We start from the raw sequence: 58,660 nt of genomic DNA, 5'->3' as shown, positions 1-58,660 counted from the left end.
CCAGGAGCCAGTGATTGATGATTCAAGTTCCAGTTCATCCCGATAGTGTTTCCAGTTTTCCTTGCACCATATGCATTTGAACAAAGTGGTGAATGTCGAAGACCTGTGTCCTTTCAGGCTAGCCTACCACCACATAAAGCTGATATGCCAGGATATACGTGGAATAAGCGGCATTAAGCCTGGTTCAGGGACTCAAGAAATCTCCACTGTGGACAGCAAGTGTCTCAGTGACAATATTCATTCACATATTAGCTGGGATTGTCTTCAGATGGTTTCACACTCAACCTCTGCTGCCGTTGACCATCCTGTGTCGTTCACTTAACAAGTACCTGATTCAAGTAACACTCATTATTCATTCTCCAAATAATACATTTCCTGAGAAATTGTAATAAAGGAGAGCACCAATTGTGTTGAATATGGTAATATGTTTATCCGTGTACAGTGTTTTTATGTGAACTGTTAATAACATGTTGATCTTACATCTGTGTGGTGATCACTTCACCAGTCAGGAGCCACCATGTTTTGTTTTCATTTACTTCATGGAAGTTTTCCATTGTTTATCTTGTCCAGAATGATTCATTTTTAAGCTATGAAGTGTGTGTTTTAACCAGCTTCCAATGTTACCAGGACAAGAGGCAAGTGTTGGGACATTGAGTGTTTCATTTCTTTCTCCCAGATTCTATTCTGTGAACATCCTGTTTTCTTTTCCAGTAACAGTCAGAGCATTGTTATCAGGTGGTTGAAGTATTATCCTTGACTAATAGCTCCACCTAGGAAATCTTTAACAGATAGCAGATGGTAGGTGACTTACGTCATGTTATGAGCTGTAAATACACTGTCCTACTTATTTGTAATACTATGCTTTTATTAATAAAGATACACCTGTTGATTTGACTTCTTCTTCTAGGGGAAGTGAGGTAGCCAAGTGGTTCAAGCAAAAGCTCACCACATGGGATACTGAGGTTCAATTCCCCTCATTGGTACAGTGTTGTAAGCCGATTTTCCCAGCCCTTATGTTGTTATGAGCAACATGAAACCGTACTCACCCAATATATCTAGAATAAATTTTGGGTTAGAAAATAATAGACTGTGAGACAGACTACCTCATAGGTAATGGTACAGCAGGTGAGCACAGGTACAACACAAGTCATGATACCAATTTTTGTGTCCCATTCTGCGAAGATCCGGGTTAGAAAGGGTCTTCAGTAACCAATGGGTGGTCAGGCTTGCTGACTTGTTTGACACATGCCATCGTATCCCAATTGCGTAGATCGACGCTCATGCTGTTGATCACTGTATTGTCTGTCCCACACTCGATTATTTACAGACGGCCGCTATATAGATGGAATTTTGCTGAGTGCAGCGTTAAACAAACCAGCCAACCAAAAATCAGAAAAGCGCCTGCTCGCTAAAAGACCTTAATTTGATGATAACGTCATAACCCCCTGTTCCCATGGCACACCGACAGCCTACGTCCAGAACAACCATAAAGCCGCTCTGCCTTGGCCTTGACGCTCTAGTTTGCCTCAATCTGCTAGCCCCACCAGCAACACCATTAGGCGTCGTGTTCAAGAGCTGGTAGTATTTTGTCTGGCTTGTGGTGTCCCCAGTTGCGCCTCGATATTGTGATATTTTGGACTCAGCTGTGTTATATTTTCTCCTGAAATAGTCACTTCAAATCGTCGTATGAAATCTGGAGCTCTGTGCCAAATAGTGACATTGTTTGAGATGAAAAGATTGAACACGAACCTCTGATGACAATGGTGGTCTCTTCTAATTGTCAGATGATTGTTACAAGTCATATCTGTATATGCGACTTCATTCTGTGAGTCATTTCATTCCACCTTTTGTAGTAAGGGGATTGAAATCTGACACTCGGAAATAAAATGATTACAGAAATACAGAGAAGAGGTATCTGGTGATAATGGATGGCTAAGGACAAAGGAGGACTTGGTGTAACAGGATAAACAGCAGAACATGATGACAGTGATTGTTTACACCAACAAGTGCATGTTCCGGTTCAATCTCCCAATGACAAGTACATGGAGTCTCCTCGATCCAGTAGTCTGCCAATGTTTGCCCAGCTCGGATAACGCGGTGGATGGTCTTTGGCGTTATCGTATATGTCTCTAGATATGTTCTGGGCTTGTTGCTGTCATCGTATCCCAATTGCGTAGATCGATGTTCATGCTGTTGAGCCCCAGGATTGTCTGGTCCAGACTCGATTATTTACAGACCGGCGCCATATAGCTGGAATATTGCTGAGTGTGGCGTAAAACTAAACTCACTCACACACTTGTTGCTTGAAGTAGTTAACTAATGGCCAACATTGCAAAGCGCGCATTCCAAGAAGTAGCGTTTCTACATGTTGACCTGACTCATACCCGGATTGTAATCACGTGATCCAAACTCGATGTATATCCCTGGTCTGGATAATTCTTGAAAGGTCACGTGGGTGAGTGGGTTGAGATTTTACGTCGAATCAGCATTTTTTCAGCCTTATAACGACACTTCTTGCGAAGTTGGATTCGTACATTCATACATTCCCCAATGCGGGGAATCGAACCCCGGGTTTTCGGCGTGACGAGCGAAAGTTTTAACCGTTAGGCTCGCCACCGTATCACCCACCCGTTGAAGGGAAATCAGTGCAGGGATAAGTGTGTGTGTCTAATCATCCACGTGAGCAACTGATACAGTACCGATTGAGGACCCTTGTAACAGCACCCACACCCTATACAATGGAGATAACAGTGGGTACAGTTTGCAGGACAGCAACGTGGGGAACTTGAACATTCTTGTGATAGAGCCTGTAGGAAACACGTGATGACGGCGATAACAACGCTTTCACAATTGTTCGAAATCGCACAGGTCAAGGTGCATAATACTCCCAGACTCTTTATTTTCGTAGATAATGGCCGTTGAGCCTATAGTACAATGACGTGCTTAGTATGGGAAAATCATAATGACATGAGCGCCCGTTCATAGTTTCGGAGTGTAAACATTGTGGTGAGATAGATAGCAGTATTAAACAATACAGATTTATCTTGGCAGGACATCAGTTGTGTAAATTTATGTTTAGAGTGGTATGTAAAATAGTAAGGTGGTATATACTTCTCTCTAATGTATGATATTCGTCTTCAAAACCATCATTACAGAAGGGACAGATTACGTCCGTTTACAGAATTGCGGAACCAGCAGAAACGCTGCGTCTAGACGCTTGGATATTAACATCGGTTGATGCGCAGCGAAATTTAGCAGATTTAACGAGATACAAATAAGGCTCTGGCTGAAGGATGGTTTGTAATGTACAATAAGAAGATAACGATGAGGATTCATGTAGACGTGCACTCCAATCCTGCATACATACATCTTTCAACAGCTGCTTAAATACAATAATAAAATTATCAACAATTCCAACACCATGTGCTAGCCAAACACAAGCAAAGCCATGTGAAAATAGGATGTGGCAAACACAAGACACCCAATTTGCATAACCTTGAACATCAAATTTTTTCACCATAGCATAACAATGTGTAACATATCTATTTTCAGGCATTCTTATAATTTTAAACCAGTATTTAATGACACGCGTATAAATGTTTACATACAATGGGGTACGCCCACACTCTCCCAGAGCAGCTGTATTTGAAGTTCTGTGACTAACTTTTAAAATGTATTTGCAAAACTTGGTAAGGACTCATTCAACTGGTTTGCTGGCACACTTCCCAGATTTCCGCACAGTTATGTAGAATAGGTAAGATTTTACTGTCAAGCATACTGAAGAATGTGTCTATTGATAAATCAGGAAAACGATGAAACATTTTACGAATAGGGCCTAGGGCTTAATCTTCCTGTTTTTGCTAAAGAATAACATGCTTTAGAAAAATTGTTCCTACAAGAAAATACTATACCAAGATATTTATAATGGGAGACGACTTCAAGGTCTACCCCATTTTTAAAAACCATGATTTTACTTTTTTCATTTTACTTTGTATTAACAGTCAGTCCCCATTTCACACAATAACGTGCTAAGATATCAATTTTACGTTGTAGATTAATAACGGAGTCAGCTAACAGTAGAAGGAAAATCTCTTCTATATCACTATCAATATATATTCCATGTGTGTCTTCGGCACTAATAGTTTGGACTAGCTCATCGATACACGAGAAACAATACTGGGGACAACATGCAGCCCTGACGGACACCAGCTGACGACGTGAAGACATTAGTAAAGGTACAAGTGTCAGTTCTTACACACGCTTTCACGTTTATCATATATATTGTTGATAACAGAATACATTCGTCCATGAATTTGTTGACGCAGAAGAATGTACATTAATTTCACTCTATCAGTCAAGTCGAAAGCCTTTTTTAAAGTCGACAAACATACAAAAGAATTTTCCGCCTTTCTTCCTTATATATTTATTGACTAAACTGAAAAGAATGAACATATTATCTGTTGTGGAATAATGTTCACGAAATCCAGCTTGAGATTCAGATAAAACATGCTGCAGCTCGAGCCATAATTTGAAACGCGAATCGATAGTAGTTGTAAATAATTTTCCCATGATGTTCAAGACACTAATACCACGATAATCGTCAGGGTCAGCATGGCTTCCTTTCTTATATACTGGAACAATTAAACATGGTTCTAAATCTTTGAACCTCAGTATAATGTTGCACTCAAGGTCTAAAACATTGTTGAAACGGGTTTTTTGGACAAAAAAAGGTCAGGGAATGTCATACCCCATTTTCATGCAAAAATATCGGTTTGAAATCAGGCAAAATCAAAGATTTTACACATGATTACTTTCATGTGTATAATTCCAGTTATGAACAGGTACTTTTGACGCTAGTCCTAGGCTGTCGTAATGCCTTCAGTGATTCGTGGGCGGCTGATGTGAGTGTATACTGATCAAAACAAGAAACGTCACACTTGGAGAAATGAATTATATAGATTGTTGGTTAGTTTGTTTGTTGTTTAACGCAACACTCAGCAATATTTCAGTTATATAGCGGCGGTCTGTAACAGTCGAGTCTGGACCAGACAATCCAGTGATCAACATAATGAGCATCGATTTTCGTATTTGGGATACGATGACATGTGTCAACAAGTTAGCCGTCGCTTAAGACAAGTATGGGTTGCTAAAGACCAACTCTAACCCGGTTCTTCACAGGCTGCACCTCAACGACAAACAACTCATCATCCCGCCCTTCCCACCGTGCTCCCTTAAATGATGATTAGGGGTTTAATGGAATGACAATAAATGCAAATTAAATTTCACCATTAACAACCCATCATAACAGTAGCATCACATTCACATTCATTTTATGATGGCGAAGCCTGAACACAAATATACAAACACGCTGCAGTTAACTAAACGTTATACTATATTATAGAATATTATAAAGCGCTATAGTCCATCCCACATTTGCATGCTCAAAACCCTTCTTTTGTTTTTCCCTCGATCATTGGATGTCAATCTCAGCGGCACATCATATTATCAATCTCAACTTCCTGAGGAAAAGACAATCCATGAACAGTTTTTCAATCCAGTTACAAACTTCGTTTTATTGACTGTAGATAAATTATGACATTGAGGATGGGGTGCATTTATCTTACATATGTATATTATATATATGATACATTGGAAATACAGTTTCAGGAGGAAGCTTTGTCGACTACGTTAAGGACACCGACGCCAATATGGAAAAGGCCTGAAATGATTGTCAGTCCAAAAGACCAGCCGAAAGAAGCGCCCAACAATCCAGCGCCCGACATTTCAGCGCCGAAGATGATGATTCCGATGAGGATGAGCCCAGCTGAAAGGTGAGTGAGTGAGTAAGTTTCTGTGGGAGGAAGGTCCAAAGTGAAGCAGTTCTCAGACGTTTATCCTTTGGGAGAATCTCACGAGCACTCGCATGGTGCTGACAAACCTAGAACCATTACTGAGGCGGACCGGGATTCAAACCCAGAATCCTAGGATTCTAAAATATCTACATTGGTATACAACCAAACAACTAATTATACTGAGTCAAAAAGAAACTTCACAAAATGTCATTTGAAAATAATGAATAATATTTCTCTGATGATACATCTATGTATCCGAAATGGGATCCCTATCTTTCGACTCTAGAAAAACGTGAGCAAAACCAACTCAAACCCATCCAGTCGTCGTGCAAATGACGTTAGTGCCAAATCAGGTTTTGCACGTGCAGTCAATCACGTGATCTTCGCATCGAAGTTTTCTTCATATGCACGTGTTTGCATTAACCTCGAGAATTGAAAAAACACTTTTAAACCACAGTTCTAACGGTACTTGAAATGCCACGATTGTCAAATGTGCAACGTGAACGTGCCGTTTGCATGTTGCAAGCGGGAAGATCAGTTATTGACGTCGCAAGAGCAATGGGATGTAGCCGTCGTACTGTGTATGACTTGCGAGGTCGTCTACAACAAACAGGCACCACTTCTGATCGCCCAAGGTCGGGTCGTCCACGTGTGACGTCGCGAGCAGAAGACCGTCAAATCGTCCTACATCACCTACGTGACAGATTTCTGCCGGCTACACGAACCAGGGCTGAGATGTTTAGAGGTCGACTGTCCTCACAGACCATTCGAAATCGGTTGCGGGCTGCCAATCTCCATCCTCGACGTCCATATCGTTGCCCAATATTGACGCCATTTCATCAACGTCAACATCTGCTGTGGGCCCAACGTCACCTCCGATGGACCCAGAGAGACTGGAATCGAGTCGTCTTTAGCGATGAATCCAGGTTTACCCTCAGATTCGCGGACGGCAGGCATAGAGTCTGGAGACGACGTCGTGAACGGTATGCCCAATGTTGTGTACAGGAAGTCGACAGATTCGGGGGCGGAAGTTGCATGGTGTGGGTTGCTTTCTGTGGGAACAACCGTTCCCGACTTCTGGTCATCCGTGGAAACCTCACAGCTGCTGCTTACCGCGACCAGGTGCTCACCCCTGAACTCGTTCCTTTCATGGCGGCTCATGGCCCAGGTCTACAGTTCCAGCATGATAATGCTCGGCCGCATACCGCAATGTTGACACGAAATTTCCTTCAAAACGCTGGAATCAACGTCATGGACTGGCCATCGAGGTCCCCTGACCTTAATCCAATAGAGCACGTTTGGGATGCACTTGGGAGAAGGCTTCGTGGTCTTAGGAACCAACCTCAGAATTTGCAGGAACTTGGCGCTGCCTTGCAAGAGAAATGGCGCAGAATCCCCAACCACGTGTTCACAAGCATCAGGCAGTCGATGAGGAGACGGTGTTTGGCAGTGGTGAATGCGCGGGGCGGCTATACACGATATTGAACTGAGACATTTCGCATTTTTATTCTTGTGACTTGACATTCTGTATACCCATGTTTTGGAACGTTGGTGTAGCCTAATGGAACTGATTATGGCACTGTCAGTGTATCGAGTACATCACACAGATCTCAGCAATGAAATAATAACAATTTAACCATCTTACCATCTCTTGTTCTTTTATAGTGCCCTGAAGAAAGAATGTGAAGTTTCTTTTTGACTCAGTATATATTGCTTAGGAGCAGATTATATGTAGCTTGGCATTCTATATCTTTCGCTATGATTGAAAGATCCGATTCAAGGTGGAAACGAAAGGAAACTAAATCATTTTGAAATCTGAAATCTGATTGATTCAAGAAACTCAACTGTGATTCGTTTTTCAGTAGCTAGCTCCAGCTTTATTGGAAATACGCCAAGCAAGTCGTGGTTGACACCATGATCAGTGAGATGTGTAGGCTGGTATTTTGTCGGAGATGGACAATTGTAACTGGCACCTCTTCCAGAAATACACTCAGTCTGTCTCATCCATGGTATAGATGGTTCCATGGTATTGGTCGTACCAGAATGAAGCTAAATACGTTTAATCATTACGTTCCAAAGGTAAAATGTTCCAGACAGGGGGGGGATACGAACCTGCAGCAAAAGCCAGTCCCGTTGCCATAGTCTGGAAGATCTTCTGGTCGTTCTTCACATGTACGTACAGCACCATGAGCACAAAGCTACCGAGACAGGCCAGGAATCCAAGGACCTCCAGCGCAACGACTCCCTTCCACCAGCCTGGTTCTAAACACGTGGTTGACATCAATGTGTGTACATTGCTGCCTTGGTCAATGATTGAGTTTGGCTCAACGCCGTTGTGAACTTCATTTTTAAATGATAATGATAATATGATGATGATGATGATGATGATAATGATGATGATTGATGCAGTAATAATAAATAATTGATCCAACGCCGTTAAGACAAAATGAACATCATTTTTAAATGATAATGATAATATGATGATGATAATGATAATAATAAATAACTGATCCAGTCTAGGTTGTGGTAAGAACAAGTGTATTTCAAGTTCTGTTTGAAATGTTGTACGTTTGTGCCAATAAATGTATTCATATTCAAAGATATTCAGCATTTTCTTAAAATCAATTTGTATTTAAAAAAATCAATCCGTATAGAAGTATGTTCTTGAGTGCTGAATGCCATTGTAGTTATTTTTTTATATAATATCGCAAACGAAATATTATTTTCACTAAATATCAAACATATGATAAAATTGATTGAGAAGTTAATTTTGTTCCTCCGTCTGCTTACTATTATAAGATATTTTCTATAATTTCCATGCAAAACGATTTCTATGTAAATATTTGTTCTCACCCTTTGATCCATAACTACAAAGCATGCTTGAAGAAACGAATTTAGTGGACAAGTTTACAATGTTGAATGATACGTTACTTCCACAGTAACGAACAGATCTCGATATAATAAAAGCTGTTATCCAAAGCTGTTATCCAAATGTGATTTTGAAAATTATATTCAAATTCCCCTGTTTAACGATAAAATGTATACAAAACAGTATTTTCTTACTGACCAAACTTTGTTATATTCAGAAAAAGGTTTCTCAATAAGCTGTTATTGAAAAGTACCAAGTCAAACACAGTATCTAGAATGGTTCGATGAGTTATTGAAGTACTGTCTACGTTCACATTGTATAACGATTATACTTTACTTACGCAGGCTAAGTGACCCCGACTGACAGTCTCCAAGGCTACACGACTGGAACAGGCCGAAAGAAATACCTAGCCCTGCCACCCAGTAGGGGGAGGGAAATCCGATAATGTCAGTTAAAAACCCTCCTACCGCCAACCCGAAAGCAATTCTTGAAAACTTGGATGCATCACGAAACCCCATGTCTCCTGGATAGAAGAAGAAGTCAGCTGTGAGTGGCGGTTGTCTCCTGGTTATGAGAATATCCCAAGTCAGATGTGAGTGGCGGTATGTGTCGGCGTATGTGGGTGTGGATATAAATACAGTGGGGATGTCGAAATAGTTTACGTGTGGTTCGGGTGTTATCATGCGCTGTTATCAACCAATGGAAGTCAGATATCTCTTGTGCAATAGTAATCTTGTATGAGGTTGGTCTAGGGCCACTGTGATTATCAGCCCGATTAGATGGAGGGGGTTTTTTTTCTTGACTTTGGTGGCTGCCTAAAACAGAAAAGAAGTATACATACGTACGTGCTACTGGGTTATTGACGTAACAGATGTATCGTTGAGACAACGAATGAATTGCACACCTTTTACTTCAGTTATTTGACGTTTCCTAATTCAATGTAAATATGGTCAATTATAGCATTTACACTGTGCCGTAACGAAAGGACACATTGATATAACTTCGTTTAACATTTGTATCTACATGTGTATGTACACATGTAAATCTATGTTGAATTTGTTTGCTCAACGCCATGAGGTCGCCCATGAATACAGTGTATGTAAAGAGAAACGATCAAACCATTTCCACATTCGCAAGAAATCTCTGCTAGAAGCAAAGTCGATGGAACAATTCTGACAATATACTGAGTATATAGTTTGAAAACACAATACCTTTTTGAAAGTGATCAAATGTAACACGTTATATATATTTGGGATTACACTTTCTCAGTAAAGTACAGATTCAAGTACTTTTATTGGGTTGAGTCAGTAGTATATACAGTAGCGGTACGAGATCAAGTCCAACAAAAGCCTCTGTAAAGCTTCATTCACGAAATAAAGCTTTTGTCAGGCCCTTATCTCTCCCCGCTATTGTATATACCAGGTTTGAACCCCCAGTTAACTTCCTGGTCACTATGACCGCGAACTGACACTTTCCTGATCACGTGGCACTATTGTGATCGCCCTATGTCCTGTTGACCTCAATGAAACAGTTTAATGTGAAATGCCTATGATCTCTTTGGTGTTCGTAATGAAGGCTTGCTGGGCTTTTCGTACCCCTTGTTCTATGTACTTTTTTTTCTCGTCTTCGCTGATAGCAGACTTACGAGACTTGGACCGGATTTCTTGTTTCATCTTACGGTACTTGTCGAGTTCAGAGAGGATTGAACGAAATTCCTCCTCTGAGATCTTACTGTCAGTGAGTGCCGTGGAAATACGCTCACTTACCGTGTTCAGCTTTGCTTCGGCTAGAACCCTGATCTCGTCGTGTTTCAAAGCTTTACGATGCAGTCTGCGGGATGCAAACTTAAACACCAACCCTACCACCCCTACAACCCCAGCTGTTATTTCAATGCCTAGCACTATAGGTGCGGCCACGATGGTGGCCAACAACCCAACACCTGCCGCCCCTAGTCCCATGCTGGTTGTCGTAAGGACAGTATCAGCCCCGTCCACGATATTGAAAGCTCTATGGTACTTCTTACATAGTGCTTTCCGTGTGTAGTTGGGTCTTGTTCCGTCTCAGTTGGCGTTTTACATCACATAACTGTCCCCAATTGTATGACGATACGGCAACGTATGGGGAATCGTGGGGAAGTACGGTGTGTCGTCCAAATGTACTGTCACCCCAGGTAAAAGTTGCAGGCCTGATTCCTTAATAGCGCCTCCAAGAGCGACTTCTATGATGAGTGTGGAGCCTGGTGTCATAGTCATAAGACCTGGTAGGGTATCGGGTGAGTCGGCCCTTAACTCTGACTCCACGGATGAAACTAACATGTTGCCGGGTGACCTGGTATTTGGGAAACTATCACCCTTTCATAACTCGGAATGAAAGAGGAAGAAGCCGTTGTTCCTACTTCCGGTGACATGTCTACGTTCGTTTAAAGAGATGTAAGGTGCAGTGAGGGTCACGTTGATCAACCATTCGGGTTCCTTTAAGGCTGCCAGACGCCACCGTATGTACACGCCGTTTTTAAGTACAGGACGTACGGGGTGCCGTCCTCACCGGCAGATCGAATCCCACTATACCTCCTAGGTCCCCGAGTGTGATGTTGGGTCGATGATCGGCCATTACCGCCCGCCTATACACCTTGTCTTTCAAGTGTAGGACGTACAAGGCGTCTTCCTCGCCGGGCAGATCAAACCCCTCCGTGTCTCCTAGGTCGTTAAGCGTGACGTTGGGCCGGTGACTAGTCATTGTTATATTACTATCATAAGATAGTTTCCAACTGTTTTTCTAATAACTTCTCAGGGGTGCACTTCACCCCATGAAGTGTATGTTGTCGGGTAAGAAGATCTTGGTGAGTGATATCGTGTCTTCCACGGTCATGGTGACCCCTGCAGATTAGTGTGTGGAGTCGACACCCACCCGCATCGTAAACAGTGCAAACCTGATACTGGTGTTGTTTCCCCACCGGAGTTTGATCCCCTTTTACGACTTTGACTTCACGCTGTGGTTCACCTAGGTAGACTTGGATGACCAGCGTGGAGTTCGCCGGTAGACTCTCCAGGATGTTGACCACGCCTTCGAATTCAGACACCACCTGCAATGCCACGTTTTGCATCCCGGGCTTGCTCGACAGCTCGACAGCGGCTTGACGTTGAGCGACACTCGGCTGGGCCCGCTGGGTCGGTCTGTGTTCACGTTTCACGTTTACTACCAGGTCAGGCGTATCCTTAAAGAGATCAGCGCCCGGCTCCCACAGGACAAAGCATGGGACACAGTAAACAACCCGTACGAGAGACGGGCCTACGAACGCGTTTGCAACGAATTAAAGCTAGACCAGAAGACGGATTGGCGTTTGCCGGGCCTTAACCATGGGTTGGGCATCCCCATCGTTCACAATATGCCCTCGTGGAAGCCAGCGAAGATGAAAGAATGGTCGTATCATCACATCACAACAAACGAGTGGGATGACCGTTACAGGGTTTTAGATGACAGCAAAGGATTACCGAGTCTGGAGGTTCGAGCAGGTGCCCGCGGATGACTGGAAAAAGTTCATGCTGGACACGTCGAGAGGGTTCACTCGTGCGGCATCGCATCGAACGCTTGAACGACTCGATTCGAACGTAAGTGTTGGCCATGCTGGGAGCTCAGAATCAAACGCGTTCGGTATCATTGGTACGGGTACTGTTTAGAACGCGCAGAAACAGTTCGTGTCCAACGTCGAGGATGCCATAGCCTCCCCGGTCGACCTACCAGGTGCCATCCAACGCTACCAAGATGTGTTGGGATACGCCGGTCTAAAGTCGACTACGTGTTTGACGTGGGACTGTACATGGCCCCGAGCCTAGGGTTCAACCCACACACCCACAGCCACAACCCCCACACGTGCAGGCGTCCAATCAGCTGCACATCGATCGTAAAAGCGCTGGTGGTCGGGGGTCGCGGTCGGGTTGGGTCTCATTTGGTTAAAAATTCCTTAGTCGCTACGTACACCAGACCCGCCACTACGACAACGGCTGCCCACAGGTTTTGACCGAACCACGTGACTGTTTTCGACAGCATGCTCAGCAGCCACGAGACGATGCTACCCAGGATGCCGGGCAGGGCTTCGGCGGCCTTACCAGGGAGTTTAGCTAGGGCCTCCCCGAGGGATTTCAGATGTTTTTTTACCCAGTCTCTGACGTCTATCAATGATTTCACGCACACGGCTGATCTGGGATTGAAGCTGTTCTCGGAAGGACGCCGTTTCCAGCCGGGTCCTCCATTCCTCTTCCAAATTATGTATTCGTTCCTCGATGGTGGCTTTCAGAGACTCGTCCTCCATTTCGCCGAGTTTGGTCTTTTCACGAGCGATGTGGGCATCTATCGCGTCCAGTTTGGCCGTGTTGTCCACGAGTGACCCACGAATGGTTTGCATGGCCTTGTCCAGCCCCCGCAGTTCCCGAACAGTAAATTCGAACCCGGGTAAGGGTTTGTTATGGTAGGTGGCCAACAATTCATCGATGGCACGTTGGGGCTCATCGTTGAGTTCGGCCCTGGCTGCTTGCAGATCTTGGACGGCCTTCGGGGGAAGCTTGGGCCGATAATCTATGAGGTTTAGTGCATCGCAGATCCGTTGCCCCTTTGGCGACTGATGAGTGTCGATAAGGCAAGCGGTTCTCACGTGCGTTTGTTCACGAGATTGATGTCCCTGTGAGCCTTCAATCGCAGCTTGCCGTTCTCATCGATAGTGAACCTGGAATAGTCTCGTCCTAATGGCACGACGTTGTGTTTATGCCTCAACTCGTCGTAGTATTCGGCGGCAGCCTGCTTCACGAGCTCGTTGACTTGCGTGGACGAGGTTTCCTCCTCCCCGTACGTCTGGGCACTATAATCCCACATATCATCCATCGGGATGTCCTCATGACCGCCTTCAGCCATTATTTATATTAAACTTTTATATTTTATCTATATAACAATGTATGGTAGGAATCTAGATCCTTTCCGAAGATTAAGAGAGCCTCTAGGCGTCCGAGCCGTGCGCCAGTCAGTGACCATCACCAACAATCCCAGCAAGATAGACCAGAACCAAACGCTGCTGGTTAGATTCCCAAACCTGGGTGAGAATGACCTCATCGTACCAGGCACGGTTCGACTGACGTTCAACATCACGTTGACCTCCGACAACGACAAACGCGAGCTCGTGCGGAGCGTAGGTCGGGCCATCATCAAGAAAACCACCATCAACATCAGCGGCAACGAGGTGCTGAGCATCGACGACAGCGATGTGTTTCACTGCTACGGGGACCTCTGGAAAAGCGAGGGAGAACACGTCAATGACATGTACCAAGGCATCAGCAAATCGACTCAGTTGCGCGTGGGGTACAGCTTCACGGCAGACCAGCTAGACAAGATCTCGGACGGTGAAAAGGCCATCGCCCAAGAGTATGGGAGCCGGACACACGCCGTTTTACCAGGTCGGGCTGGATGATAGGCTGGAATACGAGCTCACGTTTAACGACTACAGCAAAGTAGTCCGTACGCCAAACAGTGATGAGGCCAGTTACGCCATCAACAACATCTCTCTGGAGTTCGACATGGTCACTAGCCCAGAGCTGGCCAGGCAGGTTCGAAACCAGTACTCGGGGAAGGTGGCCATCCTCTACGATAGGGTCCTGCGGCATAGAACGATAGTACAGGATAAGAGCGACGCTTTATGGAACATCAACCTGAACGTGCCGGCGCGATCGATGAAAGGCATCCTGGTCGTCCCCGTGCAGGATTACGAGCCGTTCCGAAGGGACAGGGAGAAGTTTTTCAACCCCGAGATTGAAAAGGTGGAAGTGACCATCGAGGGCGTGCCCAACCAGCTGTTCAGGCATGGTATGAGGGCATACCAGCAGTGGGATGAGATAAAAAAGCTACCGGCTTTCAAACAACACCCACACATAGCCAAGGACCTGGACCTATCCTCCGTTCAGATCGGGGAATACCTGACCGCCAAGTACGTGCTATGGTTGGACATGCGATCCACGGATAGCGACCAATTGCATGGCAGCGGCCGCCGCATCCACAAAGGCAGCGAGGGGATAACCATCCAGATCACCAAGAAGGTTCAACCCGCGGGCAAGTTGAAATTATATCTGGACGTGATTATGGATGCGCAACTTAATATAGACAATGGGAGATGGAAGCCATCTATTGATCTACACCGTGACCCGCACTGCGCCATAGTGTGTGGGCAGATGGGCTGTGGGAAGACCGTTTTCGTGTTGGATATGCTGGAGGGGTACTACCGGGATGTGTTTGATAACATCGTTATCATGTGCCCATGAATAGAACGTACATGGAAAGACCTTGGGTGAAGACGGACCCGGACGTACACAGAGTCGACCCGGGAACACGTCTGCAGGACTGGTTGAAGGCTTATCACGGAAAATTTAAAGGGGAGTCGACGCTGTTCATACTGGACGACTGCAGCGCTAATCAAGAGATAACAAAAAAGAGAGACATGCTATCATACCTGGCCTTCTCCGGCCGGCACGCAAAGCACAGCGTCTGGGTGCTAACGCAGAAGTTCAACTCGATGTTGAAAGACCTCAGGGAGCAGATGCGAAGGGTGGCCTTATTCCACTGCAAGAACAGGGATTCATTCGAGGAGTGCTTGAGAGAGAACGATGTGATGAGCAAACTAGAACGAGAACGTGTGAAGAAACAGCTCGCTGAAACTAAGCATGCTAAGCTTGTGCTCAAGACGGACCAACCCGTGGCCTATAGGGTGTTTTAGCTTAGCAATGCTTCGCAAAGCTTTGCAAAGCTTAGCAAATGCTTAGCTCTTAGCAATTAAGTTCTATAGGGAAGACGAGTCTTCCCGATGGTTGTTTTTGAAGTGCTCGTCGTGTGCAACTTAACCTTCATCTCACTATGTTTCACCTACATCGGGTATTATATTATTAAAACTAAAACTTGCTTATTACATTATAAGATGGAGTGTGATGAACTGCTCGAACAACTGTTGGTGCCGCAGGATGATAAGAGTGACGACAAACGAGAGAGACTGGTAGCGCTGGCTGTTGGTGGTAAAGCCAAACAATACTTTGGGGACTACACTCCCGATAAAATTCACAAAATGTCAGCCGAAGAAATCGATAAGCTGTACGCGAGATATGAGGCTAGACTCGGGGCTGAGATGACAAAGAGTCTACGATCGGCTATGACCCATATCTACACTGGTATAGCGTCGTACGTCCTTCCCATTCCCCCGGAACGTCGACTTTACCTGTGGGAGGACCTCGAGAAAGACCCGTTATTGAACTCGCCTTGAGCGTGCTTTACCACAAATACGGTATGTTTTTAGCCCGGGTGACGGCGGCAATCATCACAGCAAAGCATTGCCAATTTAAGGAGGGAAAAAATAATAGTAATGGTATACAAGATGGATGCTGTCCAAGAAATGAGCCCAATTCCACAGGAGGGGAACCTTCCCCAGGAGGAAACCCCTACAGTCACCAGGAAGAAGAACCCTAAGAGAGTCGCCGCTGATAGAAAAGGTGGTTTAGCCAAGCATCAAAAGAGTAACTACACTCCACTCCTGTGGATTGCAGGCGCAACTGCCGCAGCTCTCTCATTATTCATGTTATATAATAAACAACCCAACACTCCACAACCACAATTAGAGGTCAACCCACATATCATGTTATAAATATATATTTTTATATCATATACATAATGTCTGAGGGGAAAACGTTCGTCAACGATGCATACCACGCCACCGTGGTCGCCAGTCTAGCCGTAGGGTACGCTCGTTTGACTAAAATGGTGCTCAAACAACCGACTATCAAGCTAGATTTCAACCTGCAGGATATGGGAATGCTCATAATGAACCTAGGTATGGCGATGGCCACCAAGTACATCCTCGTAAAACAAGGGATCATACCGGAAAATATTTTGAAGTAAATATAATATAAATATATATAGGATGGCTACGATCGCCATGATGGTCGGCGGGGCGTAAGTAAACGCCCTGGCATTTTCCAGGAGCAATTTCCTCTTCTTGAAACTACGGGAGTCGAACGCGGCCGAGATAGAGGCAGAACGAAAACGACATGATATAGCCGTGGAGAAACTGCAAGCCGCGCAAGCCGAGTACGCGAAGAAACTTACAGAGGATCGATTACATTAACAAACAACATTCAAGAACGTTGAAGACGTAGCAAGAGAATTATACCTGCTAACCGGTAAACAGCTAGAACCACTCCATAAGCCCACAGTCGCTCAGTACTACACACCATCCCCGGGGCAAAAGGACCGGGAATTGATCTTCATCGCACTGGGTCTAGCAGCGACTGCGTTGGTTGTAAAGCAATTAGACTAAGTACTCATATGAGTATACCAAAGATGAGACCTGCCCCCGTACCGATGTGAATACATACTTATGGGTAAGACCAAGCCCTGCAGTAGGAGATGTAGGACTGAGAGGTACTGCTGTTTTCATATGAGGAGTATCAAAAACGGCTTCCCGAACTACACGTCTTCTGTGTGTGGTATCGGAGTGAAAGGTCACTACTGCCTATGCAAAGCTCACAGAGCAAACGTACTCAGGCACCATCTTATCTACGAGAATAAAAAGGACTACATAAAAGAACGTAGGCGCCTCCTCAGGATAAATATTGGTGCACACCTAGGCATAATGATGAATAGTTTCGTGGAAAGTCGTTGCCGCTGGCAGATGGATGTGGGTAAAAGTATAGATATCAGTGTCCTCAAACATATGATTGTTGGTGAACTCTATAAGGCACTGGAAGACCTGGAGAGCTTCGCAGTTTCCAGCATGGTGAAAGTACCAGAAGGGCACACTTGGAATAACTTTGATGGTGGGAAAGGAGATGTGTATCAACACGGGGATATAGAGGAGTTTGTCGACAACTCGTTGCAAATAATACAAGAAACCCTACTACGCGCATGTTCCGGGTGGGTAATCGATAAGGTCTATCTAGATATATATTAAGGCTGCCTCCTTTATTTTTTACCAAGGTTGGAAGAGTAACCTCCCTTTCGGCGGCCCAATTAGAGATTGATATACTTAGGTGTGTACACAATGTCTACTACTCGAGAGCTCAGACAGATTGCGAGAGAACGAGGCGTAGTGGGTTACTCCCGAATGAGGAAACCAGAGTTGTTGAGATAACTCGACAGACAACCCCCTCCCACGGTAAAACAACTAAAACTCTGAGCGAAAGAGCTGGGGCCGACGGGTTATTCCCGCCTGGGGAAAGCCGGGCTAGTCGCACTATTGCACGAATCCGTAGTAAAGACCCCCACTGTGAAACAACTCAAACAGGAAGCCCGAGAGCTGGGGTTAGTACATTATTCCCGTATGAGGAAGCCCGAGCTAGTCAAACTATTGCGTCAGCATATAGCTGTTGATCTAGAGTTTGTGCGCACCGAGCGCGCCGTAGGTAACTATCTGATAAGAACATAGACATCGCCGACATCAAGCCTCTAATCGCTGATAAAGTTAATGAGGAACTAAACGATTTGGGAAGTATAAAGTTTCAAATCACAGTGAAAATGTCACTCGATAAACAACAGAATGGGGCTATTGAGTACGTTCAGCCTTACTTCCGGGGTAAACAAGAAGTCGTGACACATACCGAGACTATAGAAGAGTCAATCGATATCAGTTTTCAGCAGATATGAGAACACCTAGAATGCTACACGCACATGGGTTCCAGATCACTCGTGGATAAAAGATAATCATCTAGAAATAGCTAAAAACAGAATGATATAGCTATTCAACATCAAGACTTTGGTTAGCTATCAGGAAGCCTTGTGACACTAACGAACAGATCTAGCTATCCCCAAGACGATGGGCTCAACTGGGGTCAGATCACTAAAATAGAAAAAAGGTCACTTTGGGCACGTGATCAATATAGGTCAGCAACCTGATCAATATAGGCGGCAACCTGACGTGCATCCCCAACAACATGGAGAGATACATCTCCTTCAGCCTGAATGGCCTGAGGTTCATCGACTCGGTTCAGTTCCTCCTGTCATCACTCGACAGTCTGGTCAAGGCCAACGATACCTTCCCCTTCACTGATCGATACACCGACGCCGAGACTCGACCCCTGCTGATGAGGAAGGGCGTGTACCCCTACGAGTACATGGATGGCTGGGCCAAGTTCGCCGAGACCCGACTGCCTCCCATCGGCCGATTTTACAGCAACCTGACCGACTCGACAATCACCCAAGACGATTACTCGCACGCGATTAACGTATGGAATAAACTGGGCTGCAAGACTCTGGGTGACTACCACGACCTGTACTTGAGAACAGACGTACTCCTGCTAACCGACGTGTTCGAGACGTTTAGGAGGACGTGTTTCAAGCAGTATCAACTCGACCCTGCATGGTACTACACCAGCCCAGGTCTCTCTTGGGATGCCTTGCTGAAGAAAACGAGTTAAAAAAAAGTTAAGCTGGAATTGCTCACCGATTACGACATGCACTTGTTCATTGAGAAAGGCTTGCAAGGTGGGATTTCCATTGTCTCTAAACGTTATGCGAAAGCCAATAATCAATACGTGAAGGGCTACCACTCGAGCAAGCCAACCACTCACATCCTCTACCTTGATGCCAACAACCTGTACGCCTGGGCCATGAGCCAGTATCTACCCACAGGGGGATTCGAATGGGCATCACCCGAGATCGATGTTATGAGCATCACGCCGGATTCGAACAAAGGCTATATCCTCGAAGCGGACTTGGAATACCCCAAGGCATTGCACACATAGCACAACAGCTACCCCCTGGTCCCCAAACGTTTGAGGGTTAACCCAGACTGGATGTCTGAGTACCAACATAACTTGCTCCAGACGTTGAAAAACTTGTGCCCAACTTGATGAATAAGAACAAGTACATCGTGCACTATCGCAACCTGCAGCTGTACCTGTCGTTGGGTATGAGGCTGACCAAAATACACAGGGTGCTCGTGTTCGACCAGAGCCCCTGGATGGAGCCCTACATCAGAATGAACACGGACCTGTGAAAGCTGGCCACCAGTGACTTTGAGAAAAACCTCTACAAGCTCATGAACAACTCGGTGTTCGGTAAGACTATGGAGAACCTGAGGAAACGCGTGACCGTGAAGCTAGTCCAGTCGAAAGAGGAAGACAAGCTCAGGAAACTGATAGCCAGCCCGGCATTCAACCGGAGCAAGATATTCACCGACGACCTGGTGGCCCTGCACATGAAGAAAAGCCACATCAAATTCAACCGGCCTGTTTACGTGGGGATGAGCATTCTCGATTTATCCAAACACCTGATGTACGACTTTTACTTCAACAAGTTCAAGAAGCAGTACGGCGACAGGTGTGAAGTGCTGTACACGATCACAGATTCCCTGCTGATGGAGATTCGAACCGAGGACTTGTACGAGGACATGAAGAAACGCCTCGATTTGTACGACACCAGCAACTACCCCAAGGGCCATGCCATGCACAGCACGGTAAATAAAAAAGTGCTCGGCAAGATGAAGGACGAGTGTGCCGGCATGCCCATAGCCGAGTACATAGGCTTGAGACCCAAGATGTACTCCATCCTGAAGGCCGACAATGTACGTGGTGAAACAACACATCAAACACGCCAGATTCAAGGATGCACTGTTTAAGACCCGCACCTTCAGACATCAAATGAACTTGCTGAGAAGCGACGGGCACAGGATATACGGACTGATGATAAACAAGACGTGCCTATCGCCGATGGACACGAAGCGTTGGATAGCCATCGACGGGATCAACACGTACGCGTACGGGCATGAGAAAATTGAACCAAGAACATAAGTGTATATATACGATGTCATGGAACCAGAGAAAGTTTGAGGCTATTTACTACAGCCCGCGTGGGTACTGGAAAGGAGCTAGCGCCGTACATAAGCTGGCCAAAATGGCGCGAGTAGCCCCTGACGAGGCCAAAGCGTGGCTTGAAAAACAAGCCCTGTGGCAGATCTATTTACCGGCACCACACTATGTGCCCCGAAGAAAGTTTGGCATTACCGCACCAAATAGTGTTCACCAGGCCGACCTCCTGTTCCTACCCGACGACAGGAGGTACAAGTATGCCCTAACTGTCGTTAGCCAGCCGCTACAAGGAAGGATGCGGCCCAAGTAGCCCCGTGGATTCGACCGCATATACAAACGCAGTCCGCTGACATGGCCCACAGAGCTACAAGTCGACCCCGGTCGGAAGTTCATGGGTGCCGTGTCACAACTGCTAGCCAAACATGATACCAAGGTCAGGCGTGGCGCGGCCGGAGCCCATCGCAGCCAAGCCATAGTCGAGAGATTCAATCAGACATCTGCCGAGCGCTTATTTGGGCACCAGTATGCGAGAGAGATGGTCAACCCAGAAAAGCGATCGACAGAATGGGTAGCGCGGCTACCTCAGGTGGTGTCGGCTATCAACCACGAAACCACCCGTCTCACCGGCAAGAAACCAGCCGACGCTATCAAACTGAAATCAGTGGTGGCTGAATCGGCTGCACCATCGCGTGGGAAGGAGAAACAGATACCGGATAGGGCCATCGTGAGGTACCTCTACCAGCCGGGGAACACGAAGGGGACACTCGGAAACGAGCCACCGATCCGATATGGTCAGTCAAAACTTACAACATAGATAAAGTGGACATCAAAGCCGACGAGCCAAACTTGTACTACTTGAAAGATGGGCCAGGGAGAGGTTTCGTCAGAGAGGAATTATTGGTCATACCATACGGCACAATGTTGCCATCCAAGCAAAATATTTAACACTTACCTTACCAAGTAATCCCAATAGTATCCTATCACCAACTGTTTCCTATCAACACGACATAGGGCGATCACAATAGTGCCACGTGATCAGGAAAGTGTCTTTTTGCATCGTCTGTACATGGAATGAATTAGCTGGTTGATGCAGGCCATAGGCCCTGGGGTCCATACTGCGAAGTGCCTGATCGTGTCCTGCTGCAGATGCCGGCCATGGTTGGAGATCATTCAGTATTCTTTGAATCTCGCCCCAAAGGGGGTCTAGTGGACATAAATCCGGACTGAGTACAGGACATTGTAGGGTTTGGATGTCATGTTGTCTTAGGAAGTCCAGTGTTACTCTGGCAGTGTGGACACAAGCGTTGTCTTGCTGGAAGATGTGATTTCTGTGACGTCCAAAATGAAGTACAACGTGGGGTCTTATGACTTGGTCAATATAGCGAGCACCTGTCAGGCCATTTCCTCGCCCTGGACCGGGATTCTGGAACACCACGGGACCAACTCTCTGTTTCAGACCGATTGCACCCCACACCATGATGCTTGGACCACCCCAAGAGTCTCTTTCAACAATGCACTCATTGGAAAACGGTTCTCGACGCCTTCAGCATACTCTCACTCTGCCATTGGCTGTCGAAACACAATATCGGCTTTCATCAGACAAAAAGTACAGTTCTCCATTGTTGATAACGCTAATTTCGATGCTGACTTGCCCATTGCAGTCGGTTTTGACGGTGATGAGCGGTGAGAACAGGACCACGATATGGTCTGTGACAGCAGAGGTTCCTTCCGCGCAAACGCCGATGTACTGTATCGGCACTGATGGGTCTGTTGTAAGTCCCAATGGTCTGGCGTGCTGTTTCCGCTGCTCTGGTGAAGCGATCCTGCAGATGGTTGCGCACAGTCTGTCCGTCTTGACGATGTGATGTTAATACAGGTCCTCACTGCGTGGACGGTCTTGGATGCTGTTAGTGGCCTTATACCGCTCCTGCAGTCGGTAGATTGTACTAACATGACATTAAAATGATTGGCTATCCCCTTGCAGTCTGGCATGGTTCCTCTGATCTCTCGTAAGTCGTGAAATAGCGATTGTGTCAAAACAAGACTGATTTCAGGCGAGTTGAGGACTCACTTTCATTGTTAGGGTTGTTACGATGTGCACGTGCATTTTCATTTTCACGAATCTTTTACTGCATCTGCCTTTTTAGGTGCGTTTGGTCGATATGCCTTTTCATCAGAAAACTGACTGATGTTGGTAATAACTGTCAATTTGGATATAAAAAACATGTTAAAAAACGGTACAATCATAATAAAAATACCACCTTGTAAGAACATTTGTTTGCATTTGGTTTTGAAAGGTGACGTTTCTTTTGCGGTTCAGTATTTAATACAGTGTTTAAATATATCACAAGTCATTGTCACTGACTTGAGGTTTATCATAGCTCATGTAACAAGCGAACATCAAGGTGAAGGTAATCTTTCTTAATATCTTGTATGACACACAGCCATGGGAGTGCAGAACTGCCTGGCGCCTGAAAACGAATTTTGCGGCCCCATAGACCAAATCAGATTACCTATTGTGACCAGGGGACCAGTGACGGCGCAGTCAAAATGACGTCTCGATCTGGTGGTCTCTGCGGCGCTTAGACCTTCTGTCTGGGCTGAAACCATACGCATTCATGGAATTGCTGTAGCCGAAGAAGGGGACGAGGCGAGTCGGTCACTGGGGTGACGAACCCGTAGGAACCTATCCATCGCTTGAGTATCAGAAATCTAACATATAAAATTGATCTACTTTTGCTTTTCATTTTTGTTACTTAAGCGTCAAACTTAACGAAGAAAGTCAAGCTTTCTCATGACGATGGAAATGTGTTTTCTCTTTACAATATTGTTTGTTCTTGGAGATAAAAAGAAGCACTCATGATCAAGCGTATTAGTTTACATTATATGTACATTTTCTTATATCATGCAAATAGTTTACCCATATGACCATACCAAGAAACAAGTAGAAACAAAGGAGACCAATGAGAACGAACGCTTTATCTGTTTCATTCTTACAATTCACGTGCCTTGTCATGTTTGTGGCGGGTACCAGCACTGTGACAGGATACACCCATTCCTCCGCCATATATCGCCCGTGGCGAGTCATGCTATTGATGGTGTCTGTTTATTAAGAATATGGAAAGGGATTTGTTGCTGATATGGACAGTGTGTTGGGGTTTAATAAGTGACCTGGTAGTTTGGATTTATCTCAAAGTCGTACAAATATATCATTGCAATTTATGCCCCTCTTATTAGAATTGATATTGAATATGTTAAGCCCTTTAAATTCTTCAAATAATATCAAAACCTGTTCAAATGACATCTGCACAAGAAAATATTTCTACATGTTCTGTAGGTAAATTAGTTTGACGTACTATAACGTGTGAATTTCCAAACTGAAAAAATAAGTTAACTAAGAAATGTATACGAGAAAACGAAATTAGCCATGGAAAAGTGTATTACAAACTTGATAATCTATACATATCAATATATGTATGTATTTTATTGTAAAATAATTACAATGGCAGTACATAATAGAGCGGAAGCACACAATTCAATGGCAGCAGATATCCACTATGATGGATTGGTCTTCTTGCTCTACTGACTGAGTGAGTGAGTGAGTATGGCTTTACGCCGCTTTTAGCAATATTCCAGCAATGTCACGGCGGGGGACACCTGAAATGGGCTTCACACATTGTATCTATGTGGGGAATTGAACCCGGGTCTTCGGCGTGACGAGCGAACGCTTTAACCACTAGGGTACCCCACTGCCCCTTGTTGTTCTGGGGGATTCCAGATTGCACTTGACTCCAAAAGCAACTAGTCATAGAAAGTGACACACCGCTACTAACAGTATATGATCATGCATTCCCCAAAACTAATTGTTGATAAAAACAATGTCATGAACTTCCACTGGATCTTGAGAGAAGCAATATTTTACGACTACTAACTCCATTGTGTGGAAGCTGAAGGGAGCAACCTAGATAGTTACATAAGGAACACAGAATACGCAGAAGCCGTAAAGACAGATAAACGTAATGCACCTTGGTTCTGTTAGCTTTAGAGATACTGGTCCCGGATTAAGTCCGATGTTCGTTATCAATGTGACCCTTGGCAGGTTTAAGATTGAGGAACGTAGTCGGTTAGTCTGTAATATTTCCAGTTTTCAATAACGCATATCGTTGTAAAATATTGGTAAAACTTTGTCTAGTTTTTCCGTGTTAATAGTATCCCCCTGTTCTTTTAAAGTTTCGTCCCGAAATTTCAATAAACAAAAATGACATCATACAGTACATTACGAGTGCTGAGTAAATTGTGGTACGGAAACAACTGGTAGCGCGGATCCATAAATAGTCAAATGATCGTAATGGTTTTAGATAAGATATACAGGAACGTACAAGTAAACACATAAGTCGAATTGTCAACATCGACGTAGCAAAATATAACAATAACAAGTTCAACGGAATTTCTGACGTGTACACACAAAACACAGGTGAGCGGCTTTCCAGCTCGTACAAACAAAACACTGGACGTGTCCACCGAGCGGCAAAATCCTGTTCGCGGTTGACCAGATAGTCGGAATACCTAACTGATAAGTACATATATGACAAATAGAAACAAAAACATAATGTGCGAAATGCGTTGTCGTTTGCATATGAATGTAATATTTTCATGATAGCAGTAAGATCCTTGAAGTTGGGAGTTTTATATTGTGAGCCTAGACTCGGCAAGGCTAACAGATGTTGTGATCTGCTCTAAACAAAGTAAGGACATGAAGAGAAGGGAACCTAACCAACTTCAAAAGCCTAAACTGACATATAATGAAAAATTCATTCAAGTGAATTTGGCTCGACGATATTTCTACAAATCGTTTATGTGAGCCAGGGAGTAGAAGTTACTTACTTCCGCCGGTATCATAGTTAAAGTAAACTCATGTAGTACGATACAGACTGGGTATAGTCTCCACTAAATAGCTCGGTGAATATGCCTAGCAATAGGTCTCCATAACATGGGTATTCTTGTACAGAAGCTGTTACGACAGGGAACGATATGTCATATCTTTCATAAAGAGTACTTATAAATTTGATGAACACATGTTCAAAATGGATGACATGAATATGTAAGCAGGAAATCATATTGAATTGAATAGCTTATGGAAAGCTATTATCTATAGTGACGTTTATAGACCTACAAAGTATGAGAAAAATCCTTGAAACCGGGAGTCTGGTTTGTATGGGAAGACTCGGATCCCGCAGATAACGTTGATCTGCACTAAATGCGTACATGTGTAGGGCGTAGGGTGTGACCAGATCGTACCGTAGAGTAAGAACCTAGCCGATTTCAACAACTTAATCTGATAAAGATGTATATCTGATAACATCACATAGATTACAATACATACTCAATATATGAAAATATGACAAATGTGAACACAAGGAAACAATGACCGGAGAACATACAACATACCTCACATAAACAACAACGTCCTTGAGAAGTTCACGTACACAGTTCACGGTGAGAGTCAGCACAAAAGTTCACAGATATTGTCACACACATCGGAAGAAACTTGCATATGATTCGTGATGTATGCCTAGGTTGACTTGAACTTGAAAGTTGGTTCACTCGCATGAATGTTGGGTTACCGATGATGTCCTGATTATCGGCTGACATCTTGATAATGACCAGGTTGTCTTGGCTTCTGCCTCTGGTCATCTTCTTCTGTGATCCATGACGACCGCCATGACGCTGCCTTTGTCGTCCATCATGTCAACTACCGGTGCTTTACTGCGATATGGACCGTGTAGGAAGTGGGACCCCATATATAGTGACTGGAGGAGTACCTGTAGTGTTGGTACCTGGGGCGTTGGTTTGCGGGATCCTCTAGTTGCCTGTCTGTTCCGCCCTGTTCTGTGGTGGAGTCTTGGGTTGTCAGTGGATGGGTCGTCTCGGTCCTGCATCAGGTGTTGCCATGTTTGTGGATTGGTGTGTCGCCATTGCCACTTTCGGTCCCCTGCCACTTATTAAGAGCGAGCTGAAGTTTCAACTCGCTCAGCAGAGGTACCAGTGGCACAACCAACCCACACAACACCCGAGACCAGAGTGAATTTACTAGACAGCCACCCCCTGATTTGTGACTGTCATCCGTAATATATATCTATTCTAGCTATCGCAAATGATCGCGTTTAAAGATAAAACTTACGATAACGTTGTTATTGTGAACGTGAGATTATGTCATTTAGTTGGACCGAAGCATCGATGGCCAGTCGCGAGTATGCCACGAAGGTATATGTGGCACGCACGTGATTTGACCAACGTGGAATACAAACAGCCGTAAAGACAGATAAACGTAATGCACCTTGGTTCTGTTAGCTTTAGAGATACTGGTCCCGGATTAAGTCCGATGTTCGTTATCAATGTGGCCCTTGGCAGGTTTAAGATTGAGGAACGTAGTCGGTTAATCTGTAATATTTCCAGTTTTCAATAACGCATATCGTTATAAAATATTGGTACAACTTTGTCTAGTTTTTCCGTGTTAATACATACAAGGACGCTGTAAAATGTTAACAATACTTCAAAGTAACATAATGTTATATTTGGATAATAATTACTTAAAAGTGAATACAAATACTTAGTATATATTACATAGAGGGTAATGGCACCTGCACTTTTATATAACTGTGGCTTGTTCTATTTTAAAGCATCCTAAGCCTGCAATAGTCAAATTAAGTTATGCAATGGCAGTATTTCCTTCGTTTTCATTCCCCTTTTTTAAAAGATCGCCTGCGTGCTCACATGTGGGTTAATGTTTGAGGTTGGAAACACAACCAAAAGGATTGATGGCCTCATCAGTTAAACACAGGTTTAAGGATTGCAGTATACCAGATTGGCATGCATCACCTTTAGCGAATCTAAGGCTGCATATGTAGGAGCCTGCGGGGAGAGTGAGTGAGTGAGATTTGTTTTAGCAATATTTCCAGCAATATCACGGCGGGGGACACCAGAAATGGGCTTCACACATTGAACCCATGTGGGGAATCGAACCCGGGGGAGCGAACGTTTTTACCACTAGGCTACCCCATCGCCCCCTAGCGGGAAAAAAATATAAGGATCTATAGATCCCTGAACAATGAACCTGAATGTTTCTGCTCCTTAGTTCAACTGAATGAACGTCAAGTGAGCTAGGGCCGTGGCCGCTTGTCCGGCACCTGGCGCCATCAACATCGGTAAACATCTTATCAGACTTCAGATGACAAACGAAAGATATACTGGTCGCATGCTTTGCCCACCGATGATGTCATCTGTATTTGTTCAAGTGGTTCGAATTTGGATACCACTACTTGAAAACACATCTTCATTCAGTTTAGTCCAACAATGCAACGACATGACAATCAAAAAACAACGATTAGTTTTATATTAGTGAACATATAGGTCATTTTGCTCAGACCGACAGATATCTAAACCACCGTTGGTGCCATTATCTTCTTGTAAGTTAGTGAGTAGGGTTTGTGTGCCACCTTGAGCAATCGTCCAGTCATATCACGACAGATGCACTAAACACGTTATGCCCACAATGGGATTCGAACCCATGTTGAATCACTCAAATACTCAATACCCCATCTTCGTTAAAGTGAATGGCACAGAGAACAATGCAAACATGAACATAAAATGATTTGGTCAATCACGTATAGTGTTGTCGTTATGGTGTTTAGAAATATTGACAATGTCTCAGGACATAAAATTGATCGACATATAAAGTGACTATTTTGCTCTCACTTTTTAATACAACGGTCAAGTGAAAATTCGTGTCCTTTTTCACGCACATTTAATGTGGGGAGGTCATCTCGTCTGAACTGTGTTCCAGATTTCTGTCCTCCCTATGAATTGATAAGTTCTAAACTTTAAATGAATCTTTTTATAGATTAAGGCACGAATAATTATATGTTACAGAAACATAGTTTTTAACGAATTGATAATTTGGTGGTAATTTGAATGGCGTTACGTTGCTCAACGTGATAAAGTAAAGCTGTTACTTCTTAGGTCATCTGTTCATCTGTTAAAAAACACGATATCATGTGATAAAGTAAAGCTGTTACTTCTTAGGTCAGCTGTTCATCTGTTAAAAACACGATATCATGTGATAAACTAAAGCTGTTACTTCTTAGGTCAGCTGTTCATCCTGTTAAAAACACGATATCATGTGATAAAGTAAAGGTGTTAGCTTCTTAGGTCAGCTGTTCATCCTGTTAAAAACACGATATCATGTGATAAAGTAAAGGTCATGAGGTTAAGCAAATGGGTAAACATGGTGTACAGATGTTCCCAGATATGATAGAACTGTTTATGCTCCTATTTGCAGACGATGTCATTTTGATATCTGAAACTATTATTGGTTTGCAAAATCAGTTAAATATTCTTGAAAGTTATTCTGAAAACTGGAAACTATCCGTAAATTTAGACAAAACTAAAATAGTCATGTTCAGAAGGGGTGGCGCTGTTGCATCGAAGGAGAAATGGTTTCTTCACGGAAAATCTGTTGCTATTGTTAATCAATATAAATATCTGGGGATAATTTTTTCAAATACGATGAGTTTAAAAAGTTGTGTCTATGACTTGTTCCTACGTGCAAAGAAAGCAATGATCTCAATTTTATCTATCTCACATGAATGTGGAATTTTAACTCCAAATATATTTTCAAACTGTTTGATGCCCAGATACAACCCATTTTATTATATGGATCGGAAGTGTGGGGATTTCAACGCTACGATTACTTGGAGAGATTACATCTTATGGCTTGCAAGAAGTTTTTATGTGTTGGATCCGCTATTCCAAATTGTATGGTTTACGGTGAATGCGGGAGATATCCTATGTATATTAATTCGCAAATACGATGCCTTAAATATTGGTTTAAGATTCTGTTAATGCATGAAAGTTGTCTACCAAAAATATCTTATAATATGATGGTTCATCTAGATAATATGGGTAAAATATCTTGGGCATCACATATTAGAAATCTTTTGTTTTCTCATGGATATGGGTTTTTATATGGATAAGCCAGGGTATGGGCGATGTCTTTATGTTTTTAAAAGAATTTCGTGATCGAGCGGTAAACATGTTTCATCAGGAATGGCATTTCACTCTAGAAAGCAGCTCTCGTTACGAATTATATAGAGCATTTAAAAACCTATTACAACCTGAACTGTATTTATCTAAACTTACTTTTAAGTGTAACAGAAATATATTTGTCAAATATAGGACAGGTTTGTTGGACTTAATGGTAAATAGAGGCAGAAAACTGTCCATCCCAAAATCTGAAAGATCTTGTCCTTTATGTAATTCTTCAGTAGACTGATGAACTACATTTTACCATTGACTGTCCATTTTATGAAGATTTACGTTACATGTATATCCCAGAACGTTATCTGTCGGAACCACCACTGATAGCTTTTACCAGTATATTAACAACGAATAATGAATCCACCCTACGCAATCTAGCTCTCTGTGTTAAATATGCATTTATTCGTCGTAATGAGCACTTACAGTTAACCATGTCTTAATGTATGTAACTCGCTTGTATAAGGGCCGGTGGCCTAAAATACAATAAACGATTGTCTTGTCTTGTCACACGCAGTTTTCCATGATTTGACAAACCTTTCTGGTCTGGTTTAACACCACACAACGATGACCTAGACCGTTGTAAGAAAGGCCTTAGTTTGTACGAAGTAGTTGTGTCTGTGTGTACATTACATTACATTACATTACATTGCATTACATTACATTACATTACATTACATTACATTACATTACATTACATTACATTACATTACATTATTGATGGTGAGTCTATATTACGAAAGAAAAAAATGGAATAGTATTTTATGAGAGCTTCAATGAACACATAGACCAATCACTGCCTCATACGTTTGTTAATCGACTAACGCTGTCGGGTGATGCAAGTCCTGGTATCTCGATTGTGTAGGTAGATGCTCATGGTGTCAACCCCTGGGTTTTCTGGTCCAGGCCAGAGTATGTACATGCTATCGTTTGTTTGTGGCTGGGTGCGCCGATAAACAATAAACAAAGAAAAAAAACTTTTGATGAAACCTTTTTCTTCAAATCGTAGGGTGCTAGTGCCCTTTGTGATACTTGGTGTTGTACGGCATTAACAACAACCTTTTGCCCCAGCATGTGTAGAAGGCTAAACTGCATCGTTGTGTACTGCAGCAATGTCACAGAATACGGAGATCATTCTTGCTTCTGATAGAATCATCAGTCCAGTTTCCGATAACTACATGTAAATAAACATCCACTTAATCATCAAAATGTGAAACTTTAGTTCCATGTGTACCTTAATTGAAATATGGATTCAAGAAAAGGCACGGGCAGGTAACTGACAGTCAAATGGTGCATTTGCAAGAAAGAAGGCATTGTATAAACAATAGAGATATGCTTTAATCACATAAAATGTCCTGTTTTTACCCAACGAGTGTTCCCTTAATCTATAACAAAACACTGCTCATCTGCCAATTTGAAATCCGGACGAACCGGACGAGGTGACGGTGTCACTTTCAGAAGAACACACTTCTTCCTTTGCCACGATTACGAGTGGAAGGCAGCAGATGAGAACCTGGAAGATTGCCTAAGGTCATGAGATCTCAGCTGCCGGATCTTGTGGATACATTGCACGACATGATTCTGGATAATGAGGACACGCCACAGGTCGCATAACCAAGACACAGGAAGTCTTTTGATGTGAAAACAATCTGTGTTATGATCTGGGCATGTGGAGAGTGTCAGCACGCTGGGTTCCTCGTCCTGTTCAGGATCATCATCTCTCGTGACAAGCTGCTTCGTTTTGTGGCAGACCCAGCTGGTTGTGTTAATAGCTGGAAAGCTTCTGTTTACTTGGATTCAAACGGAATCCTCCTGTGATCTAATACGATGGAAGCAAAGTTATCTGTTCATCTGTTCAAATGTACATGAGCGCCAATAGTCCTTTTACATCGACAAGTATTTGTCTATGAGGTTGGCAACACCGACACCGATATGGAAGAGGCTACTAACTATGGTCATCCCAAATGACCAACCGAATGACGCAACTGGCACGTTACTTCCGTAGATGATGACACCGACGAGGATGAATCCAGCTGAAAGGATAAGCTACAGTGATAAACTCAAGCAGCAGCGCGTCTAATGGCGCATGTAACTATACGTGCATCGGCACAAAGACAGGCCACTGTGTGTCGAATGAGTGGTTCAAAAGGTTGTCAGGCAATCATGGCATTAACTAATGGCTTATCTCTTTAGGATTTACGTATTTAGAAATAACCGTGATACAGCTGGAATTATTTCGAATGCGACCTAAGACAACATTCCCTAAATCTGTCATAGTGTGCCATATTCGCTTCAGCAGAGAAGTACGTCACAAGGAAAGGGAAATATGTTTTAGCTGTGAGCCTTCATTTGAACTTAATATCAACCAAAGGTTATCAAGATACCCAGGTTGCCATGTTAAGTGGTTTGGTACCATAATGTTGAGGCTGAATATTTTTGCAATTAAATCATCATGGAACAACAAAATACGCATCATGAAAAGACACACGTGGCCGAAGGACTTACCATATGTTCCCGTGGTTTTAGGTGAACAATTGACTTGCTCTTGCATGTGTTTGTACCGGATGCCAAAGAGCAGGATACGCTTACGTTTTCGTGTACACGTGACGCGTCTTTAGATAGTGATTCACAAACGTTTGCTTATGATAAAATCGGAATCGGAAATTGATCCTTCCTTCAGCACAGATTTGTTGGGATTGTGGCTAGGCTTTGTGATATAAGTCCCCATTTCTTTTGACTGTAGGTAGGTCCTTAGAATATTGGTATCAGCGGTGTGAACCCATACCCATCCACCCAATCACTCACTCACTCACTCACTCTGATCTTAATGAATGATTATTATCCCTTTATATGATGCATTTGTGTGTTCTTCACAGTGTTTAAAATTTGGTTGTGTTTGTTTGTTATTTCTTCTAGAAACACTAGGTTTAAAACGAAATATACACTAAACGCCAAAAGAAACGTTACCCTCCTTCCTTAATGACGGAGTTACCTATCATTAGCTGGCGTTGTGATGCGTGGACGTCCACTTCTTGGTCTGTCTACGAGGGCCCCAGTCTGTCTGAAGCCCTGAATAAGTCTTATAACCGTGATACGATGGCATCCGAGGGCGTTAGCAACAGCATTGTATGTCGACCCCAATCTGCACCATTACAATGGCTCTTTCTCTCTCTTCAGCTGTTAATCATGACATATTTCTCGTACTTGTGTATTATATCATGCATTCTAGGCTCTCTTTATACCCTATAGAATCATTCTGCATGTGAAATGGATGCAGATACTGCTTGAGTATTGCTGCCTTTTGCTATGTGTAAACAGAAAATGGAAAAATGTTACTTTGCAAGCAAAATATTAACAAAGATAATTTTAGATGTTGCTAAACATTTTAAAGACACGTTTTACTTGCTTTCACCAATGCAAATCAGCTAAAAATGTTTTAAAAGACTGAAATCGTAGGAAAGATTATTTTACAATTTTACACACTCTACAACAGTTTCTAGATTAAATAGTTGAAAACTGGTGACTTAAAATTGTTTATCTTTGTCTCCAACCGGAATTTTATTTCAACCTTTCTTTTGGCCATCTACATCACTGTTATTGGTTTATTTCGGTTTGGACTTAAATAGGACAATTTAGCTCTATTTCACCTAAATATGAATGCATTTGATTTGCATAAAGCTGTGTTGTTAAGCTTTCTTGTAAACTTATACCTTTAAACATATCTGTGATAGTTTTTAAGTAATTCATAAATGTAGGAGGGTATCGTCTCTTTTGGCGTTTTGTGTATATATACATTGCAAGAGATAGTTCGCAAGAGCTTTCTTGCTTTCTTCGACTTAACGTGATTGACAGGTATTTGCTTCAAGCTTGTTGTATTCTTTACACGCGGTGATTTCTCTGACGATCGTTTGAAAAAACAGCTATAAGGCTCCATTGATACGAACCTGCAGCAAAAGCCAGTCCAGTTGCTATAGTCTGTAAAGTCTTCTGGTCATTCTTCATATGTACGTATAGTACGATAAGCGAGAAACATCCGAGACAGGCCAGGAACCCAATGATCTCGCAAGCAATCGCCACCTTGTTCCATTGTGCCACTAAAGAAATGATTGCAAAATGTATTGGTGAGTCAGTTACTTGGGTTCACTAAGTCTTGTTGATTTAGTGAACGAGGCGGTTGGGGTTATTTATCGTGGTGTGTTAAGTTGGTGAACGAAACGGTTGGGGTTATCGTGGTGTGTTAAGTTGGTGAACGAAACGGTTCGGTTCATCATGGCGTGTTAAGTTGGTGAGTCAGTTGGTTTGGTACATCGTGGCGTGTTAAGTTGGTGAACGAGTCGGTTGGGTACATCGTGGTGTGTTAAGTTGGCGAGTCAGTTGGTTTTGTGCATCGTGGTGTGTTAAGTTGGTGAAGGAAGTGGTTGGGTTCATCGTGGTGTGTTAAGTTGGCGAGTCAGTTGGTTTTGTACATCGTGGTGTGTTAAGTTGGTGAAGGAATCGGTTGGGTTCATCGTGGTGTGTTAAGTTGGCGAGTCAGTTGGTTTTGTACATCGTGGTGTGTTAAGTTGGTGAAGGAATCGGTTGGGTTCATCGTGGTGTGTTAAGTTGGCGAGTCAGTTGGTTTGGTACATCGTGGCGTGTTAAGTTGGTGAACGAGGCGGTTGGGTACATCGTGGTGTGTTAAGTTGGTGAACGAGGCGGTTGGGTACATCGTGGTGTGTTAAGTTGGCGAGTCAGTTGGTTTTGTACATCGTGGTGTGTTAAGTTGGTGAAGGAATCGGTTGGGTTCATCTTGGTGTGTTAAGTTGGCGAGTCAGTTGGTTTTGTACATCGTGGTGTGTTAAGTTGGTGAACGAGGCGGTTGGGTACATCGTGGTTTCTTAAGATGGCGAACGAAACGGTTGGGTTCATCGTGGCGTGTTAAGTTAGTGAACGAGGCGGTTGGGTGCATCATGGCGTGTTAAGATTGTGAACGAAACGGTTGGGTTCATCGTGGCGTGTTAAGTTGGTGAACGAGGCAGTTGGTTTGGTACATCGTGGCGTGTTAAGTTGTTGAACGAGGCGGTTGGGTACATCGTGGTTTGTTAAGTTAGTGAACGAAACGGTTGGGTACATCGTGGCGTGTTAAGTTAGTGAACGAGGCGGTTGGGTTCATCGCGGTGTGTTAAGTTGGTGAACGAGGCGGTTGGGTTCATCGTGGTTTGTTAAGTTAGTGAACGAAACGGTTGGGTACATCGTGGCGTGTTAAGTTAGTGAACGAAACGGTTGGGTTCATCTTGGTGTGTTAAGTTGGCGAGTCAGTTGGTTTTGTACATCGTGGTGTGTTAAGTTGGTGAACGAGGCGGTTGGGTACATCGTGGTTTCTTAAGATGGCGAACGAAACGGTTGGGTTCATCGTGGCGTGTTAAGTTAGTGAACGAGGCGGTTGGGTGCATCATGGCGTGTTAAGATTGTGAACGAAACGGTTGGGTTCATCGTGGCGTGTTAAGTTGGTGAACGAGGCAGTTGGTTTGGTACATCGTGGCTTGTTAAGTTGTTGAACGAGGCGGTTGGGTACATCGTGGTTTGTTAAGTTAGTGAACGAAACGGTTGGGTACATCGTGGTGTGTTAAGTTGGTGAACGAGGCGGTTGGGTTCATCGTGGTTTGTTAAGTTAGTGAACGAAACGGTTGGGTACATCGTGGCGTGTTAAGTTAGTGAACGAAACGGTTGGGTTCATCGTGGCGTGTTAAGATGGTGAACGAAACGGTTGGGTTCATCGTGGCGTGTTAAGTTGGTGAGTCAGTTGGTTTGGTACATCGTGGCTTGTTAAGTTGTTGAACGAGGCGGTTGGGTTCATCGTGGTTTGTTAAGTTAGTGAACGAGGCGGTTGTGTACATCGTGGTGTGTTAAGTTGGCGAGTCAGTTGGTTTTGTGCATCGTGGTGTGTTAGGTTCGTGAAGGAAGTTGTTGGGTTCATCGTGGTGTGTTAAGTTGGCGAGTCAGTTGGTTTTGTGCACCGTGGTGTGTTAAGTTGGTGAAGGAAGTGGTTAGGTTCATCGTGGTGTGTTAAGTTGGTGAGTCAGTTGGTTTTGTACATCGTGGTGTGTTAAGTTGGTGAAGGAATCGGTTGGGTTCATCTTGGTGTGTTAAGTTGGCGAGTCAGTTGGTTTTGTACATCGTTGTGTGTTAAGTTGGTGAACGAGGCGGTTGGGTTCATCGTGGTGTGTTAAGTTGGCGAGTCAGTTGGTTTTGTGCATCGTGGTTTGTTTAGTTGGTGAAGGAAGCGGTTGGGTTCATCGTGGTGTGTTAAGTTTGTGAACGAGGCAGTTGGGTTCATCGTTGTGTGTTTAGTTGGTGAGTCAGTTGGTTGGGTGCATTGTGGTGTGTTAAGTTGGTGAGTCAGTTGATTGGGTTCATCATGGTGTGTTAAGTTGGTGAACGAGGCGGTTGGGTTCGTCGTGGTGTGTTACGTTGGTGAGTCAGTTGGTGATGAGGCTGAGAATATGCATGTTGTAGCCATCGATCAGTTTGGTTCAGACCAGGGATCATAATCAGGAGGAACCACCACGGAGTTACTACTATATATAAGCTGCTCTGGAATTCAGCTCCGAGCCATTTATATAATCGATTCCTAACATAATCTAGAAACCATTCATGTCTCTGCTTCCCGTCCATAGCCTCTATCATTGTTGTATCTGAATGTAATATCCAGGAACTGAATATTAATACGTTGTCATTAGTTTAAGAAGCCACCATGTGAAAGGTCACATATTGTATCCAGCATGTTACTTGTCGAGGTGAGGCAAGAAGGGTGCCCTGGGTGCTTACTACATCAAATTCGATATTTTCTTAATGTGGCTGATCAAAGAGCTGTAGAATCATCTCGGAATCGTCAACGATCATTTACTTACATTGGTCCGATGGGATTTTAACGCAGCGAGTTGCGCACTTCTGGAAGAGGCCCAGAGAAGCACCACCGGCCGAAACCCAGTAAGGGGTGGGAAATCCGACGATGTCGGTCGAAAAACCTCCCAGCGCCAAACCAAAAGCAATTTTTGAAAACACGGATACTTCACGAAAACCCATGTCTCCTGGTTATGCGAGTATGCCAAGTTAGATGTGAGTGGCCGTATGTGAACCCGTGAAAATAAATACACAAGGAATGTCGAAATAGTTTCAACGTTTCACTTGCACGTGCTTTTTCAAGTGATTAATCGGGATTTCCCCAGTCTGCAATCGGGACCAATCCAATGTGCTTCAGCTGTACCCGTGCGTCATATCGATGCTACAGTTTCTATGTTAGTGGTAGTATACAGGGACTCCAGCTGCTGGTGTAGATAAATGCCACGCCCCCTCAAGTTGACGGATAGACACCTGATATCTAGGCCAAGAGAATTCGTCCCCAGATACGATTGTGCTCTGGGCGGAGTAGTGGTTGGGGACGACTTTGTGACCCATAAAATACATACTGTTCACAATAGTCGAAAAAAAACCCAAAAAACCCATCTTATCGGTGATATGAGCAACGACGATAGAATATGTCGCGGTGTCCCAGCAAACGTGGCATTTTGGTTCTCCATATCATTTCAACATTCTTGAGTTATCGTTATCGCTGACATTGTGAAATAAGAGACGACTGTACTAAATGTAGCCCTTCACACCTGATGATTACTAACACAAGCAACGCTGCGATGAGACGTGTCACAGGCATTTACAACTTGCTGTCATAGGGGACAGTTCTGCCAGACACCTTCAGACCCGGGCCAATTAATGAGATCTCCGACATAATTAAATGTCTACCTCTCAAGAAAGCTGCTGGACCAGACCAGATTAGTCATCAGTTACTTAGAAAAACGGTCGAGTCTATAAGTCCAGTTCTGTGCATATTATTTAACATGTCACTTAATTTATCAGTACATCCTAGCCAATGGAAATATGCAAATGTTATGCCCCTATTCAAGAAGGGTGATCACTCAATTGTATCAAATTATCGCCCTGTTTCACTTATAAGTTGTGTTGGGAAGCTGTTTGAAAGAGTTGTATTTAAACATATTTACAATTACTTCGTGTCAAATGATTTGTTATATAAATATCAATGTGGTTTCCGGAGAGGCCACTCTACTGTACAACAACTTGTTGAAATTTATAACCAAATCTGTATATCACTCGATAACAAAGAACACTATTGTATGGTCTTTTGCGATGTATCTAAAGCTTTGATAGAGTTTGGCACAGGGGGCTTATGCTTAAATTGGAGAGGTACGGAGTAAGTGGAAAATTACTTGATTGGTTTGATAGTTATGTAAGTGGTCGCAATCAATCAGTTTCTGTTCATGGCTCGTTATCTAAGCCTTTGGTTTTAAAAGCAGGAGTTCCACAGGGATCAGTTCTAGGTCCCTTTCTTTTCATTGTGTATGTAAATGAGATAGCAGATAAACTACACTGGGAGCTTTGTCAAAATAAAAGCAGTGGATGGGAAAAATAATGAATGAAAATCTACAAATATTATGTAATTGCGCAAAGGACTGGCTAAGTTCTTATAATCCGGACAAAACGGATGCTATTTACGACTAAAGATAGCCAAACAGACATTAAATTGAAATTTGACAATTGTCATGTAAAACCAGTTGACTTTCATAAACATTTGGGACTAACATTTTCATGTAATGGTGGTTGGCACCATCATATTGAAAGTATTGTTAAAAAGACTTCTTATATGATTGGAGCATTTCGAAAGTTAAAGTTTCTCCTGAATAGAACAACATTGTCAAACATATATACTGTATTCATAAGACCACATTTCGAGTACGTATCTGACGTATGGGACGGGTGTTCTATTGAAGAATCTAATAGATTAGAAAAGTTACAACTTGAAGTGGCTGGTATAGTTACTGGTCTGCAGAGATATGCTTCTTCTAGATCATTATACTTTGAAACGGGATGGGATTTACTATCTGAGAGAAGAAGGGTGAAAAAATTATCGTTATTTTATTAGATAATAATTTTCATGAATTTAATTTTCGTATGATCCAAGTCAAATTTTGCACATTTGTGAGGAATCATCTTACTTACAATCACATAATTTCTGTTTAATTTTCCGGTGCTTATTTATCGAATGGAACAATTTACGTCGCCACTTACGACAAGCATGGGTTACTGAAGATCAATATTCTAACACGGACTTTCACGGGTCAAATACTGTGCGAAACAGAACAATGTCTCTTTTAGCAACTTTCTTGAGGCTTATTGCACAATGAATGAATGAATGAATGAATGAATGAATGAATGAATGAATGAATGAATGAATGAATGAATGAATGAATGAATGAATGAATGAATGAATGAATGAATGAATGAATGAATGCCTTTATTTCTCTAGATTCACAAGTGGTGGTACATGGTCCTGTCCATAGAGCCCTGGGTGCTGTTCCACTAACCGATCTCATCTAAGATCATTCTTAGCAAGTTACGCCAATTTTACAATCGTCTTAGCCAAAAGTTACACCCGTTCCACTAACCGATCTTAGGCCGATCGTAGCCGGTCCCGATCTTACGATCCGATCCAAGCTTAGATCGAGACTCTTTCGTGCGAGAGATAGAGGAATGCGAGGCACGAGTTATCTCCCTTTGCATAGTCTAGCAAATGATGGAAGTAGTTTACGAACCAACTGAGTGAGTGAGTGAGTTTAGATTTACGCCGCACTCAGCAATAGTCCAGCTATATCGCGGCGGTCTGTAAATAATCTAGCTAAGATGCATAGCGTTCACTAACATGAGCGTTCTTGTTAGTGAACGCTATGTATCTTAGCTTTAAATAATCGAGTCTGGACCAGACAATCCAGTGACCAACAGCATGAGCATCGATCTGCGCAGTTGGGAACCGATGACATGTGTCAACCAAGTCAGCGAGCCTGACCACCCGATCCCGTTAGTCGCCTCTTACGACAAGCATGGGTTATTGAAGTTCAATATTCTAATCCGTGCCTTCATGGGTATTTTTCCAACCAAGTGTAAACGTGGAGAAAAAACCTAGAGCAAAACATTAGGGGAGTGAGCACCTTGGTTTCAGGTGCAAGTGCGTGTGAACGCTAGGTATCAGGCATAATATAATAATAATAAATGCATATTTATAGTACGCCTATTCCACATCCTGGGGCATGCTCAAAGCCCTATGTACAGATAATTTACACGAGAGTATTTACAGCCGAGATTATAAGTAATATACTGAGAACAGGTTTTAAGTCTGGACTTTAAAAAATGTCAATTGTGTCAGAGCTTTTAATATGTGCCTGAACCTTGTCAATCAGAATAAACAAGGCGTGAGGAGGCATCCTCTATAACGTATGTAGAATCTGTCAGTGGTCTTGAATAACACGCGGCCTGTATTTAGAATTCCCCACCAAATAAGCGCACGTGAAATCAAACATATTTGTATCTTTTTGTTTCAAAACATTGTTCACTTCACGGCTGTCCTATTCTTAACCACGACGTTGCAATATTGTTGTACAAATGTGTTACACCGACTCGCTCGGTTGTGTTCCCATGACGACAGTGGTCAGACTGGCCTGACATTTGTAAGGCTTCAGTGCAGTGTTTGTTTACATCACAGAAATATACAAATTCATTTCATGGGGATTTTAGCTAAACAGCGTAGATTACATCTCAAGGTTATGAGGTATGTCAGCTTTTAACTCTGACCTCAAGTAGAAAATTATTTTTGGTGTCCCCTGCCATGATATTGCTGGAATATTGCTAAAAGCGGCGTAAACTCATACTCACTCCCTCACTCACTCACTCTAGAAGAAATTTATATATATCATTTTCTACCATGATAGAGAAGGATACAAGAACTTGGTCCGTCTTGAAAGACATTGTTAATGATGTAATGTTCTGAGGCCCTATATTCCGTAATGAAGAACGAAGTAGTCTACAGATATGTAACCATCATACTCATTGGACTATTGACCAACATAATAGTTTTTCATAAATCTGTTTCAGAAGTCAGAAGCGAACAGTTCAAGAAGTCAGAGAAGGTACGACAAACTCTGCCATGGTTGACATGTCTGAGGACACTGACACCGATGACCTAGTTAGCATTCCTCCACCACTTCCTGTACTTGTCCAGGAGCCACTTCAGCTTAACAACACCACAGAGATATTCTTTGATCTTGAAACTACTGGCTTAGGTATGTAAAATATAAGTGAAATGGAAATAGAGATTATCACACGAATCAGGTTTGGGATGGTAAATACCTAGCATTAGGAATAAATACTATTTACCATCCCAAAATACGCTTGTGTTATCGTACCATGTCGTTCTTCTTTTCTATTACCACTAAATGACCTGCAACATTATGTAGCTGATAGAAAATGCCCTGAAATGTGCACATTAATGCATTTCAGAGAAACACAGGTGAATGATAGATTATAGAAGCAGGAACCCATTTGGAGATATTACGAATGTTTTTAAATTTTGATAGATGCTATGTTTTACCATGTTTAATAATTTTGATACACTTTGCTTGGCGTTTCAAATATTCAATAGAGTGACTTCATAAGGATTTTGAAAAGAAGTTGAGGCATTTGATCTCTCTAATTTGCATCGATACCCGCATATGACCCCAACGGATATAAAAAATATCTGTTGACTTTTATCCTGACGAGGACACTATGCATTGTAAGATATATTTGAATATTAAGATCTTGAATTTACTACCCTGCAAAAGTTAGACTCACAATGCATTTATACGTGAATGTTTAAAATTGTGTTCTATAAATATATATATTTGATCTAAATATCTAATAAGTGTTCTGGCATTATTTGTGTAATCAATAATACAAGGATATTACAGGGTGGGGGTGGGGTGGGGTTGCTTAACACCTATTAAAAGAAGTACTTTTTTATATGTCTTCTTATGTCTTGCTTTATTCTCTTACAGCGAGAACATCTCATGTGACACAGTTAGCTGCAGTCCGGGGTGAAGAACGATTCAACCGCTACGTTGTACCCGAGGTACAGATTACTCCAGCTGCTGCACAGGTCACAGGCATACGTGTTGATGGGAGAAGGATGTTTCACTACAGTGAAGAAGTTTATCCTGTATCTTTAAAGACGGCTATTGGAGACCTGATTTTCTTTCTTAGCAAAAGTGAAGGCAATGTTCTGGTTGGGCACAATATCAAGTTATATGATTGTCCATTACTTTTCAATGCATTACTTGCCATTGATTACATTCAGCAGTATTACGACGCGGTGTGCAAACATTCGCGTCTTGACCCGACAATCCAGTGATTGTCCAGTAAGTAGGGTTCTACGCCGCCTTTAGCAATATTCCAGCAATATCACGGCAGGCCACACCAGTAATGGCCTTCACACATTGTACCTATGTGGGGAATCAAACCCGGGCCACGAGCGAACGCTTTAGCCCCCCAACAAACAGATGAATGTCATAATCTCCAGAGTGACAAGCATCCGTACACAATAATTGCCTCTATTTATGAAACACAACAAACTGACGATGCATTACGAACGAGTCACCATTTGCATTCGTATTGAACAACTATAACTGTTTGTAGACTGATCAGTGGAGGGTCGTAGTAGCAAGTGCATATTGACATTACTGTCATACGTATATGCATTGAAGGAAGTAACCTGAAGGAAGGCTAGACACATAAACAGAGGGAGGTGACATGAACAGAGGGAGGTGACATGAACAGAGGGAGGTGACATGAACAGAGGGGAGGTGAGAGGGAGGTGACATGAACAGAGAGGAGGTGACATGAACAGAGGAGGTGACATGAACAGAGGGAGGTGACATGAACAGAGGGAGGTGACATGAACATGAACAGAGGGAGGGACATGAACAGAGGTGACATGAACAGAGGAGGTGACATGAACAGAGGGAGGTGACATGAACAGACATGAACAGAGGTGACATGAAGGTGACATGAACAGAGGGAGGTGACATGAACAGAGGGAGGTGAGACATGACAGAGGGAGGTGACATGAACAGAGGAGAGGAAGTGACATGAACAGAGGATGAACAGAGGAGGGAGGTGACGTGACATGAACAGAAGTGACTAGAGGAGCATGCTCCAATCTCGTCCCACTCATGCCACATCTCTGTCCATGTCATCACGTCCCTCTATCCATGTCACGCCCCTCATCCGTCCCTCTATCCATCACGCCCTCTATCATGTCACGTCACCCCTCCTCACGTCCTCTATCCATGTCATGTCCCTCTATCCATATCACGCCCTCTATCCATGTCATCCATGTCACGTCCCTCTATCCATCCATGTCACGTCACCCCTCTATCCATCACACACCCCTCACGTCCCTCTATCCATCACGTCCCTCTATCACACCCCTCTATCCATGTCACGTCACGTCCCCTCTATCCATGTCCACGTCCCTCTATCATGTCACGTCCCTGTCCATGTCCCTCTGTCCATGTCGTCCCTCTATCCGTCCTCTGTCCATGCCCCTATCTCACGTCCCTATGTCCATGTCACGCCCCTCTATCCATGTCACGCCCCTCTATCCATGTCACGTCCGTCTATTCATTTTACTTCACTCCATTTTTGTTACCTCTATTTATGTTACTTTCCTCTATTCGTTGAACTTTCCTGTCTTTGTGTTACTTCCCTGTGCTCTTCTTGCTTCTCTCTATTCATCTTACTTTTATTTATTCTCTCTATTCTAGCGTCAAACCAAAAGACGTTAAAATATGGTATTTGCTCGGCATCGTAAGAGGCGACATGTCATCGGTTCCCAATTGCGTAGATTTATGCTCATGCTGTTGATCACTGGATTGTCTGGACCAGACTCGATTATTTACAGACCGCCGCCATATCGCTGGAATATTGCTGAGTGCGGCGTAAAACTAAACTCATTCACTCACTCACTATTCTCTCGCTGCTTTTCACTATTCGTGTTACTCTTCTGTATTCATGTTACTTCAAGCTATTCAATTTAATTTCCTCTTTTTGTGTTACTTTACTCTCTTGAATGAATGAATACAATAGATGAGTCAGGCAAAGACATTTCCTTGTCCATGCATGTTGTGTCAGTGGAGAGGGCTACCGAGGGCTAGCTTTCCTCTTGAACATCCGGGTTACAGTTTGTCATCAGCAACCCAGGCTTGTCGTAAGATTCTACTAACGGGATCGAGTTGACACATGTATTGCGTATATCGATGCTCATGCTGTTGATCACTTATATAATTTGAGGGGGTAAGTTAATTTGCCATTTTTCAGGTGAAGGGCTGACATGCTTTTGCATGTGTGCCACCGGTGGAATAGAACAGGACCCCGTGTTCGCGAACGCCGGGTTCCTTCATTCTGTGATAGTGTTCCATGATGCAGGTGGTGGCGTGGTCAGAATCGTACAGTTGACACTTTGTATGACGATGCAAGTGTGTTTAATTACTTTATACATTGTATTTGTGTTATTGTGACACAAAAACAGCAAACAATCAGTGTTAAACATTTACAGAAGAAGTCCATAAGAAGAGCGCACCTGGCATATGCAACTGATCGACAAGGGGGCGTTCACCATCAATTTCGCACTGTCAGTAGCCAGTGTCTACCCTGTGCATTGACGCAGGTTCGGATGGCGTCGTAAACGTTTCTCCATGTCACCCCAGCCGTGCTCAGTGGGTGACACATCAGGGGATCGTGCCCGCCAGGGTCACACATTAACACCTGATTAAGATATTGCTGTACTGACCGAGCAACGTGTGATTGTGTTGAAACGTCACCCAATGGCCGTTCTGCTACAAAACAACCCGTTAAAGCGGCAATTTGAAAAATCTCGCCACGCAAATTCATAAGCTGCTCTCACTATCATTGGCGTCGGTGCTTCGGCTGCTATGAAACCCCAAATCATAACGCACGCACCCACCTCCACAAAAACATTTCATAGGTGTCCCGTTTTGTTGTGTGTCTATGAGTGTCTAGGTTTTGCTCTGTTAGTGCCTGTATGTGTCTGTGTAGTGTGTGTCTATGTGTGTAAACAGTGTGCCTGCGTGCTGAGAGCTTGTGTGGCTCAGTGTGGTTCTCAGGCATGTCTACACTCACTCACTCACCCACCCACTCACATACACGCATACAGAGAGAGAGAGCGTGAGAGAGACAGAGAGAGTGAGTGAAAGACTGAGAGAGAGAGCATGAGAGAGAGTGAGAGAGAGACAGAGAGCGTGAGAGAGACATAGAGAGAGTGAGAGAAAGACAGAGAGAGTGAGAGAGACATAGAGAGTGAGAGAGAGACAGAGAGCGAGAGAGAGACAGAGAGAGAGTGAGAGAGAGAGAGAGAGAGAGAGAGAGAGAGACAGAGAGAGAGAGAGAGGCACATAATCGGCTCCACAGACATGTTGTCGCTCCACAAATATTCTCTATTGAAAAAAATGACAGAAACATTTATATGAAAAGTCACAAAACATTTTTTTTGATAGCTCCATGAAAGTAAAAGTACAGGTTGGGGTGAATATATCTTACATATGTACATCTATGCCCCAGCAGACTGGAATGGGAAAGCCGCTGTTCCTTTTCACTGTGGTGAGAATTTATCCATTACGTTGAGAACGCCGACTCCGATATGAAACAGTCCACTTACTATGGTCATTCCAAAGGCCCAGCCGAATGTAGAACCCGAAAGTTCAGAACCGTAGATGATGATCCCAATGAGGATGAATCCCGCTGAAATTGGAAGCTACAATAACTCAAGTGGCTGAACTTGATCTGAGGAACAGACAGTTGCTGATGGTTGCTGATGGTTGCTGATGTACATAAAGGGTTAAAAGCCTCCTAATCGTGACACGTCCCTACTACATAGTAAAACACAACAAACATGTAAACTCTTCAAAAGGTACATATTAATGACAGTAGAGTTTTGTAATGTCGTGAAAAGAACATATACTGTGTGAGTAAAAGTGCCCTGAACATACGTGGGGTCAAACTGTGACGAACCAAATTGCCCCCAAAGTCGCAAAACACTGGGATAAAAGCGAGTGTCCAGCTCACGTGTCAATGCACGACACACTGCGGCATGGACGACGAAAGCAGTACTCCGCAGCCAGTCAAACAAGAGAGACAGTTCCAAGCCCTGAGGGTTACTAAGTAACTGGTGGTGCTATCTACTTTCTCATTTGCATGTTATCAAGATCTCGCAAATCTACCTTTACTGATTTTGTGCTTTATAAGCACGTGCATTTCGTGCTACGTGTGCACATGCCACTATGGCACAATGGATGTTGGACTAGCTTTATACCATCGTATACATTTGGTTGTATTTGGGAGACATGTTCCAGCAACATTTAAGTAATATGTGTGTTCTACAAAAATGAAGTGATTTGTTTCGTTGATATGGATTCTTTCGAATATCACTTTATATCACCGTTTTTATAATCAATAGTTTGTATTTAAGATTATTTTATCAGCAAATAAAAATACGTTATTATCAGTTAGCAATGAACACTAACATATCTTTGTTCTTGAAGACTACAAGACACTTGGTCTTTGTCGTTATGTACACAAGAACCGTTAGTGGAATTTAGACTATATAACAAGATATTCCGCAAGAGCTTTCCTGCTTTCTTCGACTTAAACAGGTATTTTGTGATTAACAGGTAGTTGCTTCAAAAATGTTGTATGTTGTACACTCGGTTACTTCTCTGACGAAGGTTTGTATAAACAGCTATAAGGTTCCATTGATACGAACCTGCAGCAAAAGCCAGTCCCGCTGCCATAGTCTGGAAGATCTTCTGGTCATTCTTCACATGTACGTACAGCACCATGAGCACAAAGCTACCGAGACAGGCCAGGAATCCAAGGATCTCCAGCGCAATGACTCCCTTCGCCCATCCTGGTACTAAACACATGCTTGATGTCAATGTGTGTACATTGCTGCATTGGTCAATGACTGAGTTTGGCTCAACGCCGTTGTGAACTTCATTTTTAAATGATAATGATAATATGATGATGATGATGATAATGATGATGATGATGATGATGATGATGATGATGATGATAACAGTAATAATAAATACTTGATCCAGTGAAGGCAGTTGTAAGACAAAATGCAGTCACATGTTTTTACATTTGTCTAAGACTAGTCGTGTGATGAAAGAAAGCTTTCATTAAATCAATTTATGTTCTAAAATATCAAACCGTGTAGAGGTCTTCATTGAGTGCTGACTAAGTACCATGATAGTTATTTGGTTCTATAATATCGCAAGCAAAATATTATTTTCAACTAAATATGAAACGTATGATAAAATCGATTGAGTATAGTTCCTTTTGCTCCACCGTCTACCTACTGAAATAAGATATTTTGTATAATTTCCATGCAAAAAGAAATCTTTAAATATTTGTTTTCACCTTCCATAACCACAATGCATGTTTGAAGAATTGAACTAACTCGACAAGTTCACACGGCTGAATGATACAGTAATACACAAGTCTTGATGTCAAATACGCTGTCACCCAAACGTGCTTTTGAAGAATCAAGTTTCCCTGTTTAACGAAAATATGTCTGCAAATCAGTATTTTATCACTGTCCAAACTTTGTTATATTTGTGAAAGCTTCTAAATAAGCTGTTATTTGCAAATACGTCAAACACAGTATCTAGAATGGTTCGATGAGTTATTGAAGTACTATTTCCGTTCACATTGTATAATGATTACAGTTTACTTACGCAGGCCAGATGGAAGCGACGCACACTGTCCAAGGGCACACGTCTGGAAGAGACCCTGAGAAAGATTCATTCCCGTAACCCAGTAGGGGGGAGGGAAACCCGATAATGTCAGTTAAAAATCCTCCTACCGCCAACCCGAAAGCAATTCTTGAAAACTTGGATGCATCACTAAACCCCATGTCTCCTGGATAGAAGAAGTCAGCTGTGAGTGGCGGTTGTCTCCTGGTTATGAGAATATCTCAAGTCAGATGTGAGTGGCGGTATGTGTCGGCGTATATGGGCGGGAATATATGTACAATAGGGATGTCGAAATAGTTAATATGTGGCCTATTGTGGACTATTTGGCAGCTGTGGTCAACCAATGAAAGACTAGTTGCGCAATAGCAAGAATGTATGCCGATTTGGGTTTATGTCGCCAGTTGGATCAGATTGCCTTGTCTTTGGTGTAGTATGGGTCATATTTCCTTATTTACACGAAGCGACCTGAATACTATGTATTGTATCATATCTGAAATAGAGAAGCTGGTAGCTGATAGATTACAGGGGCGGACCCAGAGGGGGTGAAATTTTGACTGTATCTCCATTCATCAGTGAAAGGATACTTGAGCCGACTCCTGTTTTGTCCAGTGACCAGCTAACGTAATATTGAGCCCAATCAAAACGTACCCGTGATGTTGGTCAGTGGGGTGCCAATGCATAGCCGCCAAGGCCGGAGACGTCAGAGCATATGCACTGTCTGAGAAGAATATTTAACGCCCTGGCCTTCCACGGGCCACGTTTAAAGTCGTCGAAATCATGAAGTGATGGCGCTTACGGTAATCATAAGAAACCTGACTTCCCGTTGTGCAGATGAACGCTCTCGACCACCCGCATGTCGCTGGGGAGCTGATATCAAGGTCTAGTGTGAATGCCGCGCTTTGCTAATCACCCTTTTGGCTTACACTAAAGGCGCCTGGACCAGACAATCAACTGATTGACATCATCATTTTCGATCTACGATATTTGTGACGATGATATGCATCAACCATTTGACATCGATAACGACTACGACGACAACAGGAACAATACTGCAGCATGACGACACGAAACAGTTCCATAGATAACTTTACAAATACATGGAGGAACAAGTAACAGAATCCGACTGATAGGATTACTGTTCTGGAGAAAGTGGGATTACGGAAAGCCAGCGAATACTATGTAAAGACATGAGGTGACATGGCAAAGTACAGACACGTATGACAATAACGCAGTGTCAGCAATGATTGTGTTTGTATACTATTCACACTTTGCTAAGGATCAAATCATGGATTCAACAGAAAACTATGATGTGGGTCAAATTTGGTTTAAATATCTAAGCTTATTGTAAGAGTGGATCCTGGTTTCAGTATGTCATTGCATCTTGTGGAACCCATGCCTGCTATTGACGGGTGTTGTGTACTTGTCAATGACTCGTTCCATGGTTTGCAAAATGGCTGACTGGTACCATGAAAACCATTTTTATGGTTACTCATGTATCAAGTGCATAAGGTTAGATTGAAGTGAATGTTTGCCTAAAGAGGGGTTACCATATTATGATTTATCCAGTTTTAAATAGATACAATTTCAAATTATGAATCTACGTTTCAGTAAAGTGTGAGTAGTATATATGCTGTGTAGATGCATGGCTATGCTACGGTAATCGTCAGACTTTACACTGAGTTGAAACATCTAACACCACAACCAATTATCGCAACACAAGGGAGGCTACACAAATGTCTCATGTGAGCAAATTGTGAAACATTAAGCATCCTTAAACCTCTCACAAAGACTGTTGAAATATTGTCGCAATAAATCCACACCTCGTGTAGTGTCGTGTTGTAATCTTAATCCGTGTCTTGTTTCAACAACAGGGGCTTTTGTCGAAGAAACGCTGTATGTGGACTATGATAGCGATCAATCGCATACTTTGTCACGCTTGTGTGTATACCAGGTATCGGACGGTGGCTTGTATAATCAAGTCTGGACCAGACAATCCAATGATTGATATTGTGAGCAGCGATGTACGAGCCTGACCACCCGACCGCTTTGGTCGCCCCATACGACCAGTATATTGGGATGTTGGTGAGTGTGGCGTTCTACACCAGGAGTGGCGGTGTGGTAGCCTAGTGGTTAAGGCGTTCGCTCGTCACCCTGAAGACCCGGGTTCGATTCCCCAGATGGGCACAATGTGTGAAGCCCATGACTGGTGTCCCCCGCCGTGATATTGCTGGAATATTGCTAAAAGCGGCGTAAAACTAAACTCACTCATTCACTCTACACCAGGGCGTCCTGATGTTGCCTTACAGTCGCAACCGTGGCTGAAAAGGAAAGGCAGAATTTAGACTTGACATTTTAAATTTTACTGGATTTATCAATCACAAGAATTTTGACGAAATATAGGTCTATTACAATCTTCAAAGTGCGTTTAATTGAATTTCAATATGATCAACCTTACCAGTTATGCTTGCCTTTTAATTTATTCAGTTGACACATATCTGAAAGTCCCGCCTATAAGTTTCAGCTACCGTTTGCGAATAAATAACAATCCTGATTTCTAGGACTGCTGGGGCGGTGGGGTAGTCTAGTGGTTAAAGTGTTGGCTCGTCACGCCGAAGACCCGGGTTCGAATCCCCCACATGGGTACAATGAGTGAAGCCCATTTCTGGTGTCCCCGGCCGTGATATTGCTGGAATATTGCTAAAAGCGGCGTAAAACCAAACTCAGTCAGTCAGTCTAGGACTGCTACAGTTTCTGTATGCCACGCTCCCTGTAACTGACGCATTTAGTATAAAACCTGCATGGTGACTACCGCACTGATCAACAGTTGCGTTTACACCTAGAGCTGATGTGGATTGTAGGTGATATTGAGATTATGTTCCCATATCGTAAATGTAACACATACTCAACAAAATTAGAAACTTGACACCCACATTTTTGGTAATAATTGCGACTGCGGTAATTCTTTTTAGCTTCTTGCTGAACCATCAATGACATACTGACAAGCTGAACATCGTCTTGATGATAGAAGTGAAGAATTTGGTTATAAATCATAAAAAGGCTTGAAACACAACAACCACGTTATCACTTTAACGTTCGCACGTGCAATCGAATGCAAGCACACAAGCATTGTTCAGCAGACAAATGCATCAAAATTGCAAGTTTAATGATGGAGTGAGTATGCTGCAACTCACAAATCAGCAACATCAGCGAGCCATTGATAGACTTGATGCTGGATAATCGGTAGCAGCAGCTGCACGAGCCCCGGGCTGTTGTCTGACAATACACAATCTGACGACCAGCGTGCAACAGGCGGGCTCGATTGCAGATTGCACAAGGCGCAGGTTACGTCATCTCTAACTTCCACAGACATTTGTCAGGTTACGTCATCTCCAGGAAACAGACTTGTCAGTGACTGCAACCTCCACTATAAGACATTTGTTTACCGGGGAACCGATTGCCCACCGTTTCAGTAGGCCACCAGGAACCGACTGCCCACCCGCATGTACCGGCCACCAGCGACTGGCCACCATCACCGGAACCAGGAACCTGCCCACCGCGTGTTTCAGTATCATCAGAACCGACTGCCCACCGCGTGTTTCAGTGCCGATCATCAGGAACCACTCCGCGTGTATCCACCGGCCATCGCGTGTCAGTATCAGGAACCGTACCGGCCATCGGCCACCAGGAACCGACTGCCCACCGCATGTGTCATCACCGGCCACCAGGAAGACTGCCGCACCGGCCATCAGGAACCGAACTGTGTCAGCACCCCAGGAACCGACTGCCCACCGCATGTGTCAGTACCGAGTCACCGCGTGTGTCAGCACCGGCCATCAGGAACCGACTGCCCACCGCATGTATGACCACCAGGAAGTGCCGGCCATCACCGGCCAGGAACCGACTGCCCACCGCGTGTGTCAGTGCCGATCATCAGGAACCAACTGCCCACCGCGTGTATCACCGTACCGGCCATCAGGAACCATCTGCCCACCGCGTGTATCAGTACCGGCCATCAGGAACCGACTGCCCACCGCGTGTATCAGCACCGGCCACCAGGAACCGACTGCCCACCGCATGTATCAGTACCGGCCACCAGGAACCGACTGCCCACCGCGTGTATCTGCCCACCGCGCCCACCGCGTATCAGTGCCGATCATCAGGAACCAACTGCCCACCGCGTGTATCAGTACCGGCCACCAGGAACCGACTGCCCACCGCGTGTATGTATCAGCACCCGGCCATCAGGAACCGACTGCCCACCGCATGTATCAGCACCGGCCATCAGAAACCACCAGGAACAGCACCGGCCACCAGGAACTGACTGCCCACCGCCGTATCAGCACCGGCCACCAGGAACCGACTGCCCACCGCATGTATCAGCACCGGCCATCAGGAACCGACTGCCCACCGCATGTATCAGCACCGGCCACCAGGAACCGACTGCCCACCGCATGTATCAGCACCGGCCACCAGGAACCGACTGCCCACCGCATGTATCAGCACCGGCCACCAGGAACCGACTGCCCACCGCGTGTATCAGCACCGGCCACCAGGAACCGACTGCCCACCGCGTGTATCAGCACCGGCCACCAGGAACCGACTGCCCACCGCGTGTATCAGTACCGGCCAGTCAACGGGATAGAGAGACAGAAAGCGGGTATCAGGAACCGACTGCCCACCGCGTGTATCTTGATGACCATACACACGATATGCTTTATAATTTGTAAGACCGCCCGACCTAGTATGAGTACCTGAAGTCGGGAAGCACAGTTCACGATGTCCATTCATAAAGCTAGCTGCGATTTGCTTGAAGCCATGTGTACAGATTGGGAAGTGTTTATCCAGCGACGACATCAACGGCCAAATCAACACCAGCTGCCAGGTACAGCATACTGCTCAGAAGCGTCAGCGTGAAAGATCCACTCAGGTCATAACCGACCAGAATGTCCTCTTCCTTTGATTTGATGCCAAAGATGATGATTCCAGTCAGGGTGATTCCAGCTGCAACAAGAACACTCCACTCACCATGGTTAAAGGGTACGTCTGGGAAGGGGGACAATGAAAATATTGCATATGACACAAATTCATTGATATGGTTCTAACGCAGCTTTTTATCCAGTTGATATTTATTGTCAGCGGAAAGCCCGAAAGGACCAGTGAGCATTGGCAGAGTACAAAGCAAAGAACTGCACACTAAGGCACAGTTAGCCGTTACAGTTCCATACGGAGTATGTAATCTAATGTAGGACCGGCACAGAGCATGAGCAACGATTCCTGCTGCGGTAAGATGGCACGCAGCCTGAGGGTTCTGTTGTGACCCGGAAACCAATCGGAACCGACATTATAAACCTTATTTATAGAATAACAAGGGGAGCAACAAATTGGAGTGTTGCTGTTTGGGTTTTCTTTCTAAAGAGTGAAGTATTCAAGTTACATGCCTGCAGCTAAAGTCAGGAACAGACTGATGACCTTGTGGCGTCTCCTGTGAGGCGCGGTTGCCACGTGTAGCAGGATCATGGCGCAGCCTACGACGCCGCTGAAGAATCCCAGGATGGCGAACGCCTGCACAGCCACCAGCCAGCTCATGCCCATTGCGACATCTACAGAAAACAGGCGCAGTGTCATATGTCGCATAACCAACCCGCTGAAGACACATATACTGCCCTCGACTGTCAAACTGTTTAATCATATCGTAATTGTTTCATTGAAGATTTCATGTGTTCTGGTTGAAGAGGACTACATACAGACATACAGACAAACATTTGTTTTTAAAAGCTTTTTTATAATGTGAAATTTAAACTCGAAAGAAAATCCTTTATGCCATTTGGCTAGGTTCTTTCAGGATCCAGGCTGTCGTCGTACGACAAGAGTACAAAACCTCCTTGCGGATCTGTTTCCTAATATCGTTCAATAACCATCAAATGGCACATTCCCTTTCACTTATTTACCTGCACCTAAAGTTGGAATACAGGAAACAAGTCAGACCACCCCAACATTTTCATATCTATGTATAAAGATTCAAAAGCTGTCAACGCGGCTGTATTACAAAAGAGATGATTTCAACTTCCCAATAGTAAACGTTCCTTTCATGTTTCCAACAGCTCCAGCCTTTAATGTTTACATGTCACAACGTTTGAGTCTGTCTGAAAGTTCATTAAAGTTTTTCGATTCCTCCGTATTATAACTAAACTCTGTCAAAAGAAACGCAACCCCTGTATTTTAGAGATTTTGATCTGAAGTTTTAGGACGACACGGCATTTTTATTATTTAAGACAGAAGTCTGAAATTTGGCAGAATAATAACCCAGATGGGCATGTTTAAAATTGTCATTTCAAAAGTCATCTCACAGACACCAGTTTGTCACCAGGGGGCGTCTTTCTCAGTATCTCGTATGAGCACCACGCGCTGCAATCACTGCACGGCATCTCCTTGGACAAGAACGGATAAGACGCCGGATTCTTTCCTGGGAATGGCTCTCCACTCCTCCTGCAGTGCAACGGCGAGCTGTTGCAGCGTCTGTGGCGGCGGCTGACGTTGACGTACGCGTCGATCCAGAGTATCACACAGGTGTTCAATAGGGTTGAGGTCTGGTGATTTAGAGGGTCATGGCAAGACATTGACGTTGGAATTCTGCAGAAAGTTCATTGTTGCACGTGCAGTATGAGGCCGGGCGTTGTCCCGTTGAAAAATCTGTGTCTGTTGGTCAATAATCGGGAGAAGGTGAAGCTCTAACACGTGGTTGATGTAACGTTGGGCTGTCAGGTTCCCTGGAACGATCACCAAGTCTGATTTCTGGTTGTATGAGATGGTTCCCCAAACCATGACGCTTTCTCCGCCAAATCTGTCCACCTGTCGGACGCAGATGGGCGCAAAACGTTTATGACGTCTCCTATACAGACGCTGTCTTCCGTCGTGACGTTGCAAAGAAAACGTGATTCATCAGAAAACCAGATTCGCCTCCAGTTTTGTAAAGTCCGTATCCTTACGTTGTTGCACCACCTGAGTCGTCGGCGTCGATGTAGGGGCGTAGTACAGGTCCAACAACTGGTCTACAGGCACGTAAACCCGCTTCTTTCAGACGGTTCCTAATCGTTTGAGCTGACACTCTCCTCAAACCTGGTATTTGTGTGGCAGTCACGGTTGGTAGGGCATGCCGATTACGCAGGTGATGGACCCGGATGTACCGATCTTGAAGGGGTCGTGATTCTTGGCCTTCCACTTCTCGGGCGATCGTTGGTCAAATTGAAGTTGTTGTAGCGGCTCCAAAGTCGGGATATCGTTGTTTTGTGAACATTTAGGTGCCGTGCAACAGTTCCAAAACTTTCTCCGGCTTGAACACGACCAATGGCGATATTTCGGTCGGCAGCACTCAATCGTGGCATTTTTAACACAGCTTTTCGGCGACAAATGAATGAATATAATACGGAAGCACATGGGCTTTTATACACCCCTACATTAACTGCCATTTTCATGATTTGCATGTGTTTTTTGTGCGAAGTCACCATGAGGGTCATTTCATGCGTTGTGACGGAATAAGCAATAAAATACACTTATGCGTACAAATGCAGTTGTTTGGATGGTCATCTTCATTAATTACGTGTATCATTTCAATACATTCGAATAAAATTTAGTTTGGAAGCAATAACTTCATTCAAACGAATTTTTCATATCTGAGGACAGGGGTTGCGTTTCTTTTTGACAGAGTTTATAAGAAAACATAAAATTAAGGTTCTGAAACAGTTTGTGTCCAACAAGGATACTATCCTAAACTTTTATTCAGGTGGTTCGGTATTAAAACATGAAAGGTCAAACGGACACAAAGCACTATTTGTACTATGGGTCCAGTCAGCTAAAAAGAACATAATAAAATTATATCGAAATGCATGCATATTGTGTTTTATATTTATAGAAACTGTTTTGTCTACTTACAAAGACACAAGTACTCACATTCCGACGTGCTGAATACGGTGCAGAGTTTGCCCCACGAACAGGCTCGAAACAAACCCACATTTGTTTCTGTGAGAGCGCCGGTAACCTCAAACGTCTTCGTCAACCAGTAGGGTGTTGGAAATCCAGCGATGTCAAACAACACGGCAGCAAAGGCAATTCCAAGCCCCACTTTCGACAGTGTCGACGGTTCAGAGAACGCCATTTTCCTGTTGAAAAGAAACATTATATAGAGAATTAGGAGATAAACGTAATAGTTTTATTGTAACATCGGTACTCGCCAAGGCTGTGTTTTGAGCCCTCAGATTTTTTATTATCTTCATAAATAAGCTATGCAGTCTTATGGAGTTGGAAGGAGGTCAAGGTATTACAGTTTCTTCTTCTATTAGCAATCTCTGCTCTCTTATGTTTGCTGATGATGTGTCAGCAATAGCTGACACCTGTGCACAGCTGCAAAAAAAGATCAATGTACTTGGTAAATTTTGTGAGCAAACTGGTATGAGTGTGAATCTAAAGAAAACTAAGATTATTGTTTTTAGAAATGGTGGTCCCTTGCGCTCATATGAAAATTGGTTTTATAATGGCAATGTTATTGACACTGTATCCTTTTACAAGTACCTTGGAATTATGTTCACTCCTAAATTATCCTGGAGTAGAGGCTACATCTTGCCTTGCATCACAAGCTAGTAAGGCAATATTCTCTGTTAAAATTTCCAAAGGAAACTTGGCAGCATTAATTGTACAGATTTATTTAAAATCTTTGATTGTATGATATCACCCATTCTCTGTTATGGGTCTGAAATCTGGGGCACATCCTACTGTAATACCATTGAATCTGTCCATATTAAATTCTGTAAATATGTCTTGAAACTTGGGAAATCCACCTGTAACAATATGGTCTTGGGTGAATGTGGAAGAGTGCCTTTACAGTTTACTTATACAACCAATGCAGTGAAATACTGGTGCAGACTTCTAAACATGCCTGACTATAGATTACCAAAACAATGTTATTTTATGCTATTATCTTTAGACAGGGTAGGACGAAACTCATGGGCAACTAGAATTAAAAATATTCTTTTCAATTTGGCTTTGGATTTGTTTGGATAAGTCAGGAAATTAGTGATCACAAAATATTTATGGAATCATTTAAACAGAGACTACGTGATAATTTATTTCAATCTTGGCATTCATCTTTGGACAGTAACCGTAAATGTCTTTACTATAAGCAATTCAAATCTTTGTTAAATGTTGAGAGCTACTTGATAAATAATAATGATATCCCTCAATATTTAAAACTATATATGCCCGATTTCGGTGCTGTAATTTTAAACTAGCAGTTGAAACGGGCAGATACACTGATGTTGCATATAATGAAAGGCATTGCCTGTTTTGTAAATTAAATGGTATCTTTGTTGTTGAAGATGAATGGCATGTGTTTTATATCTGTGATGCATATTCTCATATCAGAAATAAGTACATATCAAAATATTTTAGTAAATGTCCATCAATTATTAATTTTATATCAATATTACAGAGTAAAATGTTAATATTATCAAGGATGTATGTCTATTTTATACTTTGTTGACAAGAAACACAAATCTAAATGAAATATATATGTGCTCTACTTATCATCAATTTATGTACATGTTTTTGGGCCGGAGGCCTGTTACTGAAATAAAATTCTGTTCTGTTCTGTTCGTACTGTGTTTGGAAATTAGATGAATGTTAGACCGATTTGATAGTCTTTAAATTTCATTTGAAGTCGAACGCAAAATTTAACTACTGGCATAGCTGAAGTAGTGCGACAGTGATGTATACGTGCGCAGTGAAGCGCCGTGATTCTGTTGATTGACCTACCTAATTCGAGGCATTTCACGTAGCCATGGTAGAATTCCAGATAAAACCAGGGCAATTGAATCTCAGAATGTTTGTTGTTTACGCATCGCAGCCATCTCTCGGCCGACTGTAAAACCCCGTCTCATTGAGGCAGACCAGTGGTTGAGAGTACGAGCACAGATCCGCCACGCTGGCATACGATCATACACAATCACAGTCACACAGTGTAGTCACAGAGTCCTCATTACTCTGATCACTCGACATGCATGGGTACTTGGTACTCTTCTGCCGCGATCGTTCATTCATATATTCATGTTTTCTTTCATTCCCTCGTCACGCCGAAGACCCGGGTTCGATTCCCCACATGGGCACAATGTGTGAAGCCCATTTCTGGTGTCCCCTGCCGTGATATTGCTGGAATATCGCTAAAAGCGGCGTAAAACTAAACTCAGTCAGTCAGTCAGTCTTTCATTCCCACTAGGTTCAAACGTCAAAGCCCCCGAAATATCAACCTTAGACACGGTAGGTCGGATCCGTGTCTTGACACTGACGAGGGGCTATCCTTTCGAGACTGAAGAAAGAAAATCAATTCCCCAATTTACAAAGCTGTTTTAGGGCAACGATTATTTCAACAGTAACACTCTGACATAGATACACGACAGTCACAGTTAGTTTATACCCATCAGCCACGACAGATCAAATATAATCATATGAACAAATCAAGTGTTCCTTAACGTCTTTTGAGCAGTATGCATGGAACATTACATATGAATGGTATTAACACGGCTTTGAACAATGTCAGTTTGTACACGGCGTGTCAGCCTGATGAGGGCCAGAGAGCGCGTATTGATGCAAGCCTAAGACATGTAGTATTTTGGTGAAACCCGCCTGAAGGGATGAGCTGCTGATAAATCTAGTCAGGATCAGAACCGAATACACGATCATGCGATACTGGAAACCTTATTGGAGGCGGACGCAACTTTGCACTCTCATTGGCCATGCCATTCGATGTTTGAGCCCACCAAACCGAAGACAGTCATAACGCTTATCTTAGATAGCTTTGTGCAATTTCATGTCATAAACATAGTAGATGTGATATTGGTATCTTCATCATGATAGGCCATAGTTAAAGCTAGCGAAGTCTCGCTATGCGAGATCTCGCGAGGCAAATTACCCATAAACCCTTCTTCATCATGGCCTCTATTAGATAGACACGTGAGCCGGCTGTTCCGTAAGTTTTGATCTTTTCATTTGCATAGATTGATATGAATCACAATTCTTCCATGGAAGGGTCCATACAGGACCCAGATGGTATATCTAAGCAGAAAATGTGCCCGCAGAGGAGCATAAATCTGCAGCTGATGATATGTCGAAAAAACGTGGATGGTTTGGACAAGCCCAATCAACCCCAACCATCGGGGTCGGACAACGAGCGAGATTCGGGGCGGATAGCCACTCAAAACAGCACAAACGTGCTCGAATATACTCACGTTTGGCTTCCGCTTCTGACTTTGAGTCAGATTCAGAATCTTCCTCCTCAAGCGA

At 43.5% G+C, this 58,660-nt stretch overlaps 2 protein-coding genes across 4 annotated transcripts; both read right to left on the bottom strand.

Annotated features, from left to right (window-relative positions):
• Positions 1-5,545: 5,545 nt before the first annotated feature.
• LOC124285193 lies at positions 5,546-47,563 on the bottom strand. 3 transcript variants are annotated; one of them, XM_046721380.1, is made up of 3 exons: positions 47,315-47,538; positions 7,965-8,114; positions 5,546-5,824 (listed from the first exon to the last, which is right to left on the bottom strand). In XM_046721380.1, the coding sequence occupies exons 1-3, from the start codon at positions 47,382-47,384 to the stop codon at positions 5,664-5,666; spliced, it is 381 nt and encodes a 126-aa protein (XP_046577336.1). In that variant the 5' UTR covers positions 47,385-47,538; the 3' UTR covers positions 5,546-5,663. The 3 variants fall into 3 exon arrangements, with proteins under 3 accessions (XP_046577336.1, XP_046577334.1, XP_046577337.1); XM_046721378.1 differs by lacking the exon at positions 47,315-47,538 and adding an exon at positions 9,062-9,523; XM_046721381.1 differs by lacking the exons at positions 5,546-5,824; positions 7,965-8,114 and adding exons at positions 45,046-45,317; positions 46,339-46,488 and having other exon boundaries at positions 47,315-47,563.
• A 4,485-nt stretch (positions 47,564-52,048) lies between these two features.
• On the bottom strand, positions 52,049-55,511 carry LOC124285199. Its single transcript, XM_046721386.1, has 3 exons — positions 55,280-55,511; positions 52,771-52,932; positions 52,049-52,333 (listed from the first exon to the last, which is right to left on the bottom strand). Exons 1-3 carry the CDS (start codon positions 55,503-55,505, stop codon positions 52,170-52,172), a joined length of 552 nt encoding a protein of 183 aa, XP_046577342.1. The 5' UTR covers positions 55,506-55,511; the 3' UTR covers positions 52,049-52,169.
• Between the last annotated feature and the right edge of the window lie 3,149 nt (positions 55,512-58,660).

This window comes from Haliotis rubra, unplaced genomic scaffold (assembly GCF_003918875.1).
Source record: "Haliotis rubra isolate DU_JTF1 unplaced genomic scaffold, ASM391887v1 Scf354, whole genome shotgun sequence".
Lineage (NCBI taxonomy): Eukaryota > Metazoa > Mollusca > Gastropoda > Lepetellida > Haliotidae > Haliotis > Haliotis rubra.
The sequence above is the reverse complement of the archived record's forward strand: the minus strand, read 5'-3'. Positions and strand labels throughout refer to the sequence as shown.

Excerpts from the sequence above, each read along its gene's own strand:
- LOC124285193 (XM_046721378.1), bottom strand. The coding sequence starts at position 9,404 with ATGATAACACCCGAACCACACGTAAACTATTTCGACATCCCCACTGTA. Across the intron at positions 8,115-9,061 it reads GTCGGGGTCACTTAGCCTGC|AACCAGGCTGGTGGAAGGGA; the intron begins GTAAGTAAAGTA and ends CCACGTGTTTAG. Across the intron at positions 5,825-7,964 it reads GGGACTGGCTTTTGCTGCAG|CTGGGCTCATCCTCATCGGA; the intron begins GTTCGTATCCCC and ends CTCACCTTTCAG.
- LOC124285199 (XM_046721386.1), bottom strand. The coding sequence starts at position 55,505 with ATGTTTCTTTTCAACAGGAAAATGGCGTTCTCTGAACCGTCGACACTG. Across the intron at positions 52,933-55,279 it reads CGTATTCAGCACGTCGGAAT|ATGTCGCAATGGGCATGAGC; the intron begins GTGAGTACTTGT and ends TGTTTTCTGTAG. Across the intron at positions 52,334-52,770 it reads GTTCCTGACTTTAGCTGCAG|CTGGAATCACCCTGACTGGA; the intron begins GCATGTAACTTG and ends TTCTTGTTGCAG.